The sequence below is a fragment of the Pleurodeles waltl genome, chromosome 3_1 (genome assembly GCF_031143425.1).
Source record: "Pleurodeles waltl isolate 20211129_DDA chromosome 3_1, aPleWal1.hap1.20221129, whole genome shotgun sequence".
NCBI lineage: Eukaryota > Metazoa > Chordata > Amphibia > Caudata > Salamandridae > Pleurodeles > Pleurodeles waltl.
The window spans coordinates 950,375,979-950,448,067 of record NC_090440.1 but is presented as its reverse complement, the minus strand read 5'-3'; positions in this window follow the sequence as shown (position 1 = coordinate 950,448,067).

The window sequence follows — 72,089 nt, the reverse complement described above, 5'->3', positions numbered from 1 at the left end:
GCCTGGGTGGGACCTGGGCACACAGGTAGATGTGGCTGGGTCTGGGGGCATGGGGTCAAAATCAGCCCCTCTCCCCTTTTAATAATGGCTGGGCCCCAGGGGATAGGGTCTCCGGAGGCAAAATCTGCCCATGGAGGGGGCCGCCCGGCTCCCCTCCTAGGGTTCCTTTGTTATAGGCCCCAGAGAGGTGTTGGTTCCCAGGGCTCCGTGGTCCATGTGGCCCCCATTTAATGCATTTAATTTAGTCCAGGGGAGGTGATGGTCCCTAGGGTTCCTAAAACCCCAGTGGAGGGGGGCAGTGCTGCCCTTCCTAATATTTTCATGGAGCCCTAGGTAGAGGGTGGTCCCTGGGGCTCAAAAGAGCGTGTGCCCTTTTTCCTTTTTTTATTATGGTGGATGGACCTGGCCCATCAGGGGGATATGCTGGGACCGTGCTTGTTTTTTTTTTTTTTTCCCGGATTTGTGAATCCACTGTGAATTTCACCCAAAAATACTTTTTTGCCCTATTCTGGTCCCTTGGGGACCCCAGCACCTGGTCTTGAGGGGCAGGTTATTCCGACCCTGCCCCTTTTCTTTTTTTTCTGAAGGTCATGTGTGGCACAGGGTTGGGTTGCTATAGAATGTACGATGCAGGGCCTGGACCATGGACCACTGCCTACCATGGAAAAATAAAACTGAAGCATTTTATTGTTATTTTTTAAATGCATCCTGTTTTCCTTCAAGGAAAACGGGTTGCATTTGAAGAAAAAAAGACTTTATTGAAAAATGAGTCACCGACGCAGTGGTTTGCTGACCCCAGCAGGCCACCATCCCTGTAAGTGTGGCTGTTCCTAAATGGGTCACAAATTGCGACCTGCCTCATGAATATTAATGAGGCAGGTCCCGTGCGACCCGTTTGTGAATCGCTAATAGTGTTTCTGACACTGTTGTACATTTTGTTAGTCAATTTCTAAGTTTAAAAAAAAATCGATTTCCTAAATATAATATCCCTGTAACCTGTGTTTTTTTCAGTGAATATTTACGTTTTTTTTAATGTAAAGTAATTGTTATTATTAAAAATTAATTTAACCAGGCCAGGTTCTGTGCCAACCCCCCTAACCACCTAATCCTGAAAGGAGAGAGAGAAAGAAAGAGAGAGACAGAGATAGTGAGAGAGAGAGAGAGAAAGAGAGAGAGAAAGTGAGGGACTGAGAGAGAGAGAGAGAGAGAGAGAGAAATTCTTTGGTATGAAATTTGCATTTACTTAATTTGCAAAACAAATTATGGTTTCGTAGAGTTTGTAACACCTTTGTTACATGTTCTTCATGAATTTCTTCGGAGTCTGAATAGATCAATATATCGTCAATATAAACAATGACAAAGATGTCTAGGTATTCTCTCAGAACATCGTTCAGGAAATATTGAAAAGCTGCTGTGGCATTACATAGACCAAACCGCATCACTAGATACTCAAAGAGTCCATAACGAGTTTTAAAAGCCGTTTTCCACTCTTCTCCCTCTCAAATTCAAACTAGGTGATAAGCACCTCGTAAATCAAGTTTGGTGTAAATAACTGCTGATTTTACCTGATCCATTTTTAGCAGTAATCTTGTTTATCGCTCTAAAGTCAATACAAGGTCTCAATTCGCCATTGGCTTTGGGTATGAAAAGCAGCGGAGAAGCCGCTGGAGATCGTGATGGCCTAATTAGCTCGTTGGAATAAGCATTGATCAAGATATTCTCGTAGGACTTGGTTTTCTTTCACCAATAATGCATAGATTCTACAATTTGGTATATTGGCGCCAGGTACAAGATCGATCTGGCAGTCATACGACCTGTGAGGTGGTAATGAGCTTGCTTTCTTTTCACAGAAAACGTCAGTATATTCTGAATATTGTTTTGGCAGGTCAATTTCCTTCTCTGCTGCAGTAGCAATAGAGTGTTGAGGATTCCCTTCTTTGTCTCTTCTTGGTTGAAGACACTTGTTTAAACAAGAGGAAGAAGAAAAACGCAAAACCTGGTTGTGCCAGTCTGTGCATGGATTATGTAACATTAACCATGGCATTCCTAAGATAAAACCATATTGGGGAGCTTGGATTATATCGAAGCAAATTATCTCACACTGGTCCAGCTTTCCATCAATTTTGCAAATCATTTGCATTTGTGAGGTTTGCATAGTAACGGGACCTCCTGCCAATTCACTACGATCGACTGCATAAACAACTTCAGGAACCTTTTTCTTGACACTGGATATGTGCAAGTCTAGTGCAGTTTGTTGGTCCACAAAATTTCCTGTTGCGCTGGAATCAATTAGAACTTGTACAGAATCACGTTTTCCCTGTACAGTTAGTTGTGCTAGAATTCGTAAATGTTAGACAAAATGATTTGCACAAGAACACACAGAAGGGATCGTCAATTTGTCCAAGATGTCCCCTTCGTTTTTTCTTGGGCACTTTAGTTTTCTTGTGTATTTTCCAAAGCAACCGCTGTCTTTTTTTCTGCCACAAGTGTTGGATCAAGTTTACCTTTGGGTTTCAATTGACATTACTTCACGAAATTCCCCTTTTTTCCACAGTACAGACACTGTCCATTTCTTCGTCGTATGTCTTTCTCCTCTTTGGTCAAAGATGGACGAATAGTTCCGATATCCATTGGTTCTATATTAGGGTCTGAGGACAACTGAGGGTGTCTAAACCTTTCCATTTGCCAGATGGGCTTTTCCCATTTTTTCCTTACTCCTTTTCTTTCTGTGAGTCTATGGTCTAGCCGCAGGGTTAGATTAATTAAATCAGTACAAGTTTTCAGTTGTGGTTCTATTGGGGGCAAAACGGCTTTCAGTTCATCTTTTAGTCCTTGATAAAACACTGCTGACCTTTTTTCCTCTGGCAAAGCGGTTTCCACTACTAACCGGTTGAAGTGTGACAAATACTTTATCAAGTTTTTGTTTCCTTGGCGTAACTCTAGTAACTCTTTGTCTGCATACATGGTATTTGAGCGCCTGTCAAATACCTTTTAAAATTCCTCCACAAAACGACGCCAATGAAACAAAAGGGGACTATCTAATCAGACTAATGGCACTGCCCAAGTAGCTGCATCACCATTCAGATAGGATATAAGGAATGCAATTCTAGATTGTGGATCCGGAAAGGCACTGGGACGGCACGTAAAGTGTAGTTCCACCTGTGTGAGAAAAACTTGAACTTTATTGGGATTCCCAGAAAACCTTTCTGGTGCAGCCAGAGGAATTTGTGTTGGCACGTTCACGGCTATGTTAGTAGTGGGTGGAATGCGTAGGACGAGACTCAGGTTCTGACCCATCCACCTTACTCTGTAGCTGGGTTACTTTGTTAACTAAATCGGCTATAACATTTTTTGAGTCTGTTAAATCCCTTTGCATTTGAGTGACTACTTGCAAAAGGGTGTCTAAGGTGGCTATCTTGCACAGCTCACGTACAGACCAAGAGGAAAGTATAAACTTGTGGGCTCACTATTCTGTCACAGTGCCCTTTCCTCGGGATCTGCACGCTGCTGACCAAAAGGGCCACCTCCCGGCATCGCCAACACAGAAAGCTATCAGAGTTATCAGAGCGCAGAGTATTGATGAAGCCAGGTGGGGGGAACGGAATTAGGGTAGGGAACTGCAGGGAGAGAGATCTGAAAAGAAAATGGTCAGGACAAATATGCATATACTCTTTCATAACAGTATAAACTCACCAATAGACTCTGGAACAAAGGCGTCTCCATGATATCGGATTGAGACCCTTTGTGAACTGGGCTGGAACAAGAACGAACTGCAATCTCTGTACATAAAGATGGCAAGAGCTTTGGACTATGATCATACTCTAAATATTAACCATGTACCAATTATGCTTCCATAACATAAACGTTTGATCTCAGCCTAGAAATCCACAAAGAATTAAATATGTATCTCACATATTGTACTTCCCAAAAAACAATGAAACTACAGCTTGCTTTTTTCAAGCGCTTTCACATTTGCATTGAGGCCTGAAAAGTCTTACTAATTGAACTTGAAGTGCCTTGATCGTCATGCATGAATCGCTTTACTCATTATGCCAGGGGCGCTTCTACTTGTATTGCCAGAAGCGCTTTGCTTGTTGTGTCAAGGGGCACTTTATTTGTTTTGTCTGAGGCACTTTGATCGTCGTGCCAAGGGCACTTTACTCATGTGACCCGAAGCGCTTTGAATGTCGTGCCAAGGGCGATTTCCTTGTGTGGCCTGAAGCGCTTTGATTGTCGTGTCAAAGGCGCTTTCCTCGTGTGGCCTGAAGCACTTTAATTGTCATGCCAAGGGCGCTTTACTCATGTGGCCTGAAGCACTTTGATTGTCGTGCCAAAGGTGCTTTCCTCGTGTGGCCTGAAGCGCTTTGATTATCGTGCCAAGGGCGCTTTACTCATTTAGCCTGAAGCGCTTTGATTGTCGTGCCAAGGGCGCTTTACTCGTTTAGCCTGAAGCGCTTTGCTCGTTGTGCTAAGGGGGCACTTTCCTTGTGTGGCCTGAAGCGATTTGATTGTCGTGCCAAGGCCGCTTTACTCGTTTGGCCTGAAGCGCTTTGATCGTCGTGCCAGGAGCGCTTTACTTTTGGTCTAAAGCGTTTTGCTCATTTTGCTAAGGGGTGCTTTACTTTTGGGGGTAAACAACCCCCTTCAAGATTTGACTAATCAAGACCTTACCGAAACGAGTACGACCTACTCGTTTTTTAATTCACCATGGAAACAAGGATACTGTGACATGCTGCCACTCTGCCATGCAGGAAATCCGCTTTCTTCAGAGGAACTCCAACGAGGTCTGACTGCAGCGAAGTCTTCAAAATAGTGAGCAATGTGCTTGGGTGTGGTTGGGCTTTATAGGCCTGCCACACCCCAAGATGGTTGCTGCCTCTAAAAACTTGGGAGTTGTAGTCCATTCATAAAATGGCATTGATAAGTGCATCTTGTCCACCAATGTCCTGACCCTGCAGCTACATGAGCTTTACCACAGGGCAAGCGACGCTGATGACTATTTCTGGAGCAAGAGGGGATGACAAGCGGCGTGCATGACGCTCCGCAAAGACGCAAAGCAGAGGTAAGGGCGAGTCCTGGACCTCGCACAGCCTTATTCCTGACAGAGAGTGACAGGTCTGCGAGGGATCCTCAAGGCCTCCACAGTAATAGCCAGCTCCCCACATCCTGCCGGAGCTAGTATTGCTTCCTTAAGCAGCAGGGAGCTGCTTTATTTAGCAGTTCCCTGCTTGTGGGAGAAATGTTATAATCTCTTTCCCTGCACACATATTTGCCTGCACTGAAACAGATGAAAACTTTAATTTCTTTAAGTGTTTTACAGGTCTTGCTTGCAGAAAGTGAAGTGTTTGCTCTGACTTGGAGGGAGCTGTCAAAGCTCCCGACAAGACAGAGCAAACAGCTATTTCTCAGGGGTGGGAACCCGGGGACATAGCAGGAGCCGACCCTGAGGGGTGGTGGCCCTCAGGGCAATCTATGGCTCCCTGAAGGGGACCATGCAGCCCCTCTCCAATATAAAATAGCACCAAAAGGTGGTGATCCCCTAGGCCTGGGGTCCCAAACAGACCCCCTTAATTCTTTTACTGTACCCAGGGGAGGTGACAGTCCCTGGGATTGTGGGGGTGCCATAAGGCCCCCAGAATTATATTTGATCAAAGCTTCAGGGAGGTGCCGGTCTCCAGGGCTGTAGGGGGGCTGTGCACCCCCCCCCATTCATTATAAATTAAGACCCGTGGAGGTGGCAGTCCCTGGGGCATCAAAATGCCCTAGGATGGGGGCCTGTGCACCACTCCTTTATTTCAGTATGCACCTGGCCCTCCCAGGGCTTCACAAAAACAAGCACAGCAACCAGCACTTTTTGCAAAAAAAGATGCTGTGAACTTGCGATGTTGTCTCAAATTTGCAGCAAAAAAGAAAAACAAAAAGTGCTTTTTTGCCCTGGAGAGTTTCCTCTGAATCCCTAGCACCAGAGCTAATGGGTCAGGGTGTACCTTCCCTGGCCCCTTTTCTTTTTTTCTCACTTTTCATATGGGATTCGGCTGAAGACAAAACCCCAAGGTGCCTGCCAACACACCAACACACACACACATGTAATACCTTTTTACTAATAAATAGATGACAACACTCCTCAAATGGTGCAAGTAAGGCATGACAGCTCCTCAATGCGCTCTGACCTAGGCAGGTCTTTCTCAAGACATGTAATGTTACAGCACAGTGTCTTCTTTCATGTTTATGTATTTTATATTCATATGACACATAGCCTAAAAAGTAAAAAAGAAAACTTCTTATATCATATGATTATAATTAATGTTATTGCATCATGAAGTATATTTTATAATATCAGTGTTGTTTAGATCCTGGATGGCTATCATAATAGTCAAGGGATACTGCCCTTCTGATATCTGGTTTCTAATCTTGCCATTATGTGTCATTCAAATGATGGTACCTATTGTTGCTACAGTCACACCATATTACTTATATTAATACACCATGCCTATGTGGGCAAACCTATTGAGATAGCACTCCTAGATCCTAGTTGCATGGCTGAACTGTTCCTGAGTATTATGAAATGTTGGATGAATGGAAATAAGAAAGGATAATTAAACCAGAAGAATTCCAATTCCCTAAAATTCCTTATAACGAATGTAGGAAATTGGGTTCCTGGTTCAGTGGTGGCGAGCCCCCACTCAAGCAGAGCCAGTACCCAGAATTATTGTCAGAGTGATATACAAGAAAACCCCAAATCAACCTCTGCTTAACCCTCTGGCCCCTTGGCACAAATCAGTCAAACGTAACTTGGATGTAATGTGTAAAGAATTTATGCAGCACTTCAAACAGAAATAAAGTGAAAACACAGCACAAGAAAAGTCCCACACCAAATTAGAAAAATAGAGTAATATTTAATAAATTGTAACCAAAACGAGAAAAATCCAATCAGTACAACCGGAAAGATGCAATTTTAAAGATGTAAGTGAAAACAGTGCTTAGAAACACAAATCGCCAATAGTGGTTAGCTGGTCACACCAGACCAGGACAAAGTCACATGTTCAGGCCAACCGTGAGGGAATGCTGGTCGGATACAGGGATCAAGTTAGGTCAGCAGAGGAAAGTACCTTAAATCCTGGTTGTGAAGCGTTGAGAGATCCCGCATCCAGGATTGTTTTTGCATGGAAAAATGTGATCTCCCCGTGTGGCGTTTTTGGCTCTTGCCTGTCACTGTTGCTTGGCCCATAAACAAAAGTGGGTAGTATTTTCATCGGCATACCTGTGGGAAAGCTGGGTGATAGTAAATCTGTGGATCCCTGACAGATTACAGAACGTTTCCTACAGAAATGTGAGGAAAATATGTATTTTTTCCAGGGTTTGGGGATTGCAATGGCTTCTGAGTAAAAAAAAAACATAGTGAGATCCACACAAGTCAAGACATCCCGGACTCCCCCCAGGTGTCTAGTTTTGAGAAATGTCTGAGTTCAGTAGGTACCTTGGGTGGCGGCTAAGCACAGGCCTCAATCCACAAGCTACATAAACTGCACAAAAAAGGTGGGTTTGGGTGGAAAAACTTGATGTGTCTATGTAGTGTTTTGGGCTGTTTTGACTCTCAGGCGCTTGGCCTACCCACACTGATGAGGTACTGTTTTAATTGGAAGAAGTGTGGGAAAAATAGAATAGTCGAACATTGGATATAATTTATTTCATATCTCTGCAAATTGGCTTCCAAATATAAGCTATATGTAAGGAAGAACACACTTTGCAAAATGACAATCACAGTAGTATGGATCCCAAGAAATTCAGAAGTGTACAAATAACCACTGCTCCCATACTCATTATCCTGTGTACATTTCAGAAATACATAAGTTTCCTTCATACTCATTTTCACCCTTTATATTTTAGCAAATGAATTGTTGTTTACTTTGTTCACAATGAAACATTATTCTAAGGTGCGGCTCCGAGCTGGCTCTGGATGTCACATTTAAAAAAAAAAATGGACAAACCCTATGTATACCTGGAACTAGACGTGCCTATTAGATGTAATATATTGCTTTTGTAAATCAGCCTTTGTGACAAAAACGTTATGGATGAAAATATTGTCACAAATGGTTATTTTTTCTTACTCATTTTTATTTAATTTCAACAGTTAGTTTATTTGGTAAAACCTTGAAGGATAACACAAATGACTCCTTGCTGAATTGAAAAGCTTGTTTACCTTTCAGAAATGTACTGCTTTCCAGATTCACTCAGGGTTTCACGCCTGTTTCCACCACAAACCACAAGCAGATTGAAACTATAAAAAGTAGGAAAAATGGTCTGCCTCTTAATAAATAGCAAAACTGTGAGATTAAATTGTGTTTTGATCCAGCTTTTCTTGTTCCTGAAAGCTGTAAATGAGGTGATCTTTGCGCAGCAAAATTTTGTTGGGGCAAGTTTTACAAAAAACATACTCTTTCTTTCACAGCATATTTTTCCCATTTTTTAAACAAAGGAACAACATGTATTTTTGGTATATCCTTAGTTTAATTTATGTGAGTCTACAAACCATGGAAAAAGGGGCACAGATTTGGCTTGGAAATCTTTTGCAAAAAATAAATTATGAACGCATAAATTCAAAGTATTCCAGAAAGCAAAAAAGGGATCAACACTGAATGGGGGGGCCATGGTGTTTTTGTTTGTACAAAATGAGAAGAGAGAACAAATATTTGTAATTGACATTTAAGTAGTAATTTGTTTGTAGACAATAAAGTGACATACTACTGTCACTAAACAGTCTGATGACTCCGCATCAGATAGACAACACACATCTGAGACAAGATCTATATTAGTTGGATTCAAAACTATGCAATAATTACAAGATTATAATTTAACAGAGTATATTTTTCAAGAAAATTGTATTTACAATACAACCAATAACACAAATAATATTTTATATAATTATAATTTAGAATTGTGTGAAGCCTATTTGATGTGACTTTTGAAATTATGCACTTACACAATAATTGATGACAGTTTCACAGAGACATCATATTTCAGCTCAATTTCTTCTTACACACATAAGGAGGCACATCTGGACAGGTTTTAAATCAAACTGTTATGCAATTGATCATTTCTGATTCAAAGCAGTCTTCCAACTGTCTTATCATGAGCCACCTTATTAATTTGGAAGCTATGTCATGTGATAATACGCATGGCCCTCTGAAAGAAAGGTTGAACTGATGGCTACTGGAGGGTCTAAGTATAGCTATCACTGCCCCCAGCTCTTCCCTTCACATGTTCCTTGGGCTCAATCCATTTTTTCTAGAGGTAAGTAAAAATGACCTTACCTCTGTAGAGTGGAGGGAGTAGGGTAAGAGAGGATGGGGGAGTAGCATAGTTGTGCCCATCCTCGCTCTTACCTCACCAACTAAAGGAATTAACTAGGAAGCAGGATTAGAATGGGTGGGCCCAAATACAGAAAACATCTCGTATGAGCTCTCCCTCATAAACACATCTCTGGTGACTAGTATGCAGATCACAGCTCAAAACAATTAAACTCCCACGTGTCTGATATCCCTACTCTGAGACAATGTGTTACAGTGTTGTTGAAAACAGTGCTAAAACTCTGACTTATGCCATGTTCAAGGCATTTTCCTGGCCTCCTGTTCAGGGGAGGAAAATATAGAATCCCATAGAAAACCCATAAATGCCTGAGTCCCCAACACTCGGTAGACCACAAAAAACACAGATGTGGGTCAGATCTTGGTAGGGATTTGGTCTTGTAAGAGCATGACTGGAGGGAATGCATGATTTGGAAAAGGTGCTGAAAACTCTTACCAACAACACGCTCAGGGTGCTCTCCTGGTTAGCCATTCAGGATCATGAAATATGGTATCCAGTGATAGATACCTTAGGATGCATAGGTGTTAAAATTATATGCTTTTAGCAAGTTTCCATAAAGACCATCCGTGATACCTTTGCCCAAATGACAGTTACCCTAAACTAGTGTCTTACTTTTATTTGCTTTTAAAATTTTCTGAAGGTGCTGTTCCCAGTTTATTGCCTGTGGGCACCAACAACCAACAGAATACCCATACATGCCTGGTATTTGCATGCTTACATGGTCCAGAGGAGCACAGATGAAGGTTAAGTCTTGGCAGATATATGTTCCTTCATGATGAAGATTAGAGGGGATTAAAATGTTCTGTAAAAAGAAAACTGAGCAAAGTCTGACAAACTTCATATCTATTGCACTTTCACTACCATCCAGTGACGGTAAGTGAGATCTTAATTAATCAATAGATTCCACTGGTTTGACAGAGGTGGAAAACATATGGGTGGTCATTACGAGTTTGTTAGTCTTTTGGTAAGACCGCCACAGTGGCGGCCGTCAAGAGACCGCCAGTGTTGGTAGTATCCCACTCACTGTATTAAGAGCCCGCAAAGTGTACCACCAAAAAACAACCACAAATACGACACCGCCAGGACATAGGAGGGCGTGAAAGAAGATGTTCCACCACCAGCACTGACACACCAACAACTTTCCACCCACCAGATTACAAGCCACAAATCAGCATACATCCACTTCATTCACCACCGTGCACTCACCACAACCACTGACATCCCCACATGCAGGATATGTACCATACCTACACACACCACCCCAACAGAAAGTCATCCATCCAGCATGGCATCTCCCAGCACCTCCTTCCCCCTCCTCCCAAGACACCTGTACACCAGTATCCATCCACCCAAAAGACACCCATTCAATACATGCAATCCAGGCACACACCAGCACCCATCCAGGCAGACACACCAGCACCCAAAACACCAACAGGAACACATCTTACAACTGCTCCCTCTCCTTCCACTCCCAAAATCATGAATGCCCTTGTGTCCCTAGAAACATTTTCTTTATGTGTTTTCCATGCTCTGTACCCCTCCCCCCCCATGGTTCCCTGAAGCACCCTGTGTCTCTCCCCAAGTCCAGCCCTTCTACCTCCCAGTCCTCCCCTGTCACACCTGGTGTTGGCCATGCCCACCCAAGGTACCCCTTCCCAAGTCAAAAGCTAAGGTCCCTCCTACGAAACCCAAACCCAAGGACCCCATGCCCAAACCCAAACCCAAGGACCCCCCTCCCAATTCCAAACCCACAGTTCCACCACCCCTAAATACTGCTGAGGTGCCTTCCTGCCCCCTTGATGCCCCTACACTGAGGAGGTCACTTTGCAGTCAGGAGTCAAGTTGGGGCACTGTGTTGTGCCATATGTGCCATGGGCACAAATGACTGTGAACTAGTGAATGGCCTAATTTTGAATATAGTTTATCTTAGAATCAGCACTTATTTTATTACATCTGGATCAACCTGCTGTTGGTATTGATGGTGACATACTAGTGCTGCCTTCCCTTTGACATCGATGCGTTGTGTTTGTAGGATTTGGTTTGTGTTTGTGTGAGTTGTGCTTGTTGGTTGTGCTAGCTGTTGTGCCTGGGCTGCATGTGTGTGTGGGCCTGCCATTGTCTTGCTGCTATTGGTGTATATTTTGTCTGGGATATGATAGTGTAGCTCCATGCATGTGTGTTGCGGAGTTGTGCATTGTACATAGTGTGATGTGCTATGGTGGTGTTGTGTGCCATTGTGTGGTAGTTCTGTGTGCATCCGATTGTGTGGTCATGGCTATGTCAGATGTGTTGTATGTAGTGTAGGCGTGGTGAGACATTGGATATGTTGTATGGGTGTGTGTTGTTGTTCATTGGTTGTGAGTTGTTTTTGCATGTTGTTATTAGTATGCGTTTAGTCATGTATCAGTGTGCAATTCTATGGGTTGGGTACCAGTTTGTGTAGTTGTGATTGTGATATTGTGTGAGTCAGTAGTGTTCTGTACATGTGTGTTAGGCTGTGGCGGTGATGTTTGTGTGGAGTGTGTATATCACATTTGTGTTGGGCGTGGTGTGTGTATTGTTTGTGTTTTGTGTGTTTTGTGTAGGTGTGTGTGCCTTGGTATGGGTGTGAGGTTGTGTGTGTGTGTGTCTGTCTCTAGCCACTGATAATGTGTGTGTTGTGTGTGCGTGTGTTCTAATGGCTTTTCCTCAAGTGTGTCCTAGGTGGGTGTACTTACTGTTGTTGTTGTCTTCGTCGTTGCTGGTTCCAGAGATGCAGGGCAATCAGGATCAGTGGGAAGACTTCAAGTTATAGTTCCACGGCAGCTCCAAATGTGTCTGTGTTCCTAAAAGTGAGTGTTTCCTTTTATAGAGTTGGCTTCCAGTGCGGTTTTGTTGGCGGTGCGACCACAGCGGAAACCCTGGTGGTGTGCAGCCTTGTAATGTGTCCGGCAAAAACATTGTACCTGCCGGTCTGAAGGTGCCTACTGCTGTCCGTGATGGCCTAACCGCACTGGCAGTACTGGCAGTGTATTGGCTGTAGACTGTTGGCAAGACTGCCATGGTCATGATATGCCAGTCTTCACCGCCGAGCGGTTGGCAGTTGACCGCCGCCGCTAACATGGTGGTCCGGATACTGCCAAAATAATAATGAGGGCTATAGTATTCATATTTTCCATACAGGCCTGATTTTGATGTATGTCATCAAACGAACAGTGCAACTTAGAAGTGATTCTGCCACAATGTGCTAGTTTTAGATTACATTATGTAATTAATTGTGCAAAATGTGTTCTGTAGGAAACACCGCATTTATTTGGTTTTGCTGGCTTACATTGAGGGCAGCATTTTCATAAATAGTGTTCTAGGATTTATGTTTGTCCATTGGAGAAATGCAATAAAACGTTGGGCAATTTTGTAAAAGATGGGAACAACTCCAAATGTTTTATACTATTTATTATTTATACTTTTGGGTTGTAGTGTGATACTGTGTGATACTGAAAAGTTTACACCAAGGCACAACAAACATTTGTAATGGCCTGGACATCCTTTTGCTCTAATTAACTTCAGAAAGTTTCGTCCTTCATCAGAACTTTTTCCACCTCAAAACAAGTGAAACATCCAATATAGCACTGCTGGTCACAATGACTGCTAAAAAGTTGAGATCCGGCCGACTACTCTCTTGGGGAGATCCTGTTCCAAAACAAAATCCGATCCTTTACGCAATAATGCCGCAGTCTCTTCAGGTCTAAAATGCAGAAATGAAATCTTCTCTTTATGGGACTAAGAGAAGGCCCCACTTAACCCCCAAAATCCTGGTTTTCCAGACCGCAAGGTCAATCTGTACCTTTTTGTCCTTGTCCCAAGGATTCAGTCCTCCCTCATGTTTCGGCAGATCCAAACAGGAACCCAGCCATGTCTTACACATCTTCCTTTATTCTTGAAACTCTGGGGCATATTTATACTCTGTTTGCACCGAATGTGCGTCAAACATTTTGACGCACATTCAGCGCAAACCTTGCACCATATTTATACTATGAAAGCCCGACTCCGCAAATGTCAAAATTCCTCCGTGTGCATCATTTTCTGGATGCAGGAAATCACCTTGCTTTAATGACATGCAAGGTAGGCGTTCCTGTCCAAAAAATGACTTTAAGGCCTGTGCGCCTTATTTATACTACTGCGTCATTGTGACGCACAGGAGGGGGCAGGCCTTAAAAAATTACGCCCAGCCTGATGTGCGCCACTTTTTAACGCCTGGGTGAAGGCAGGCATTAAGGGACCTGTGGGCTCATTTCCATGGTCTCTGACCATGGAAGCAGTCCACAGGTGCCCTTCCCTGCCCCCAGGGACACCCCCTGCCACCCCCACCCAACCCTGAAGGACACCCATGGAGGGGGGTACCCATCCCAGGTAAGTACATGTAAGTTGAGGTAAGTATTTTTATTGAAAAAGATTAGTGGCATGGGGGGCCTAACTTAGTCCCCCCTACATACCACTTTGCCCAATGGACATGCCCAGGGGACATAAGTCCCCTGGGCATGTCCATTTGGCAGGGGGGCATGACTCCTGTCTTTGCTGAGACCTGAGACAAGAGTCATTTCCATGGGGGTTGTGCGTCAAAAAATGGTGCAAGTCTGGTTAGTGCCATGATTTTTTACTCTAACCTGACTTGCACCATTTTTTGATGTACAACCCCCATTTTCCCCTTGGCCGGTGCTGCTTGGTTTGAGTAATTTTTTTTTACTCTGACCAGCCCGCAGCGCCGGCTAACGTCAATCCATAAATAAGTCGCCTGCCTGGCGCATTGGAATGGTGTTAGCCGGCGGTACATTTTTTTATGCAAACCAGCGCCAGGGCTGGTTTGCGTCAAAAAGTATAAATATGGGCCTCTGTCTTTTGGTAAAGTCTTTCCGCCTTCGTCAATTGCAATCCCTCAATTAATTCATGATTGCACCAGTCTGGCCTTTGTAAAGGATACTTTGGGGGTGATTCTGAGTCTGGCGGGCGGCGGAGGCCGCCCGCCAGATTTCCCCCACCAAAATACCGCTCCGCGGTCGAAAGACCGCTGAGGGTATTTTGGGATTTGCCCTGGGCTGGCGGGCGACCGCCAAAAGGCCGCCCGCCAGCCCAGGGCAAATCATCCTTCCCACTAGGACGCCGGCTCAGAATTGAGCCGGCGGAGTGGGAAGGTGCGACGGGTGCAGTGGCACCCGTCGCGTATTTCAGTGTCTGCATAGCAGACACTGAAATACAAAGTGGGGCCCTCTTACGGGGGCCCCACGGCACCCCCTACCGCCATCCTGTTCCTGGCGGGAAACCCGCCAGGAACAGGATGGCGGTAGGGGGTGTCAGAATCCCCATGGCGGCGGAGCGCGCTCCGCCGCCATGGAGGATTCACAAGGGAAGCGGAAAACCGGCGGGAGACCGCCGGTTTTCCGCATCTGACCGCGGCCGAACCGCTGCGGTCAGAATGCCCTGCGGGGCACCGCCGGCCTGTCGGCGGTGCTCCCGCCGACCCTGGCCCCGGCGGTCTCTGACCGCCGGGGTCAGAATGACCCCCTTTGTCTCTTGAATCTGGTAATGATGTTCCCTCTCCATGTACTGGCCCGGAAAAACCTCACGTGGATTTCACCCTCTCTGACCTTGATGTAGAACTCCTGCAAAGATATGGGTCCTGCCAGGAAGCAAAATCTTCTCCGATTTTCCCTCTTCCTCCATCCACGGGTTTGCAGCTTTTTAGTAGCACGCCCTCCAATCATTCTTCATTATGTTCTCATCTTTCAGCGACACCCAACCTGAGCAATAACGTTCATCCTCTAAGCAGTAACTCTGATCAAAATGTTTTGGTCTCTTCTTCGCTCTGAAGCTTAGAGCGTCTCTTCCATTTTGAACCTTCTAGAACAATTGGTTGCAGGCTGATTGCATTTTTGATTCCGTAACAGCGATAGTTAGAGAAATGACAGCTGGAAATGGAGTTAATCCTGGATTATTTACGCTACATCACGACGACCATTTAGCGCGACTTCATAACCCTGCAAATAAAGAAATACCCCTTGGTGTTGACTTTTGCTTGCAGGCCGGCGCACCACAGGTTGGACATTCTGCTTTGAATCCCGCTCCAGTTGAGAGCCCAGTCAACTCTGTTAGATTTGTATTGAGTGACTTTTCAACATAAAAAGGCCCAGATCCTGTCTCTCAATACTCCGAGCCAGCCATGTTTCCAATTTTCAACGTTTGATCGAAGGCTAACATCACTACCAGTGCTTTGGATATTTTAGAACAAGTTCTAATACCCAAAAGGAAAAAAGTCAAAAGGTAAAAAAAAAAAAAAGAAATGTTCTAAAAAAGTCAGAGAAAGATACGATTCTCACATGATCAATGTGGCTCACAAGAACCTTCAACCCAGGAGGTTCCAGTTTCACATCTTCTCCCCACACCCACTGCCTCCCAATCAATGTCCATATCTCATCGATCCATCAGCAACCCTGACATAAATGGAGCAATTACAGCCTGTGATCTGAACATATCTCAACTGATTAGGCCATCCTTAAACCCCTCCACATAATCCTTTGGAGTAATTTCAGGGCTTAAGCCCGTTCAGGCCCAGCCCCAACCCTCTACAAGGGGATAGGGGTGTTACCCCAAGGACACTCTGACTTTATACTTTATGCTTTTATTTGATAATGATCTTTTTTTAAACAGAGCTCAACTGTTTAAATGTTTTTCAGATATCGAATCACTAAGCCTGATTGAAAGTAGGGATATACACTTGGTCTCTCTGAAGGCCTCTGGTTTTGGTCCCTTGTCTTGAGTACCCTTCTCTTCCAAATTGATTGTTAACAAAATCTTAAGTAACTTAGACTTTCTACAACTTAAAGGTATCAATGTATTTCCTACTTTGAGTGAGATGGGTTCACCTAGTGGGCTCCCCAGTTTTCCGATGGAGTACGGAAATCTACCACCTCAGCTACCCCTCTAGTTAACCCCAACAGTAATTTCCATACTTATCAGGACTTAAAAATCCATATTAATTAAGCAGGTAAGTCTGAAGGATACAGAGAAAATATCAATGGGGCCAACATGCACCCTTGTTTTAGACACAAAAATCATACGGAAAACCAAGAGCCTAATATGTTTTCAGTAGTTGGCCGGTGCGCTCTAGGTGGGCTAAACCCCGGAAAAGGCATGATGTATTCATGCCTTTCACTAATTAAATCAAGCTAATTTTAAAAGGCAAGCCCACGAACCAACCAATCTGATGGGCTTGACATAGGTGTGGTTAAAAGCCCACAGAGAGATTACACCAGGGACGGAGCGCTTACTGCTCGAACCTAAAAAGACTAAAGAGGTGCATTTGCCGAAACAAAGTGACACCGATTTCTTTGAAAAAAACACTCCAGTTCATATCTGCTCAAAGAAACTGCCAGTGACAGAATAAAATGTCACAGAGCTTGATTTGGGACATTTTTGCAGCGGCCTGGACTGAGCATTTGTATTTTTATGCCATTTGCACACACTGCTGTTGGCTTACTGAAAAAGCAAATACAGTAATTATTTTCTCTAAATTGTTTACCGTGTTTGATGAAAAATGCATGCAAGAACAGCTGCTTAGCATCCTTTTCCTTTCCAGAGGTCCAAAATACCAGCATTGTAGGTTTCTAAAAAATGAAAAGAATTGCGGGTGAGTACATGAAGATATATTGACGATGCGTTTTATGACATTATCATTACTGATATCTGAGGCCTGAGCATCTAGGTTTGATGTAACCTGTCACTTTCAAACTTTCAAAGGTTTTTGCCACCATAGTGTAAGTGTTGGTCCACAAAAGTGTAAAATATGTCTAGTTGTGCGGTCTGCTGCCTAGAGTTAATGTTACACCCATTCCAAGTAGTTTCTTAGTCAAAACAAATGATTGAGAATCTATGAAAGTGCATGATGATAAAACTAAAGGAAAGGAAATGTGGAAATAAAGATCATGCTAGTCTGTGTGAAACTGCATACCCAGATTTTGTTAATTACTTATAGTACATATGATTTTTAGACAGTGCATTAACTTATATGTCAAAAAATGCAAACTTTGATTCCTTTTCTTCAATGTTTTCTTCGGGAGTGACATGCTATGCTGCTGGGAAGGGCAAGACTAGCTTGAAACGCCACAAAAGCTACTGGAAAATGTCATTAAGGCTCTGCAGACACCATGTGTCTGATTCAAATAAGCATCTTTGAATAAGGCTAGTACTACTGGAATAGCCTTTTAGATATCCTTACATGCCTTTGTGAGTCGGCTTGAAACATTCAGCTCCCTGTTAGTAAAAGTGCAAATTGGGTGCAGTCCTTTCTGTTGTTACTAACTGTACAACACTACTTCCTTAATACTCCCATTTTAGTACCACTGAATATGTTTTTGAGGTCAATTCATAAAGGCATGTAAGAGTTTGTAAACAAGTACTACTTTATGTGCTCCAAAACGACCTTGTGAATATGCCCATAAGGCTGTTCAGCAGATGTATTGAATATTGTAGAGGTAAAATGCACTCTTTGATCACTTTTTACAACATTTTCTTTGGGGAAAACCACTCACCTCCTGCACCCTTCCCTAAGCTGTTTAGCTCAATCACTTCTCTAAGTGCAAAACAGGTGTATATTTATGTCACACCACCCTAAATTATCAGGAGCTGCCACTAGCCATAGCCTTATGCAATGGGAATTACTTTACGGTGCATTCAATGTGAACTTTGAAACCATTCTTACCAAACATAATTATCTGTCCACAATAGAGAGATGAACATACACCCTCAATAGGAAGAAAATGGTCCTAGGCATGAATTTTACCAAGCAGCTCAACAGATAGCTCTTCTGTGGTTTAGAAGTGGTTGAATGTAGATTAGTCACTCCATTAAGAGTGCGGGTAACCTTTCTGTAGACCACCAGTTCAAGGGACTCTAGCATTCTGTAGGAAATTCAGATGATCTTGGATCAACTTTCAGTTGTCTCAGGAAGAGATTAAGCTGCACAGAGAAAATCATAGTGCAGGTCACAGACAGTAATCAATTTGTGCAAGTGTTTGCCAGTGGGAACCACCCGTACATGACTTCACACACTGTCCCAGACATTGGATGTAGCTACTTGAGTTCACCGAGCAGCAGACAGACAGCTAAGTCCAATTTGTAATGTCCACAATCGCCCAATGAAATATGAAAAAGTTATACTTTGCAATTTGTTGTATCGGCAGTCTTTCTTCTATTTCCCCACACCATAATGGAAATACAAAAAGGGATGTAGTTCTTCTTCCTGAATGGAGTGTGTGCTGCTCTCTGGCCATACTGAATATACAGCTGGAAGGACAGCTATCTGGACAGGAAGGTAGGGTATTAACTCACCTACCTCTCAGCCCCCTCCCACAGCAACACTTTCTGAACATTAAGCCTTCTGGTATTTTTTTTAGCAATTAATTCCTGGACACAGTTGGGCATCCATGATGACCTACTTCAAAACTACAATTCCCCAAAAATAGGTATTTCAATAGCAGAGGAATTGAATAGTTACCATGACTCCCGTGTTTACACCATGTTTACAATGTTGGTAGCTTGGCCAATCAAATTTATTGAGTTAAAGTCTAAGAGATATAGGGCCACATGTACGAACACATTTTCCCATGGACACAGGATGGGCAAAACCCTTTGCTACATCTGGCCCATAGGCACTCCCGGGAAAAAATTTACATTGTGAAACACTTAAGATTCCCAATGTGGAAGGCATTTACTGCAAACTGGTTCAGACTCTCTCCCATGTCAGACCATGAGCTCAGACAAGTTATGGAAGTCATTCATAACCTTGGATTTTAAAATATCCCTCATGTTGGAATGTGAAATAACTAACCTCATTCTGCAACCTGCAGGAAACGTATGTGTACAAATAGCAGTAGAAAGCACTTAAGCCCATACTTCACTGAATTCAACCTAGTTGTTTAATGTATCAGAAATAACACATTTGGAGACATTTACATCACATTCATTTCTTTTAACCCCTTAGCTGCTGGGCCTTTTCCCCCCCAGTGCTGAGCCCTTTTTTGGCTATTTGGGGTAGTTCGCGCTTAGGGCTTCATAACTTTTTGTCCACATAAGCTAACCACGCCAAATTTGCGTCCTTTTTTTCCAACATCCTAGGGATTCTAATGGTACCCAGAGTTTGTGGTTTCCCCTGGAGGAGACCAAGAAAATAGCCAAAATACAGTGAACATTTTGTTTTTTCCAAAAAAATGGGAAAAAAGGGCTGCCGAAGAAGGCTTGTGGTTTTTTCCCTGAAAATGCCATCAACAAAGGGTTTCTGGTGCTGAAATCACTATCTTCCCACCTTTCAGGAACGGGCAGACTTGAATCAGAAAACCACATTTTTCAACACAAATTTGGCATTTTACTGGGACATACCCCATTTTTACTATATTTGGTGCTTTCAGCCTCCTTCCAGTTAGTGACAGGAATGGGTGTGAAACCAATGCTGGATCCCGGAATGCTAAACATTTCTGAAAACTAGACAACATTCTGAATTCAGCAAGGGGTCATTTGTGTAGATCCTACAAGGTTTTCCTACAGAAAATAACAGCTGAAATAAAAAAATATTGAAATTGAGCTGAAAATAACAGCCATTTTTCTTTATGTTTTACTCTGTAACTTTTTCCTGCGATGTCAGATTTCTGAAAGCAATATACCGTTTTGTCTGCTGGACTCTTCTGGTTGCGGGGATATAAAGGGCTTGTAGGTTCATCAAGAACCCTAGGTACCCAGAGCCAATAAATGAGCTGCACCCTGCAGTTGGTTTTCATTCTATCCTGGGTATACAGCAATTCATTTGCTGAAATATGAAGAGTGAAAAAGAGGTATCAAGAAAACCTTTGCATTTCCAAAATGGGATCAAGATATGGTTTTGAGGAGCAGTGGTTATTTGCACATCGCTGAATTCCGAGGTGCCCATACTAGCATGTGAATTGCAGGGCATTTCTCAAATTGACATCTTTTTTACACACTCTCTTATATTTGGAAGGAAAAAATGTAGAGAAAGATAAGGGGCAATAACACTTGTTTTGCTATTCTATGTTCACCCAAGTCTCCCGATAAAAATGATACCTCACTTGTGTGGGTAGGCCTAGCGCCCGCAACAGGAAACGCCCCAAAGCGCAACGTGGACACATCCAAATTTTTGGAAGAAAACAGAGGTGTTTTTTGCGAAGTGCCTACCTATAGATTTTGGCATCTAGCTCAGGCGGCACCTAGGGAAACCTACCAAACCTGTGCATTTCTGAAAACTAGAGACCTAGGGGAATCCAAGGAGGGGTGACTTGCGGGGCTCGGACCAGGTTCTGTTACCCAGAATCCTTTGCAAACCTCAAAAAGTGGCTAAAAAAACAAGTTTTCCTCACATTTCGGTGACAGAAAGTTCTGGAATCTGAGAGGAGCCACAAATTTCCTTTCACCCAGCGTTCCCCCAAGTCTCCCGATAAAAATGATACCTCACTTGTGTGGGTAGGCCTAGCGCCTGCGACAGGAAACGCCCCAAAGCGCAACGTGGACACATTCAAATTTTTGGAATAAAACAGAGGTGTTTTTTGCGAAGTGCCTACCTGTAGATTTTGGCCTCTAGCTCAGCCGGCACCTAGGGAAACCTACCACACCTGTGCATTTCTGAAAACTAGAGACCTAGGGGAATCCAAGGAGGGGTGACTTGCGGGGCTCGGACCAGGTTCTGTTACCCAGAATCCTTTGCAAACCTCAAAAAGTGGCTAAAAAAAGAAGTTTTCCTCACATTTCGGTGACAGAAAGTTCTGGAATCTGAGAGGAGCCACAAATTTCCTTCCACCCAGCGTTCCCCCAAGTCTCCCGATAAAATAGATACCTCACTTGTGTGGGTAGGCCTAGCGCCTGCAACAGGAAACGCCCCAAAGCGCAACGTGGACACATCCAAATTTTTGGAATAAAACAGAGGTGTTTTTTGCGAAGTGCCTACCTGTAGATTTTGGCCTCTAGCTCAGCGTAGGGAAACCTACCAAACCTGTGCATTTATGAAAACTAGAGACCTAGGGGAATCCAAGGAGGGGTGACTTGCGGGGCTCGGACCAGGTTCTGTTACCCAGAATCCTTTGCAAACCTCAAAAAGTGGCTAAAAAAACAAGTTTTCCTCACATTTCGGTGACAGAAAGTTCTGGAATCTGAGAGGAGCCACAAATTTCCTTCCACCCGGCGTTCCCCCAAGTCTCCCGATGAAAATGATACCTCACTTGTGTGGGTAGGCCTAGCGCCTGCGACAGGAAACGCCCCAAAGCGCAACGTGGACACATCCAAATTTTTGGAATAAAACAGAGGTGTTTTTTGCGAAGTGCCTACCTGTAGATTTTGGCCTCTAGCTCAGCCGGCACCTAGGGAAACCTACCAAACCTGTGCATTTCTGAAAACTAGAGACCTAGGGGAATCCAAGGAGGGGTGACTTGCGGGGCTCAGACCAGGTTCTGTTACCCAGAATCCTTTGCAAACCTCAAAAAGTGGCTAAAAAAACAAGTTTTCCTCACATTTCGGTGACAGAAAGTTCTGGAATCTGAGAGGAGCCACAAATTTCCTTCCACGCAGCGTTCCCCCAAGTCTCCAGATAAAAATGATACCTCACTTGTGTGGGTAGGCCTAGCGCCCGCAACAGGAAATGCCCCAAAACACAACGTGGACACATCACATTTTTTCATAGAAAACAGTGCCTACCTGTAGATTTTGGCCTCTAGCTCAGCCGGCACCTGGGGAAACCTAGCAAACCAGCACATTTATGAAAACTAGAAAGCCAGTGGAATCCAAGATGAGGTGACTTGTGGGGCTCGGACCAGGTTCTGTTACCCAGAATCCTTTGCAAACCTCAAAATGTGGCTAAAATAACACGTTTTCCTCACATTTCGGTGACAGAAAGTTCTGGAATCTGAGAGGAGCCACAAATTTCCTTCCACCAGCGTTCCCCCAAGTCTCCCGATAAATATGATACCTCACTTGTGTGGTTAGGCCTGGTGCCTGCGACAGGAATAGATCACACAACAGTCAATGTTGGTCCTTACGTGAGGCAGCTGTTGACCCTGGGGTGATCCATTCCTGACACAGGCACTAGGTGTAGGCACTCAAGTGGGGTAGTGTTTTTATCAGGACAGGTGAGGAGTCACTGGGTGGTAGGAATGTTGTGGATCCCAGCATATTCCTGTAGTTTGTGTGACAGAAATGCGAGAAAAATTGAGTTTTTTTTTCAACATTTCAGCTTTGCAGGGTATTCTGGGTAAGAACACTTTGGGGAATCCACACAAGTCACACCTCTATGGACTCCCCCAAATGTCTAGTTTCCAGAAATGTTTGGGTTTAGTGTGTTTCTCTATATGGCCGCCGAATCCAGGACCAAAAACACAGGTGCCTGCCTTACAAAACCAGTTTGTTTTGCCACAGACAATTTTGATGTCTCCACAATATGATTTGGGTGGTGGAATTTGGGGCTGAACTAAATTGGGGAGCTCCCAAGAGTGCACTCTCTCTCTGCTTGCCGCCGCATTCACCTGCTCTCTGGGTTGGCCTAACCCACTATTACCCAGTTGCACGAACAGCTTGCGAAGGGACAGCAGGACTGTCCTCATCACCTCCCTCATAATGTACTGGAAGAGGAGTTCTCGAATGGGACTCCTCTGACTGAAAAATCACTCCCAGAGTCTGCGCCATTGTCCTATCCCTCAGATGCTGTCTCAGTATCTGATCCTATGTCAGAGTGGTCCTCTATAACCCGAGTGCAGGCAGCAGTCATCCATCAAGATGCCATCTCTGCTATTGGCTAAACTGTTGCTCTAAAACACTAGCCTACGTAGAAAGTCACAAAATCGATGGTGTGTGTGAGATACGTGCAACAGTAGAGGCCACCTTACCTGCGCTTCTTCCCTCAATCAGCACGTACTTTCAAGACACTCAAAAAACACCTTGTCACATACCATTCGTCACAGTCTTTAGCACCTCCTGCGCCCAGTCCAACAATCATTATTGGTGCTCCCACTCCCTCCTCCTCGGATTCCCTCATTACCACCCAGCAAAAGTGCCCTTCATCTCTCCATAGACTTTACTAATGTACTCAGCTATTTACATAAAATACAGATTTGCTCTTTGCAGTAGGCATATAAACCTTCTGCGCTTCTTTATGGCACTAAAACTGCCACTAGACAAGTCGGACCCTTTTCCCCCCAGGGAAACCACACACATATTGACAAAAGTGATATATATATGACAGCCAACCACCTGAAACTCAACTCAAGCAAAACCAAAATAATCCTCTTTGGCCCACACAAAAACACCTGGGACCCCTCATGGTGGCCCACCACGCTAGGCCCTGCACCCACCCCGCCAACCACGCACGCAACCTCAGCATCATCCTAGACTCCTCCCTCTCGATGACCCAACAAATCAACGCTCTTACCTCCTCATGCTTCAACACACTCCGTATACTGAAAAACATTCAAATGGATCCCCACAGAGACCAGAAAAACTGTCACTCACGCACTCATCAGCAGCAGGCTTGATTACGGAAACGCCCTCTACGCCGGCACCACTCTAAAACTCAAGCGCAAACTACACGCATCCAGAACTCAGCAGCACGACTCATCCTCGACCTCTGCCGACACGAACACATCTCTCCACACCTCAAATCCCTCCACTGGCTCCCCATTGACAAAAGGATCACCTTCAAGATCCTCATCCTCGCACACAAATCACTCCACAACACAGGCCCTGCCTACCTCAACGAGAGTCACCTTCCACACCCCCACACGAAACGTCCGCTGAGCTGACCTCTCTCTCGCCTCTGTCCCCCGCATCAAACACACCACCACCGGGGGCAGATCCTTCTCCTACCTTGCACCCAAAACCTGGAACGCCCTCACAACCCACCTTCGCAAGACCCAAAACCTACTTCTTTTCAGGAAGGGCCTTAAAACCTGGCTTTTCGAACAGTGAACCTCCCAGCCCCTTTCCCTCCCCCTGTAACCCCCCCCAGCGCCTTGAGACCCTCACAGGTGAGTAGCGCGCTTTATAAATCTCTTTGATATAGATCTACCTCTATATATATATATATATCTATCTACATAGATATATCTATAGATATATCCATGTACCTAGATATATCTATCTACATAGATATATATAGATCTATATATACATCTATTTTTTTTTAGTTTTTGTATGGTTTCCTTGGGGGCCAAAATGGTGACCCCCTGTCATTTCATTTTATTTATTTTTTTGTGGAAAAAAAAAATCCCCTGGGGGGGCGCGATCGCGCCCCCCCCCCCCCCGCCCAAGGGGGCACCTACCTTTTTTTTTTTTTTAAATTATGCCGGGGGGGGGCGGCCCGTTTTCCGGGGGGGCCGCCCCCCCAAAGTGAAATCCCTGGTGTCTAGTGGTGTTTCCTGGCCCCCGATCGCAGCTGTGCTGCGATCGGGGGCCAGGAAACAATTTCAGAAGGCCTCGTAAGAAAGTGGAGACTCTCCCCTTTCTTACGAGGCCTTTTCAAAGTGTTTCCTGGCCCCCCGATCGCAGCTGTGCTGCGATCGGGGGAGCCAGGAAACCTGAAAGTGTTTCCTGGCCCCCGATCGCAGCACAGCTGCGACCGGGGGCCAGGAAACACTTTCAGGAAGGCCTCGTAAGAAAGTGGAGAAGCTTCCGTGTCTCCCGGGGGGAGATTAAAAAAATAAATAAATCCTCGGGTGCGACGCACCCGAGGATTTATTAATACCCTTCCTGGTGTCGCCCACTGGTCGTGACCCGCACCAGGGAGGGTGTGTGGGCGTCGGCCAGTGGCCGACGCCCGCACCTAAGAGATTAAGGCTTTTCTAATAAAGGAATATGGTACTTGATGCCAAAGTGTCTAGAACTACTTTTGGATGCTTAAGGCTGTAAACACCTTCAAAGTTTGGCTAAAATAGACTACTTGAGATTAATGGCCAGTGCAAAATAAATGTGTTTATTGTTTATATCGAGTGTTGTTTAATATACTTTAGTCTATTATTGGAGCATTGTATGGTGAAATGTGCCATATTTTAGAGTGTATATTGGTTTAAGAGTGTAGCACGTAATGCAACTTAATTATATTGAAACATTGTATATAGTATAGCGGAACATTAATGTGCAGTCTACTGCAAGAGATGTGATGGTGTAGTGGTTAGTATTGCACAATGTCTATTACAGATTAATGGCTTTAGGACTTGAGAGATCAATGTAGAGTAAAGTCCGGCTTAGTTTGCTTTTGTTGTGCAATATACCGTGCATTACCTTCAATAGTGGTGTAGTGGTTAGTTGATGTAATACAAATTTTTAAACAGCATGGTATATGATATAATAATCTAACTCTTCATTTTGTCAACTGTGGCAACAGGCACAGTCTCACATAAAAAGACATACTAACATTACGATCAACAAACTATCTGAATGTTGCCATTATCGGTGTCCTCTCATGAAAAAGTATGGTTTGAATTTAGATGGCCAACTGCAAATTTACCTCACTTTGGAACTTTCACAAACTTCAGATTATTGTGCATTTTAGGTTATATTCCGTTCCCTAAAATCATCATGCCACCTAACAAATCATTGTTCACTTGAATCCACTTACTGCATTTGCCCGAATAGCACCAAATTATTAGTATTCTGGCACAATTTGCTGACATATTCTCATTATGAAAATAATCAGAAAAATCGCGTCTGAGTTATGAAATTGGAGAAAGGAAAAATGTTGACATCTTCATTCTGGTTTTTCAAGCCTCTCCCGCCACCCGCCTCTTTTCCTGAAGGGGACTTGTGCCAATTTCCATTGATGTTTTTAAAATTTGATTGACTTCGAAAGTTCTACCTGCCCCGAGACGTGCATTGGCGCAGGTTTGAGAGCTCGGGGAATACCGTCAGGTCCACAAGCACCCGATTCACAATAAGTTGCCAAGGAAGAGGAATGCAGCTGATCGGAAGCAATCTAGCAAAGTATCTCTAGCCAGGCAGCGCAGGGCTTTCTGGACAAAATCCCCAGAGCAGGAAGGTATATAAAGTAAATGCTGTCCATCATAAAAATCAATGCTTCTTTTGCTAAGTGGTCAATATTTATTTGGCTTTAGCATTGTTTAATTCAATGCATCAATTAAAGATAGTGTAATGTCTCATTTGGTCCCGAGCCTCTGTTTCTATTTGTCGTTACCTCATCTGTTTGATATCACTCATGTCTTTAAGTCTCTGCTCTTTTGTCCCCTTGCATAACTCAAGGACAGGAGTAATTGACGTGAAAGTTTTAAAAATTAATTTCACCGCATATGCCACTAACCGAGAGTGCAAGTCCTCAGAATCATTTATAACTTCACGGTGATTGCCCCTGACAAAACAATACCTTAAAAACTCACGAAAGTAAATTATGGCCCAGGCAAATGGCTGCGCCGGAGCGGGTCCCAAGGCTTGGAAGGCAGCCAGGCACAAACAAAGTAATGCGCTTTTGATATTAATAACAGAGATGATATCGATCTGCAAGCCAGTGTCACTTCTACACTCAGGCAAGAAGATTGCTCGAGGCATTTAGCCCACTGAAAGCCACTTTCCATGTAGGCCATTTAATTTTGTGAGCCTTTAATTATATGAAATGGAGCAGAGTTAAAGGGCCAGCTTCCGTTTTCACTCATCTCAGTCGTAGGCCTTGATGTTGGAAGCTGTCAAAAATGTGTATAACTCAATTCCTGGATCTCAAAATGCAGTTGTCTTCCCGAATGTTTATTTCGGCCGCGGGATTTCTGGCTCCCAGCCCGCTCTGCAGCGGCTAGTAGGTACATGAACTCAAATTACAGGATCATATTTTTCAAACATCCTGAAGCTAATGCTCCAATTTTTTATATAATAAAAGTAATAACTCGGGAGACGCAGGCAACTTTTGCTCTCACTTAAGAGGCGTAAAGGGCACATTTGAAAGTATTATGTACAATTGTGTTACCTTGAATGCGCGGTTCGGCTCCTCACTCCCGAAGAGTCTGTCAAAGGTGATTGTCTCAAGTCCAGCCAATAACTAGATTATTTCACTTCATGTATATTCATTGCCCCGTGGATATTGCAAACTTCTTTCCCAGGGTATTTCTGCACACTGAACCTAATATTTCCTTGAAACGATTTTTTTGTTTTAGATGTGCATACAATTTAACTCAGGTTGAGCAATCTGTTCTTGAACACCAAGTTCTCTTAAAGCTGAAGAGAAAAAAGGGTCATATTATTTGGGTTTCCATTTAGTTTTATGCATATTTCTTAAATATTGTTTTTAAACTAGTGCAACCGTACTCGATTACACGTTTTAGCTGTCAAATTGTTTGATTATTGCTATTGATGAAAGAGGTGGGTGTTATAAAACTAATTGTAAGGATGATTTATTTAAAATACTGCTTCGAAGGAGAACCCATGACGACTCATAAAGCTTTAACAATCAATATCAGACAGTGTCAAAAATCTTCATAAAATAAAGTGTCATCATATTTTGAGTTTCAAAATAGAAATTGATTTATGGTAGTGGAAGTTTTTATTACTGAACAATAATACATCAAATTCAATAGGTCAACAATCGTCCATAAGAGGAACTTGGCAAATTGAAAAAATATATACAATCTTGTTTCAAAAGAGCAATAAGCAATTTTATGTACATTTTCATAAGGTTTGAGACAGCGAATTGAGATTAACGTTATTGTTTTTAAACACAATTTTTAAAACAGATTAAAAGGACGTGGACAATATTTACCTGCAGGAACGTGTGTTTGTTGTTTTTTGAATGTTTGGCAGAGTGGTACTGGATGGTCAGAAGGAGCAGGGGAAACCCCAAAGCTACAATCACTGCAAATCCCGAGGCCCCTATCTTCAATGTTGTTTGGAGGTTTATATCTCAATGGGTAACAGTATACAATTAATTGCTATTGTTTTTGACGTCAATATACAGTTATGGAGTATTTTAGTGGGTTTTAAGTTGCCCAAACCACTGATTGACCTTTTTCGAGCCTTCCATGCTGATGTCAATGCCTCAGTTGGGTACGGCATGGAGGGGGGGTGGTGTTCCGACTCCTTTAGCTTACCACAGGGGGTTAGCCAGGTCTGCTTTTTGATGACAATATTATTTGTGCTAAACATCAATGGTTTGAAATCTCTTTTGGTAAACAAAGCAAAAGACATGCCTAGGGTAAAGTCTGCATTCGTGCCATCCTTATTGTACGCTGATGATGCTGTGTTAATCTCTCGTACCTAAAATGGCTTAAAAGGCTTGGTGGACTTGTTCGACAAGTTCATGGATGAGTTGGGGTTGGAGACCAACATCTCTAAGACACATTATATGGTTTGCGGGGGGCGGCCTTCTAAATACAGATCACTATCAAAGACCGTGTTATCTCGAGAGTGGCAACCTCTCCCTATTTAGGTTTCACATCTGATCAACAGAACAGCTGGCCTCCGTGGCTCGCTAACCGTTCACACTTTAATCAAGTGTGTGGATCCTTGTATAGGTTTGCATTAATGGTGGGTGGTAAACCAACCATTGCGCCAGATTTATAGGATGAAATGTCTTCCAGTTTTGCAATATGGTGCAGCTATCTGGGGATTCTGTAATTGTCAGGGCATTGTAATTGTCAGGCCATCCAATATGAAGACAATTGCTTCTCTAGGAGGTTGATGAGGCTGGGCCACACCAGCTCTGACTTATTTATACATGAGGAACTGTATTTAGATTATGCTGAAAACGCTGCCGTAATTCCCCCACTGCTTCTAGTGTTTACTGTGAGGAGCACCTTTAATAGGAAGGTCATCTTGTGGTCAGATTATATTAGAAATGTAACTTCAGATCACCCGAACTGTTTCACAGCCCCCAGCTGATCACCAAAGGTGAAACAAAGTTAGTTAAGGAGCTGTTCTTGAAGCAGGTCAGGGAGCGCAGAGATAATAAGGTCATGGGGAAACCAACCCTGAGAGCTTTGTTGTCCTTGAAAACTAATGTTGGGCCAGAACCATATCTCTCTATTGCCAGGGAAAGATTGCTTTCAACAAGGTTCCGGTTGGACACAATTTGTTTTAATCTTTGCTTACCCTGAGGGCTACATGATTTGAGTTCTATGAAGATCTACCTATGTGACGATAATTCAGTGAAACCTTAGAGTACCTGGTGCTGTTCCCCCTAGAAGGTGATATTTGTTGCCCATTCTTAGAGCTTGGGTGTTATTCAGTACCAACCAGCTTTTCTTTTTTTACAACTTTTAAATGATCATGAGGTTATGTCTGTGGCCTTTTCTCTTCTGAAGAGTGTGCTTTACTGGAATAAAAGATGAATGTTGGTATTTCATGGTAAAGGGTACAACGATTTTGGAAACCTTTTATATACTTATTTAAAATATCTTACCAATTTTTTTTAGAGTGTTTTATATTTTCTTTTATGATCATTTTGTTTTGAACTGATTGTGAATTATATTTATTATGTCTTCTCTTTTATGATTATATCTACAATCGAATAAAGATTTTTAACAACAACAAAAAAGTCAGTATTCTCCAACGCCAAAAAGTGCACTCAAGTAAATATTTTGTGCACCAATAATAAAAATATGCTTAAAAGGGTCATGTCATAGCAGAGACTAAAGAGGCCACCTTTATCCAGCTGAGGTCTTGCTCTCCTTCTTAGTGATGTGTTTAGTTTGGAGAGCCTATATTACATACACGTATTTTTTTATTGGGGCTATTTGCTGGCTGTGGCTTCCACTGAATGACTTCAGTGTTAAAAACCAAGTCGGAATCCAGATATTCACTGCTGTGATCTCACCTAAGGGAATCACTCACTTTCTGTTTATTTCACCACTTTGGCTCGCAATGGAATAGTGGTTGTCCCTCCTCTCCTTTGACCCAATTGAGTAGTGAGGACAGAGGTGAAGCTGTGTCTACTCCAACCATTGCCTCTCCCAACTCTGCGCTGGTTTCAGCACACCAGAGCTAAAAGGGGAAATGAAGCTGTGCTAACAAGCAACTCTGGCAGAGCCACTGTCTGTGTTGTGCTAGCTCCGCACTCTCAGTGTGAGTACAAGAATCTCAGCTTTGAATGAAGTGGGGAGGATTGTGTAGAGGATGGTGGGGGTGGATAGCAGGAGGCTAGGCTTTATTTATTTTTTATTTAGACTCATTAGACTCAGGGTGTGTATGTCGAGCGTAGGTGGCAGGAAGCCAGTTTTGTAAATCATTTTCAAAATTCATGTTGTATATGGCCTGCGCTTCAGTGCTGTTTGACTGACAAAAGGGTGAGTCAAAACTGGCTTTTGCCTTAAGGTCCAGGCCACGTCAGGATGAGTAACATATCCTAAAGTGAAAGGGGCTTGTAGACCATTTGTGAGGTGACAGCATCGAACAAGACTTTGGTCCTCTGAGACAGAATAGACACTAGCCATTATAGGGTTTCAGTTTCAGGCATAAAATAAACTAATGAAAGTTTTTTTTTTATTTAAAAGACAAATATGTCATAATTTTTATGCTTTGTCTTACTCTAGTATAGTGTTATCATTTCATCTGTTGTAATGATGCATCAGATGCTCCTATAGTTGAAAACGAATTGCCTGATTACAAGTTTGGCAGTCGGAAAACCTGGCCACCAGACTCGTGGTGAGGAGCGGTCTCCCCACCAGCCCTATTACAACTTTCCCACTGGGCTGACGGACGGGAACCAAGGTTCCCATCTGTCAGCCCAGTGGGAAAGGTGTGGCAGCATTGTCCCAGGCTCATAATGGAGCCGGCAGCAATGCTGCCGCACGCATGGTGCACCTTTCAAGGGTGCTCGGCAGGGAGACCCCTGCATTGCCCATGCCATGCACAGTGCAAGGACCCCCTGTGGCCCCCTGCACTTGTTCCCTGCCAGCTTTTTGTATGGCAGTCAGACCGCCAAGAAAAGGCTAGCGAAGTACAAGGCTGTAATCAGCAGGGCAGCGCTGACTTCAGAGCACCCTGGCTGATTAATACTAGGACCACCGTCAGTTCATCAGGATCACTGATCCTGGCGGAGACAGTGGTAGGTTGGCAGGTCTGCCCGCCAACCTTGTGATGTGGCAGTCAGACCGCCACAGCCATGGCGGTCGGAACACCACCATGAGGTTAGAGGTCTTCAGACCGCCTGCCTCGTATAAGTCCCTAAATATCCTTTGAGATGTGGGAAGTGAATAAAGCTGCATTAAAAAAATGTCAGTCCAAAATACTGTATAAGTTTTTCTCACCTATAAACCTGAAAGTCTTTTTACAGGTACAATGTCTTTGTCAAATGATTATGAAGGACATACATACGTATTTCAGGATACATTTGTTTAGTTCATTCTTCCCATAGCTAGAATAAATGTCAACAATATATTATTGAGAAACTTCGCTGGGTTGTGTTTTATCTCCAATAGGGCTATTTAAGGTGAAAGTCACAACCGGCCTTTGCAGAAAACTGAAGGAACATGGTTTGGGTAACACAGGTTTGGGGCCACAGCCCATGTAGAATAGTGTTTTCAGTGAATTAGAGCGGCCCCTACAACCAGCACAATCATTAACTGACACATTGGAATTTCAGCATGCAGGCAGTGCAGTTTAGGTTACAGCAAGACTCCCAAAGGTGAGTTACATTTTCAAAGTGAAATCAAGTTTGGTAGAGCGTGAACAGACCTACACCTCCACTGAGATATATCCTGCAAAGGCAACCCAAACACAGAACAGCAAGCTTCAGGGTCCAAACCCCCCTAGGCAAAACACTAGACACATTTCTCACCACACTTACCCACTGGGACTGGAGATGTATTCAGTGTCCACACATGGAGCAAAATCATGTTCTATATAAAAATGTGCTATATTATATATCTAGTGTAATATAATTGTGGTGACAAGGAGACCGTATCAACTTTGCCCACAATAGACCCACAACTCAGAGTGAATTACCTCTGGATATTCAGGGCTATTCACAGAGGTTTCAAGGTCACTTTGGTCAGCTGAATTCCTTATGAGTTGCCTTGCTGAATTTAAGAGTCAAATTATGCACAAAGGAGGTCAATATTTAATCATCTGCCAAAAGTCTTATTGCAAACTTAGAAGAAACACAACATTCTGACATGCATATGGTATACTGATGGATGTCTCATATCTATGTTATATTGCTAATTAAAAGGCATTTCCCCCTGAAGGGTGTAATTAAATATGAGGGAAAAAAAACACCACCCTGCCTTTTCCTCCTCATTATATGACAATACCAACTTCAACCAGAAGATGACCTATCAGCAAGAAGGCCTTAAGATATCACTCTAAAAACAAATATTAAACACTTGGCGTCAGCCCTGCTCCTACAAATGCTCTGTTGTGGTGTACTTTTAATATTTATCTAAATAAATCCTAAAGTTCCGGCAAATAATGTCTATTGTAAGATTACCTAATGCACATACTGTATGCATTTAGTATATTATACGCGCCATCCACTTTACATTCTCTCTCTCCCACCTGTTTTGGTCCTCAAACCTTACCTGGGACGCTCACTCTCCAGTCTCTTAATCTGTCTTTCTACTCTCCAATATTTCACACCTCTTGTATGTCCTATTCTCCTATCTTCCCTTTTTCTCCCTCTAACATGTCTCACACTTTCCATGTAAACCTACCTCTGCTTTTGGTTGCATATTATCTTCACTTTGCTGTATGCTATGTAGCTTTCTAAGTGCTTTGTATGTTCCTCTTCTCTGCCCTATCTCTTCTTCACCGTCTTCTTCCAACCACCACATGACTCAGGTATTCCATCCCCTCTCATATGTTTTTCTCTTCCTTGTCTTTCTATATGAACACTCTTTTTCACATTTTCCCTGGCTCTAATCAGGACTAGATAGTAAGAAAAAAAGGGGGCCTTTTTATCCCAAAGTCCCTTGTTAGAAACTGGGTCTCTAGTTGGCAGAGGTTTGCACTCTGTCCTAGTAGGGACCACAATCTTATTCAGGGCAAGTAAGATACACACAAAAAGTTTACCTGTGCTCACCCTTTGGTAGCTTGGCACAGAGAAGTCAGGCTAAACTAAAGAGGCAATGTGTAAAGTACTTGTGCACACACAGAGTAACACAGTGAAAACACCACAAAAGGACTAAACACCACTTTAGAAAAATAGCCAATATTTATCTGAGACAAACAAGACCGAGCATCAAGAATCCAACATACATGAGGCAAGTCATGAATTTTCAAAGATTACATAAAAATGCAGTGCTTAGAAGACAATAGCTCCAACCAGAACTACCTGGTCACTCTGGGCCGGGGTAAATCCAAGAGTGCAGTCCAACCTCAATAGAGCACATGATGGGTACAGACGTTTTGCAGACTCACCAACAGTACCTTTGTTGTGTTGATGCTGGATGACAATGTGTTAATCCAAAGTAGGGGATGCATCGGGCAAGAAAACAGTGCGTCATTTCCTGATCGCGCAACATCGATGATTTGTCGATGTCCAGAAGCGATGAGTCCTAGTTCTGATGCATCGGTGCTGGTCCGGCCAAGTAGGGGCTGTGTTGTAAGTTGGAGTCATTGTGTCAGGCAGTCGAGAAGTGATATCAACGGTTTAGTGCAGACAGTGGCAAAAGCAGTGTTTCTGCAATGGGATGCCTTGATTCCAAGTGATATGCCGGTCTTGTGTCAGTTCTTGTGTTGCAGCACCACACTCACCTCGAAGGGCCCAGAACTGGATTTGGCACCACTTGCCAGATCCGGACTCGCAGCAGAAGGGCCCAGGTGCTAGTAGCAAGATGCAGGTAAAGTCTTTGATATCCCTGAGTCTTCAGAAACAGGAGGCGAGCTCTGTCAGCCCCTTGAAGAGACTTTAGACTGCAAGATGTAGAGAGTTAAATCCAGACCTCTCACTCTTGGGCAAGATGTAGCAGGCAGCAGGCCAACACATCAGAGCAAATGGCAAAGTGGGTGTTCCTCCTGACAGCCCCACTGTCCTTCTTCCTGGTGGAATGTCCTCAGTCCATAAGGTTTACCAGTATATGCTGTCAGAGGCCCAGTATTTATACCCGAATGTGCCTTTGAAGTAGGGGAGACTTCAGAGAGTGTTTTTGAAGGGCCCCAGTTTACTTTCAGCCCAGTCCTGTCTGCCAGGAGGTCTGTGGGGGTTTATCAGTCCTTTGTATGGGGTCAGGACACTACCCTTTGAAGTGTAAGTGAGAGCACGTCCACCCTTCCTGTCCAGGGCCCATCAGTATGCAATTGGAATGCAGAGGCAGCTGAGTATCCTGTATTTATGGCTGCCTGGGTGGAATGCACAAAGGTAGCTGTCATCTAACCTTACCCAGACCAGACATGGATTGGAGACAGGCTAAGGCACATAATGGTTAAAGTAAGAACTGCCACCTTACTAAAAGTGGCAATTTCAGACCTGGCGTTTGACAAACAACTTTACCAAAATATGTGTTTTTCAATTGTGAGTCCAGAGACACCAAACTCAAATGTTCTAAATTTTCCAAATTGGAAATTACACTTAAACTATGTTTTAAGACAAGCTCTATACTAACCTATGGTTTTTCACTACCTGGACATGTTAAACTTAAAAGTACACATCCAACTTTTCAAATACACTGCTGCCAGCCCTTGAGGTTAACCAGGGCCTACCTCAGGAGTGTCCTACATGAATTACAAATGGAGGATTGGGCCCTACAATTGGGTACACTTACAGGTCAAAATGGCAGCTGTAACTGCACACACAGCCTCTGCAATGGCAGGCCTGAGCCATGTTTTATGCTACTCTAGTAGGTGGCATAACCAACGCTGCAGGCCCACTAGTAGCTTTTGACTTACAGGCCTTGGGCACCATAGTGCACTTTACACAGAACTTACTAGTAATTCAAATATTGTAATCATTGAGAAGCCAATGTTACCATGTTTTAGATGCATAGCACATGCACGTTAGCACTGGCTGGCAGTGGTAAAGGGTGCGGGGTCATAAAGCCATCAAAAACAGGGTCAGAAAAGAAGGAGGAGGAAGGCAAAAAGTCTATCTAGGGATGACCCCGCAGAAAGGGCCATTTCCAGCAACTCTTACTTAGTTTTCACTGTCAAGTAGTAGGCAAGTCTCTTGTGTGGCTCTGGGCATAGGCAGCCATGCTCAGGAAGTTATCTAATGCAGCTGAAATGACAGATACTGTGCACAAGCCAAGTGAACAGAAGTAGTACTCCATGGATTATGTGCTTCTCTATTACAACAAATGCAATGCATACTGCCTGTGCATCAAAACTAGAGTTCTGTGATGTGCATGCTGCATTAAAAGCATGCATACACCATCTGAGAACCATTTTATGCACACTGTATGGAGACCATCTGGGTAAATATAAAAAAGGTTGGCTAAAATTCCATTTAGTTGGTCAAACACAAAGTATTTGCCTTTGTGGCATATTCACCTGCAAAACCGCTCATCCATGGTTCCTCTCAGATTTCTGGTATCATGGTGATTTAGCAACCCTCCACTGCCATAGCACCGTTGTTCATCTTTTCTGGGGAAGAAAGAGAAATTCATTCCTTAGCCAGTGATTCTGGTTTCTTTCCTTTCTGTAGTATGTTTTCAAGGCTCCTCATAGATCTAGGGTGCTGTACTCAGGCAGTGGCCATCTCAGTGTTTGCTGCCATTAAAAAAGAAGACTGTAGGTCGGTCACACCCCTGCCTGACTGCATGCCTTGCTGGAGGCAGGACATACAGCGCATTAAGGGCTAAGAAAGGTCAACTACTACTGGATGAGGATCTAGGAAGGCATTGCTGCAGCAGACAACACAGCCCAGTTTTGGAGTTAATCTTCCTTTTACGACAGCAAGTCCTCTACACACTGTTGTTTGCTTCAAAGGTGTGCAGGAATTTGATTCTCATTGTGAAGTGTAGCTTCTGAAATGTGTTCCCAGTTTTGCAAATTAGATGGTAGCAGCCCCCGAGTACCAGTGACCGTGGTAGAGATAGTACTTGTAACTTTTCAATTTGGCAGGTCATGTGCTTTCTTTCTGGCTTGTAGTTTTTCCATTTTGCTCTTGAGAATAGTTTGCCTGCAGACTATCACATCACGTCTCCAGAGAGTAGAGTGTTTTTCACTCCATTTGTGGTTCTTTTTTTGCAGGTTTATATGGGGCTTGGGTGTTTTATCTATTTTCACTTGTTGCACTTGCTTGTCCATCCTCCTTTTTTGCAGGCATTCTCAAGATTGTATTTTTCTTTTTTTGGTTTTCGGTCTTTTTTCTCCAGTTTCATACACTTAATGATTTCATTGGTTTCCTGCAGCCACTCGGGTATGTGAACATGCACTGGGTGAGTACAGAATTCACTTTGGCTGACATCATGGTCTCCAAGTGGAAGGCAACGCACTAGTACAAATAGGATTTAGATACTGACACCTCTAAGTGGGGGAGACATTTGCAGACTAGCTCTTTGAGTTTGTAATGCGAAGCAAAGTAATTTGAAAGCCTGCAGAATATCTTTGGCTGCAACAACAATAATTATAACAAGACACCACCACCACATCTGACGTCAAAAGTGCTGCTCTAGAAGCACCTGCCAGTGCCATGCCAACTCCCAGATATGAAGCCCTACTTCTGCAGGGCCTGCATTTCTCTCCATATAAAATCCACGACGTGGGATTATGTTACCTTTGATTAAAAAAACACTAGCATAGCAATTTGCTAATTTAGCTGTGGTCAGTCGGTAGAAGGAAGTTAGGTTCACACTTAATGACATCAGGTCAAACTGCTCATCTGAAGACTGTCTGAGAGGAAGCGAAACAGATGCTGCTCTGACCTGCTGTGTACTTCAGATGACTGACGTGCTGCGTCTGGAAGGACTGCCTTGCTGCCTGAACTCTCCCTGAATCCCTCAAAGGCCTGTCCTGCTGTTTGAGATATGTTTCACTGCTGAATCCAGGACTACCAGAGTTACTCCAAAGGAAAGTTGGTTGGCCTCCTGATCACAGCCTCAGGGACAGAAAAGACTCTACCCATCTTAAATATTGAATCTGTACTTGGACCCTGCCTGAGTGAGTCCTAACCCCCAAGTGGAGCCCCTCCAGTGCTAGACCATTGGTGGTGGTTCTAAATGTTCCCAGAATGCCTTCATTCAAAACTTGTGACTTGGAAACTCATGGCTAACAACTGCTCTGAGAAGCTAAAGTAGATCAGAACCAACCTGCTCATCTATCCACACAAGGTACATCACAGGTTAGCCTTACTTTGTAGCAGCTCCTACTACTTCTTTTCATAGTAGCAAATACTATACAGCAGTCTTTTGCAAAAGGTGTATCCGCCCTTGTGGAACTCTCGCCGCTACAGCCACATCCCACTGGACATTTTCTGACCTGCAGAAACCTGACTATGTCCAAACGCAGATTTTTTTACTGCAACTTTGTCCATCGTCTACCCGACAATGACGCTCAATCATTGGACCCAACCTGCAGCCCCGCCCTGCTGAACTTTACCTTCTCAAAAAATAATCTTGGCATTTCCTTTTAACTGTGAAGGGAAATGGCAGTCCTGGGTTTTAGCTGCAAGGCACTCCTCCAGTATCAGGACAGTACGCTGAGGGTTCAAGGCAGGCCTCCAGCAGCGGAGAAGTCCTCTGAAGTACCAAGCTGGCCCAAGCAGTATGGCAGTCCTCTGAAGTGCAATACAGGCCTTCTGAGTGTCATCCACAGGTCAAGGAGTGAACATGAGTGGGTCTCAGGGTCCTATTTTCAGACAACGTTCCAGCTTTGAAGTGGGACATGTTTATGGAGTTTTCTCCCCACAGATGGCGTTGGAATTTCCTTCCTCCATGCCCAGGCTCTAAGGTGTCTGGGATGACAAAAGGCTAGGTGAGGTCCATTGTGAATGTGCTGAGACAGCTCCTTTGAAATGTGAGGGGGGGAGGAACAGCTGTGCTCCACACATCCTAGAGGATGACCCACTTTGCCAACACTTAGTCCACTTTTCTGTCACTGTCTAAGAGGAAAACACAAAGACCAACTGCCATGCTAATCACAGAAGTGTAACCAAGGATACAGTTTGCAGGCACCTAATGGTTAGGGCAAGAAACTACCAACGTTCTAAAAGTGCCATTTTCAGAACATTGACTTGGAATCCAACTTTACCCTCAAAGAGGATTTAAAATTACAATTCTACTGAGATCAAAGATGTTATTTCTATCTCTTCCCAATCAAAACTTTTCACTTATTAAATGCAATAAGGTAATGCAATGTTATCGTATGGGAGAGGCAGGACTGGCAGTAGTGATAAGAAATCTAGGAGTTGTTCACTACCAGACATGTCCAACTTTTTAATTACACAACACCCAGCCCTGTGGGCTGTGTACGGTCTCCCGTAGGGGAGACATATGTATTTAAAAAAGGTAAGTTTAGGCCTGGCACCGAGGTTGTTTTGCCAAGTCGGAGAAGCAGTTAAAAATTGCATGTAGTCTGCAATGGTAGTCCTGAGACATGTTTATAAGGGCTACTTATGTGAGTGGCACAAAAAGTGCTGCAGGCCCACTAGTACTATTTACTTTCAAGGCCCTGGTTACATGTTGCACCATTTTACTAGGGATTTATAAGTAAATAAATAAGCCAGTTTGGTGTAAGCCATTTTTGCTGTGTTTTCAGGAGTGAGCACAGCACTTTAGCACTAGGTATCAGTAGTAGAGTGCAGGTACTCTTGAGGCCAATGAAAAATAATTCAAGCAAACAGGAGGGGGTAGGCAAAATGGATGGGGTAGGGCACCTCAAGGCTGGCAGATCTAACAGCACCACAATGGAATATACCAAGTCACCACTATGCTAGGACAGAGAAGCCAGAACATTGGCAGGTGGGGGTGAACACAGTACAATTAGCACTGAGCAATGCGGTCCTAGATTTGGTACCTTTGGCTATAATAATGCACAAAGCATTGACTTTATGAGTGTCATGATTCACTGGTAGCCTGATTCACATAGGTAAATGTACACGTTTTCTATAAGTTTACTCTTTTTCAGTATTCACAAAACCATACTTCAATAGTAAGTTTACAAGTGCAGAGACTATGCAGCTGGGACTGAGAACTCCTCACATAAAAAGTTAGACCTGATCTATAATTTAATGTGTGGATTTCTCCGCCCCAATTAAGGAGTCTCTGCACTTGTAAACTTACTATTAAGTTACAGTTTTGTGAATGCTGAAAAAAGTAGCATTTACCTATGTGAATCAGGCTTTGGATGCCGTTCGTTGATGAGGCATCCAAATCAGGCTCCTACTGTGTGAGCCCATAATTTCAAATAGCACTTTGTCTTCAGAGTATTGATTGACCTATGCTCAAGGCCCCAGAATTAAGATTAGGCTAGATGGTATGGTGTATGGGTGGCTGCAGCTGCATTCCTTGGACCTTTGCTTTGCGATGGCTGACAGTGGGAGCAATGTTATTGCTGCTCTGAACTTAGTAAATATGTCCCCATACTGTGTTTTGCTTATGTGTTGTATCCCTTACTTTGCCACTTTCCGAAGGGTGCTTCAATTTTAGAGGTGCTGGTTGGCACTTGCAAGGTAGGCTTACACTTCAGACATTCCACCATGGTGCACAAAGCTTTAACATCCTACCAGCAATGTCACAATCTTGTGAATCATCAAATACCTCTGAGGTCCCTACCCTCTAGAATGCAGCACTCTACATGTACGAGCAATTGGTGACAGTCACGGATTATTCTATTACAGCACAGTACTTAACAGCTCTGGATGGCATAGGATTGAGAGCAATCCATTAAGAGCTCATTTGGCCTGTTTGCAAGGTGTTTAGGCCTTTTAGGAAGACTGCTTTTCTGGACCTCCACTTCAGGGACAGTGTCGATAACTACATCATGGAAAAGCAACACAGCTCTGAGAATCTGGAGCAACTAATGAGAAATGATGAATCCCTCCACAAATTAAACTGGACCTTAACAGGAAGGTGATGTGGTGCCATCACGTACTGATGAGCAGACAAACAGCCTTCTCCAAAAAACCCTAATAGAGACACCCAAGATCTTGTCTCCCAAACACTCATTAAAGAGACTCTCAATACTGCCTCCTACAAACATCACTGAGATGGGCAACCAAGACTGCCTCCCAATGCTACCTGATATACAACCTAATGTCCATTAAGACCCTAGGTCAAGTCAAATCTTTACCAAGCAGAAGTGACACAATGTTGTAGTTCAGGTTATATGATCAAAGTAGAATTGTCCAAAGGCTATGTACAACAGTGTCTCTTTTTCTTACACTTCTCATCCCTCCACCAGCTCTTATCATGGACAGATGCCAAGGCTGATGTACTCGAGCCGCAAACCTTCAAGAGATAAAGTGATCAGCGGTAAAGACTGGTTATAATATTGGGAGATAGCTTGTTAATGGAGAAAAGAGTTAGAGAGAAACTGAGAAGAGTGATAAGCAGAGGAGAACTTGTGAGAAAATAAAAGTGAGGGACAGAGGAGAGAACACTGTGAGGCATGGGAAAGTGAAGTACAGTCATGTAAAGGCAGGTGAGAGAGTGTAAAACAGCGCACTCACCTTCCTTACAGATGACTCTGCACCTAGGAGATAAAAAAGGGTTATGAGTCATTTTGAAATGACGAGTGGAGGGCAACACCTTTTCTTGCTGCACACTTTTACCACCACCACCCCCATCCTCAAACACAATAGAAGAACGGTGCCCCTCTTAGGTCCCTCCTTCTGGGCCTGAAGTCTCCTCTCAACCTGTGCTGTCCTCCTGGGTCCGGTTCTTAGCGAAAACTAGTTGCTGATTGATTCCTGTAGAATGTATGTGGAGAGAAGAAACGCTTATAGAACAGAAGACACAGGTGAGAACCAGCAAAAGATAGAGGGGATGTAAAGAGAGAGACAGGTCAGAGAGGTAGAGAAAGAAAATGGAGAAAAAGGAAAAGAGGGTAAGTCTGGAAGAAAGACGGGTGGGAGGACAGAGGGAATGGGGCAGAGGAAATAAATATGTAAACGGGATAGATTTGAGAACAGGAAGATATGAAGAAGGCAGGGGAGAAAGAGCTGCACCAGACCAGAGTCCTCTGCACTGCAGCCCACAACCAGGGTGATAGCACTAGATACATATTAAAAAGGAACAACACTGATATTCAGGGCAAGAGAAGCTGAGCATCACACAGAGATCAAGAACATGGATGAATCGGGAATACAACAAAACATATGACAGTTTTACCCTTTTGAGCATGCTTGAGTCACGATTGCTACCTGCACAGCTCTTCTTCAGGCTCCCTTTCCAGTTGCCTCCTTCTAGTGCACAGGGTTGTGAGCAATTCCTCCCAGAATGTCAGGAACTGATCTGGGGGGTGCCTCCTTCCACGCTCCTGCTGGGTCTTCACTAGGGGTGTGCGAAACTCACATAATTTTCTTTTGTGTAATTATGTGAAATTCTGGTAAAATCACATGTAATTGAGTGAAATACAAATCCATTATTTTGAGCCATATTTCAGTGCAACATGCTTTGTGTCAGTTTTTGGTGTGAGGAGGTATTTAAACAAAGCTCTATTCACAATCTGTTTGCACATGTATTTGGTACACTTTTAAAGTGAATGGTGCATTTCTTAGTTAATGTTTACTGTGAATGGTGCATAATTACATGAAGTGTTGTGAGATTGGGAATTTCACGTAGCAGGTGTAGCAAGAAATTCCACAAATTACACAAAAGATGCCAGCATAAGTAAAACGTCTCCCAGGCCCAGTATTAATCTCTACACAATACGATTAGCCTGAAGACCCAAAAGACATTACACCTAATGCCATGCCCAATGCCACGGGTGCAACCCAAAAGTTCAGGGTCCAGAAATGAGGCTGGACATTGCAACTACATGGGCGGGTGTGCAATGATCAGATGTAGCCCGCAAAGAGGCCTCCCACTGGTGGTAGTGTATGTTTTTGTGCAATTATGAAATTGTGCATTCTTAACGTGCAAAATATAGAATTGTGCTCAAATGTATATGTAAACATTTATTTGATGGTATTGCCATAGAAACAATTTTGTTATGACTTGTTAAAGTGCCTTTTCCTAATTTATGCTAACAAGGTCTCCGTTAGGCCTTGTCGCCATCTTGTTTAATACGGATGTTTCTTCCTGTATGTTTATCTTTTATTATTTATGCTGCAGTCCGTCAAGTAAAGTTATGTTTTTTTAATTTACATTGAGGTTGTTTTTTCGCTGTTCTCGATGAAAACGTTTTCAAAATGGGTTCACTAATGTTGCAACCACTCAAGGTCTCTTCTGTCTGCTCCCAGCACTATAGGTGACTGGTGTTTTGTAACTAGTTTGTTCTGCCATCTCCAGGTTGAGGTTAGCATTGAGGGGATCCAATCAATATTCATGTAGTGGGATGGTGCTTAGATGGTTTAACAAAACGAAGTTTAATCAATCTGTGCTCTGATTTGTCAAAATTGTATTTCTTTTTCTCAAACCATGATGATAGTGCAGCTTTAGTTTTATGAGGTTTCTTATATAAGTCTTCACATTTCTTTTGGGGGGGGGGGGGCAGATGACTTTCTGATGCCACTGGGGATGCTGTCCGATTTTTTATTTATTTTTGCTATACCTTCTCTAATTTTGCTTACTTTTCTGTAATGCCCTATTACTGAGAGCTTTCATGGCAATTACTTAATGTATCTGCATTTAAAATGTCTGTGTTGTACTCTTTGATTTTTTTTTAATAAGTCTTTCAAAAACTTTCTAATTCTAACGTAGAACTCGCATACTGAGTCTGTCCTTACATACTTTTCTTGTAGTTTGATATGCTGGGTGGTGCCTTATCTTTGGGACACATTGCCTCATGAAAATGAGGTTTACTGCTGTCTTGACGCATCCACCTGTGGTTATATGGCTGAGGAGTCTTTTTGGGGTGCAAGAGATTAGGGGTTCTCTGCACCCACCCTAACATCAGCAAGTGTAGTGCTGCGACACGTAGCATTGCTAGTCATACTAGAAGCAGCACTGGGAGTCAGAACAGCAATGTTGTTTCTGTTCAAGCGAGGCAGCAGTGGTGGTGCTGACAGCGGCTTAGGTTGGGGTGGTGCTCACAGCAGATTTTGATGGATTGTGATGCTGCTGCAGGTAGAGGAGGAGTACTGATGTACCCAGCAAGACCTTGGACTGTGGATGCCCCCTCTTCACTTGGTGCTGAGAGAGCCTGCAGGCCACCACTTTCCCAGAGAGCAGCATTTCACTTTCTGGCAGTTGGAAATACTGCAACGCCACAAATATTGGAGCTTCCTGTGGTGTTGATATTAGTGCTATAGGTGCTGCTGCTGATGTTGCTGGTGTTGCTGTGATAGTGGTAATAGTGTTGTTGTCTCGGACAGTACTGCTGGCAATGAGGCAGGTAGTGCTGAAACTATTGGTGGGGCTGCTAGTGGCAGTGATGCTGGTGTCTTTGAGGCTGCTGCTGTCACTATTGCTGTTGGAAGTCTGATTGTCTTTTTGGTTTGAGGAAACAATGAGCCTTCCTCCTCCATGCTGGATGCAGTATGGCTGGCCAAAGGTATGTGGATGACTGCCACAGTGGTAGAAGCATCTTTTTCAGCAGTGCAGTAGGGTAATTGGTGCTGAAGGTACCCCTGTGAAGTCAAAGCCCTTAAAAGAGTAGGTGAAGTGATAGAGGACTCAGATGGTGACTTTTCCTCCTGCTGTGGTGCTGCTCCTTGCTGGAATGAGACAAACGCATGAAATATGTCAGTCAACAAGCTGTCTGTGAAGGAGATGGGACAGGACACAAACAGTGAGCTGGTGTCCCCATGACTGCTGGCACGCATGGTGATGGCAACAACTGGGCTGGAACTGGTAATGGTGCTGTTGATGATGCCGCTGTTGATGATGCCGTGGCAGACATTGTCCCCACTGAAGATGCAACAATGGTTGTGGTGGTGATGATGTGAGTGGCAGTCATATCAGCTGAAGTCACAATGTTGGAGGTTGTGGTGGTAGTGGTAATGGTTGAATGAACATTGATAGTATGACATACTGTCCCATGGGTGTGAACAATGACAAAGACCAAGGCTCATGAGCAGCACAAGAAGTGTAAGGCACATGGACTAAAGAGGCACACACTGTTTATATGGTGCAATGACAAAGCACAATGATCTCTGGAGATGATGGGAGACATGTGTAATGTATAGGGATGGAAGGGGCACGAGGAAGACCAAAAAGGTGTGAAAGGTCAACAATGGTCTGTTTTCATATTCAACTAACACTGCCAGGGAACCTTACCATACCAATAGTAAACCACATGAATCTGCAAAAATGGGTGGAAAGGAACCTATTTTTTTTCTCCAGCTGCAGCTCGAAAATACAGAATTTCACCCATTTCTAGTGATGTTTAGTAGGGCAAGCTGAATCTTTGGAGGGCGTTTTCCCTAAATAAAGCCCCAAAGTTTATGTTGCCCATTTCAATTGAAATGGAGGATTTCCCTAGGGAAAGAATTTCACATGCATCATCATCACCCAGGTGGGAGTGGGACTTACTCCAAGAGTGATACAGTAGTTGTCTTTAGAATACCTGGATGTAACCATGTGTCCATTGGTGATGGGATCAGGCTGATGTGGTAGGCAGACTACTTGCTCACAGCAACACCAGGGAGACTGACTGTAATGACTGAAGCAGTTGGGGGGCGACGGTTACAGTTGATTAGACTGTTTCCTGTACAAAATGAAAACGGATGCCACAAGATAATTTACAGGTTTGTTATTTCATAAAGAGACTCATCAATGACTTGGAAAATCACCCTTGACTGTGTGAAGATGTGTCACTGATACATTAAAATATATACAGGTGTTTTTCTTTGAGTCAGTCCCTTGCCTTTAATTTGCTTTCTTGCGCACGTCTGTAGCTGCTTCTTATGCTATGGTTTCACCCCTTGTCATTGTCCTGTCTCTGGAACATTTCTTCTTTACTGTTTTCTAATTGAATAACTTGTATTCGTCCACGGCTGCAGTCAAGGAACTACATTCTTTTTCTTTCCCTTCTAGGCCTCCTTGGGAAAGAAAATGTTTTCTTGCTCACTTCCAGGGATGCTGCTTTCACCCTCAAAATCACCACCACCCCCCAAGCTCTCCATGTTGCTACCCACATTTTTTTAAAGGTTTTACTCCTCTGCTTTCCACCACCGCAGCGCATGTGACTCAACAAACTTGACTTCCAGCAACACACCCTTTCCTATTGTGTTCGTTTCTCAGTTTTTGGGGCCGGGCACCGGTAGTTAGCTGTTGGGTCAGTCCCTTGTAATGCAAACTTTCGCATAAATTGTATTAATCTTTTCATTTACCACTCCAAGAGAGACAACTGCCAACTTGGAAAGGTAAAAAAAAAAAAAAAATCAAAACAATGGTTGCATCAGTTTGCGAGAGTGTGCATATGTAGTAATGCATGCACATACACATTATCATGCTTTTTTTAATATGTTTTGTTTGTGCCAATGCTGTTGAGCATCTGTAAGCAAGCACTTTTCTTTTGTTTTCCCAATTGCAACAACGTTGGCAAAAAAAAGCATTTACAAAGCGAACAGGTCCGGTTTGTTCTTAAGAGGTGAGAGCATTTGTCTTTGCCAATGTTTGTCAGAGGTTGAAATGAGCGAAAAGATATTATTCGGAAATGTAAATAAAATAATTGTATGCATCAATGTTACTAAACAATGAATAAAGGTGCCTATTAACTGCGGCACACCTGGTTTTGAAAAGCAATGTAGACATGCTGGTGAGAGAGTTGTCATCTGTTATTACTTGTGCTCTCCGGCGTAAGCACTGCCATTTAAATAACCTAGCGCTTACTATTAGGAGAACCCCAGGGAAGCAAAAAGGTCTGCATGTTATGCATCTGAATACACCAATTAATACTAATATGTTAACATGCTAAATACGTAGCCAAACAGGCATCAACAGGATTTCACTAATGCAGAGGAAATATAATTTATGCCTGTTTAGTTTAATAGGAAAATGTACTGAAAAGGCGTGTGTTTTGCAGGCTTCATGAACAGGAAAATCCCGTGGAGTGTGGACACCCTGCAGGGAAGGCATTACACAAGGTACATAAAATGTGAAATGTGGTCTTTAATGCCTTTTACTTACCTAAACAGATGCACATGTGAAAGGCATGTTCTGCCAAGCAGTTGGTATGCAGTCAGGCTGGCATTACCTATACATTTTTTGGAATTTAAGTACAGTTCTTGCCATTATTGTCTGATCACCACATTCGGAAGGGGAATTAAAATGAACGACGTTTTCAATAATACAAAAAAGATTGTTTTTGTATCCTGTTGTTAAAACGCACGAGAAGAATGAATATTGCAGTAGGTTTATGCCATTGGAAAAAAGAGTTAAAGATTTCATATTTCACTTATTTATAGCAACTGCAACAATTGCATAGGAAACAATCTTGTAATGGTGAAAAGCCAGCGTTGTAAGGTACTTTTTATGTTGAAACTGGCTAAGTAGCTGGAGATCAAGGCTAAGGGTGTGCACATCTCATGCAATCTCTAATTTAATGCAGCGTATTTACGCGTAATTTCTGAAAAAGTGTGAGAAAATAGATAAGATTATTTGACTCGTGCAGCGTCAGAAAAATGACTCCCGTGATGCATTTCACGATTAAAAACAGCATGAAAGGCACATCACATTGCGCTTGCTCAACCATTTTGTTTAACCCATGTTGCTTTTTCCAAGTCATCCTGTCTGGTAGCTTCCATCCTACCCTATCCACCCTATTTCGATCCACCCATCAAACTTTTTTCACTATATTTTCAGTTTAGTTTCCCAATACCCCGTGTATTTTACATTTTTTCCCTGTTTTTTATTTTTGTACCCGTCCACCCCAACCTCGACTTCACAGCTATGATAGTAGCATGCAGAGCCATGGTGGAGTCCCGTACACCCTGTGGGCAATGGCAGTGCAAGTGGGTGACGTAGTGCCACATGTTTAGTGTAAAGGAGGTGGATGCACTAATTTTCTTTGTGCTGCGCCATCCTCAACCTCATGCTGACAGCAGGCATCAGACCAGGCAATGACTAAAACTGTCAGAATAATGGTCACAGTGGAGGAGAGTGCGGCATCTATGCATTACAGCACTGGAGTTTCCAGCACCCAGCAGAAAGTGACCCACCATGGAACGACATCCTTTACCGGGACCACGAGCTGCACACTTCGTCTTCCCTTCACTGTTTGACTTTCTAGGCAGAAACCTCCTTCATGGGAGAGGGCAATCTCATACCACTAGTAAGTGTATTTAGCACAAGCAGAAGCACTTAGCAGATGACTAGCGCTGTTGTCTATGTCCATCCAACCGTGGGACCTATATGGTAGGTAGGGGGATCATTGGAAATATTGTACAATTAATAAAATTATTGATGGGATCCATATAGGAACCATGGGACCACTATATTAATCCAAGGGTGCAGAAAAAAGTCCAGCATATTAATTAACTAAATAATTACAGCTGTCACTCCAAGGCCCTTGAGAGGCAAGGCATTCAGAGAAAATGTTACTAAAGAATTGGTGGTGCTCCTCCAGGGCCTATGGAACTCAATGGGAGGCAAGGGGACAGGCAAAAATCAAATACATGAATAGAGTCAATGCTGGTATTCTGCCAGGGAACATGGGAACTCTATTGGAGACAAAGGGGTGAGGCAAAAATCAAATAAATCAACATAAAAACAACTCTGTACTACAGTCAGCCACACACACAAATACATATTAGTTCTGGAGAGAATATTTAATTTTGACTGCCAGATTGTAGGAATTTTGTAATTCCACATTACTATTGTAATGTGGAAGTACTTATAAATTCCGTTATTCCACTGGCTGAATTAATCTGCCGTAAATTTTTAAATTTCTAAAGAAGACTGTAAGAGGGAGCAGTTCCCCTATGTTTAAAAAGCACTGCAGATTAAAGTTTAACCCACAGTGGTTTTTAAACATAGAGGGACTGCTCCTTCTTGCGGCCCTTTTCAGAAACTACTGCAGAGCATACTACTCAGTGCCCTAACATTCTTGGAACTTTGCTGCATTGCCAGATCCTTTTTGGTTTAAATGTCTCAAATCTGCACGTAAAATTAGTAACCATTAAGTAGCACAAAATAGAAAACCTTTACTAGTGAAAAATATGAATACATCAATAAAAGTACCAATGGGAGACACTTCTGCTGGTTAAAGGCAATGTGCACCAAATATTAATGGGGCTTTGTAGAACACTTCTAGGTCACTGAAAACACTAGACCTCAATAACAACTTATTGGCGGAGGGCAGCACCGCAAATCGTCTTGCAGCGCTGCTCTGTGTCAATAGGAAAGGGCAGGGATGCACCGTATTAATGAAAAATGACGCATTCCTGTTCTTTCTGCCTGCACTGGCACACAAATTGGTGCCTAGCGCCAACACAAGCACCCTTGCATCATGGTGCAAGGGTGTCTGCATTATTGACACAATTGTTTTTGTGCAGGAAGGGACACCTATCTGCACAAAAACAATCAGTGGAGGTGTTTTCCTCTTTCTATGTGTGCTTCTTTCATCTGCCTCTTTATATATATGTTTTGATACATTCCCAGATTTACAGATCTTTGTAAATCTGGGAATCTGTCAAAACCCCTGGGTGTTGAGTGGGAAAACCCAGCGCAATGCCCATGGAACGCCTATTGACATAAAGTTACTCCTTATCTATGAGGCCATGCAAAGGCATGCAGAAGGCTTTGCCTTGCCTTCCAGATCTGGTTGAGAGGCCTGTGCCACTAGAGGGTCACGGAAAGTGACCTCCCAGCAGTGCAGGCCTCGTGTAACTGATGCCCACTGACTTTTGCAGTGTTGCTTTACTTTCATGTTGCAAATCTTGTAGTTGTCACACCAGATTCAGTGCTCGGCCTTTCCCTGACAGACACTCGTTTTTACTTTTCTATGACAGGGGCTTTTATCGTTCTAAAACACAACTTGCATTTGAAAATACTAGGTCAGAATTGAGCGTTGTAAGAAGCTACAAATTAAATTGAGTAACTTTGGTGAAGTTATGGAAAATCGTATACCAGTTTCTAATTTCAACTCTTCTTCTAATTTTATTTTATTTCTAAACTGTGATACTGTGAACCATTTCACCTAAGCCTGCAACAAAAACAATTTTTAAAAAACGGCCTTAAGAGTCTTATTGAATAATATGAGCTTGATCAGATGCCATATTCTAATTGAAACCAGGTTCATTGGATCAGGAAGTAAGAGAGCAGATATGCAATCCCCTCTGTATTTGCACCTAGTGGATGGAGTGGTAAGCTGTAATTGTTCATTGACCCTGAATGCCTTTATGGAGGAGTTAAGCTAGATACCTTTTTCAATGAGCAAGGAGTCAAGCGTGATTTGTAGCCTACTATACCAATGACCATTTTCAAAACAGCAGTTCTACACTAAAAACGTCAAACCTTTGGAACGATTGACTTTAAATGTATCAGTCTATCAATAAAAACGAATCAAATAATCAAACCTATCAATTGCTGACCAATATGCATAATAAGTACAGACTAAGCAGTAATCAAGACTGTCTGGAGAATGCCAACATACTCTTCTCCATTCTAAGTCGGCTTTGGACCAGTCTCCACTGTAATGGACCAAATCTTATTCCTGCAACATATTCTAGAATGAATAATCACATTAAATACATCCCACAATAACCAAGTGACCCTTGACAGCTCCTTCTCCTTCAGCAGACAGATAGGTCAAAACCGTGAAAGAAGCTGAATGGATGTGGAATTGATCACCACTTTGATGCCTGCTGTAATCTTAATAATCAAAATATGATACATCAATAAGGTGCACTAACCAAGAATGTAAGGACCTACACATGTATTAAGCAGGTATGCCTAGTAGCCAATGGGAGGGTTGATTTATTTTGCAGCAAACTATTGTCAATACAGCACGCAAGAGAATTAAGACCTGATTTAGAGTTTGGCAGATCACACTGGTCGCCCTATTACGATCCCTTAATAAAAGCCAATGGAGATCATAATATGGCGGACTGAAATCCGTCATATTTGTTCACCAAACTTTAAATTAGGCCCTTAGATTTCCCAGGCACTTCTACTCCAAATGCATGCAAACTCCTTCATCCTGTTAGCTAGTATAGAACTTCTTGAAATTTCTCCTGAAGTTTGTAGCATCAAAAAATGAAGAGGACAATTGAGGGTGAGAATTCCAATATTAGCCAAGATCATGACCTGTGGCTCACACAGTCTCCAGAATAAGTTTAATTTGAAGAAACAATGGGTAAAAAGTTAAACAAGCTCACATTTATAGACACAAAATCCCCCCAAATCAAAAAAGAATACATACAAAGACTATCACCGAAAGTAGAAGCCAGAGTGTAATACCTTTGGTCACTGGTCGAGGGGTGTGGGTGGTGAAACCCTAATTAGACAGCAACCACAATCCTTGTGAGGGTGAACTCACAAGCAATCCCATAATAACATGTGCTCAAACGTCTGGTAGCTTGGCACAGAGTCTTTGTGCAATATTTCATACAGTAATAAAATGAAAACACTACACAAAAAGAATCTCACAACAGATTAGAAATTCAGAAAAATAGAGTAAATTTTTATAAATAAAGCAATACCAAAACAAGAAATCCAATCAGTAGATGTGGATGCAAGTAGTTTCAAAGATTTCAGTGAAAATAGTGCCAAAATGCACAAAGGGCCACTCAGGGCTTTCAGGTGTTGCGAGATCAGGAGAGATCAACAGAACAGAAGTTCAGGCTGACCGCGAAAGAGCATGGATCAGATGCAGGAACCAGGTTTGTCCCACTGAAATATTACCTTCTCAGCCCAACACAAAGTGTCTCCATCACACAGAAGGGAGCCATGAGGAGCATGGAAGCAATCCAGTTGGTCGTTGATGTAGGATGAAGAAAAGGCCTGGTGTTGCAGACAGGCATCACTGTAACGCACCATCATTTTGAGGTTGAGTGCTTGCTCCAGGTGGGTCTGGGTGCTGGTTCAGGTGGTTATGAGCCTAGCATGTCCCTCTGGCTCTGAACAGGAGCCCAGCAGACTAACTCTTGGAGTCACTCTGGGAGTCCTGGGTTCAGGTGCAGATCCAATCCAACTGCCCCAGGCAGGATGGCAACAGGGAAGCAGGGCAGCAATCCAGCTAGACTGCAGTTCAGCAAGCAGTAGTTCAGCAGGGCAGTAGACCAGAAGAGTGGCAGTCCTTACAGCACTACAGCAGTCCTTCTTCCTGGCAGAGCTTCACAGGTCCAGAAGTATGCTGAAGAGTTTGTGTCTCAGGTCCAATATTTTTACCTGGTTCTTCCTTTTAAGTGGGAGAAGCTTTAAAGCGTTGATGTCCACAGGCTTCCTGCCTTCCGTGCCTTGGCTCAAAACTGACTGCAGGGGTTATATAGCCCTTTGTGTGGTGGCATAATTCAGCCTACTCAAGTGTAAGTAGAGCTGTGCCCAGCTCTGCCCTCATACCCTTCCAGTGACGACTCATCCAGGCACACCTACACTCACTAGGAGGAATACACAAAGCTCAATTGTCAGATGCACTCAGTGCAGCCCAGAGACAGGCTGCAGGCACCAAATGGCTAAGACAAGCCCTGCATGCATGCAGTACCACCTTACTGGGACTTATAAGTGAATAAAATACGCTGATTGTATGTATGCCAGTTCTACCATGTTTAGAGGGAATAGTACAAGAACTTTAGCAATGGTTAGCAGTAATAAAGTTCACAGATTCTAAGGCCAAAATAATGAAAAGTTTTAGAGGTGACCATGCGGAGATGGCCAGGTCCAAAACACAGTTATTAGATTCACAAGATTTGCAAAAAGGCGCAACTCCAACAACTTATTCCTCTTGTTACAGTTGTTTCACCAATGTAGTTGTCCTCGAGCTTAATGGGGCAGAGGTGAGGGTCATGTCAGTATCGTCAAGAACAGGTATTCTATGCTCTACACCAGCACCAAACCTCAGCTTGGCTGAATGATGCTGCTATATATCTATAGGGGATTTGCAGGGTGTCCAGGTGATGGAATGCACTTTCAAGATCATGAGCATATGATATGATTATAACAGGCAAAATTAGAAGCTCCAGTGACCACAAAGGCATATATTATGTTATAAACCCTACGACATGATTTTCATTTGTAACAACACTTTTTGACAAAAGTAAAAGATGCAAGAACTCTTTGAAACCCACATTTTATTGTTTGAATTTATTTTACTGACACTTTTTAATAAGAAAATAAAAGGGATGAGAGCAGAGGAAATTACTCTGAAGAATATGACATTTAAAATGAGATACATCAGCCAAATTGTTGCATATTTTCGAAACACATCAATAATGCCGGTAAATCACTTTACGAAAAGCAAAGTTTCTAATGCAAAATGTGACTACAAGCCTTTCTATCACCGTGCGCAACAAAACTAAATGCAGACGCGATTGAGGAAAACTGATCATTGCCATCGACGCTCTAAAATGACTAATGAGCAATGGCATAGTTAAGAGAAATGGACCACAGCAGCTCAACAAGGTCACCCTAACAGCTGAAAGGACACTGTTTGCGCTGTAATAAAAACATATGTCCAAAAATTGGGAAAGAAAAGAGAAAACAAAAAGACTTACCTTTGTCGATCTGTGACCAATACCTGGTAGTAAATCTTTGCCAATGATCTTTTCTTATTTAACTTGCATGCATAGGGAGATACTGCTAACCCTTCTCTATGATCACTTTTCACGGATTGCAAAACAAGTTCTATTGTTTATGAAAGAGCTCGGAGCTGTGAACAGAGAAAACACATTGCTTTACACAGGAGCAAATTATGGCAATTATGGCACTTTTTTCAAATATTGTGAATCGAAACAGTGTTTTGGAGCTGTCCGTCTCGGCTTGGTCACCACCAAAGATTTTGTCTTCACCCTCCACTTGTTCACTGAATTCATTTTTTGGACTTGGGCTCTGTGAACTTTACCACTGTTAACCGGTGCTAATTTTTTGTGCTCTCTGCTCTAAATATGGACATTTTGCTCTCCATCAGTCAGTGAACTTGAGCAATTTAGCTCGCTTCTTGTGCAGCTCCCCTCTGCCAAAACTCTAACCCCACTGCTGCTCCATGACCTTCGCCTTCTCATGTGCTTCTCTCTTTTTTATGTTTCTCCTCCCACTCTATACTTTGCTCTCCTCCTCATGTGCTACCTTCTCCTCATCCACAAACTCAGATTTATTTTTATTTTCTCCCTCTATCTCTTTTGTATCCCCCACTCATTCCTTCGTTGCTCCCGCACCTTTCATGGGCCTTAACTTTTTTCAATTTTTGGAAGCCCCGTAAGCTTTCATTTGCTGCCGGGTGCTGCAGTACAAAACAGTGCAATTGCACAGTTAAAAATGGAATTTTCTTTTTCTATACCAATGTATGTGGCATTCGCCATCGTAGATCGTTCAAATAATAAAAATAAATTGGCACCTGTATCTTTCTGTAGGCACGCATGCTTGATGACACATGCACAACTACAGAATGATTTCTCTTTTTCTTGGCCGATGCTGCACAGCATTATTAAAGCCAATAGGTCCAAAAATCAAGACCTATTGACTTTGACATTGCTTATATTAAATTGCCATTAGTCCGTTTCTAACATTAATTTCGCATTTACATTTCAGTTTAAGGTCCTGAAGGGAGTAAAACTCGCAGGCTAAGATAAATCAATCATGTCAAGCCTTTCTCTGTGGCTTCTGGGGTGATGCACTCTGGTAATCGCACTACTTTTTATTTAACGAAAAGTTTTCCTAGTTGTATCATTCCTATTTGTATTATAAATAGGACAACAAAACAAAAAGCAGAAGAAAAACTTATAAGCGCATTTAAAAAAAAGAACAACGGAAACAATTGACATCTTCCATTCAATATTAATGGTTTCCATTTTGTGGGCTGGAACTGACAAGACACATCTTTTAATTACAATAATCTTTTCCGATATACTGGACACTTCTTTAAGAATAAAGGGTTAAACTGCTTTTTTGTATTAAATATTTACATACAAATGTTCAGGAAGGTGTGTGTAAATTATAAATTATGTACCACTGCACTGGTCTCGGTTTGAGCTAACAGACCCAAATTGTATCATCATGATACATTATTCAGATATAATGCATCTATTCTCCTCCATTAGTGCTGCTATAAAAAGCCCCTGAGTACCCCATCTGAATGTGGAACAGTGTAATAAATGTGAAATAAACAAATAGCAGCGGGGATGCATCTGTAGTTAAACAAGTGTAAATTAGGGCTTGGCCTAATTCCGCCAGCCAGCACCCGGTGCAAAGTGTAGCGTGCTTTCCAGAAATCAAAGGCCAATGACAAATTGTAGAAAACGAGGACATATTTACAAATGTGTGATTTAATCTAGACCGCTATGTTTACAGACTTCTTATGCTCCTAAGTAATGTTTTGTAATGGAAAAGGCAAAGTGGATAATGGACAAGTCATAAAAAGAGGACTTTTCTTTATGCATTAAATATGTGTTGAGTGTGGCACATTTTGTCTGGCATGAAGAATTTTCTCATCAAAACCTGACACGCGCCTAGCATGGTTATTATTTCATTTCATAGCTTGAAGACGGATATTTGAGGATTTATTTACGTGTTTCATTTATTTACATGCCAGTTTCTAGTTTTCACCCGATTGTAAAAACGTAATGTAAATAAAGGTGTACACTGTCAGTGGGGTCTGTCATGACAGAACATTTGGAACTGGCAGTCCTGGTTGTGCCTGATGTTAAATGGTAATAACAGAAGAGAACTCATTGTTGGCTGGAACCCACCACGCTCCGAGGCTTTGCCTAAGCCTCACCATACACACAGACACCTTAGACATTGGTAGTCGTTATGTACGCTGGCCTCAGTGTCTCAGGCACATATATTTAATCCCTCAGACCGAGCCCGGGCCTCGGGACGGGTGCATGCAACATTGCATGATAGCAGCCGGGAGGCTCGCTACATCCCATGTAACCTTTAATAAAAAGAGAACATAAAAAACTAAAATAAAATGAAACCGACTGCTACACGAAAGATAGCCATCTCTATGTCTTGTGTTCAGCAAACATAGGCCCTGATTTAAGAAAAGTAGCGCCGCACCCATTGCAGAGCCACTTTTCTTGAACCCCTTTAGCGCCCTCTAACGCCACCATGTGGGCGCCGTATCGCAGTAGTTAGAGGAACTAGCATCAACATTTTTGATACTTGTTCGGAGCTTTGCAGAATTAGCATAAAAAATGTTGACTTTAATCCTGCAAATCCCATTGCGAACCATTGAAAACAATGTCATGCTTCCTTTTAATGCATGCCCTGAGAAAGTGTTAAAAAAGCCAAAATAAATGACGCACAGAAATCTTTTAGAGTTCTTTGCACCATTTTTTGTCCCCCCTAACAGGGGAATGCCCCCTTTGCATACATTATGCATGGCACAGGCATAATGTAGTGCAAAGTGTTACAGAATGGTGCAATACATGCACTGCACCACTTTGTGAACTTGGCAAGGCGATTTTGGCCTTGTTGGGCCACAGTAGCATAAAAAAAGACGCTAATGTGGCGCAAGGAGGCGCTATGGATTCTTAAAGCTGGGATGGGGGTTAAAGTGTAGCTAATATGGATGGTCTCCTCCTGCAGCCTCTCCAGAGTTGACGGGCCTATTCTCTTCTGTCGGCTGATCCTTGGTGGCTGTTGCCAACTGTCCACTCCTCTCACTGGTGGCACTCTCTGTCCTTCCACTCTGGTAGGGCGATTCCACCCCAACCGCCAGCTCATAAGTGGTTTCTTCCTCAATGGCTAGTGAGGGTCCTTCACTGATCATTTTAACCCAGAATACATTCCTCAATAATTTTGTGTTTCCTCTCTTGGCGGTTATCATGGTGCAATGGATTCTCATGACTTTCCATGTTTTCTTTTCATAGGGCATACGAAGCTTCCATGGTAGAGGTCTTCGATAACTACTTTGTCACCCACCCTAAGCGTTGGTTCAAATGCCCTCCTGTCTCGGCTGGCTTTCTCATTGTTCGGCCTTCCCTTCTCCTCGGCTGCTGACACATCAATAACGGTGTGTGCACACTGAGGTCCCACCAGTATTACATCTTGAACCACCCTCTTCATCAATAGATCACTTTGGCGTACAGTCAGTTGTGCTGTGAAGAGTCTGGCGATATGCCCTCAGAAACATGCAGACAACACTCCATGTCTCTCCTGTCTCTACTCCAAATCTGAGTGCTCTGTTGAGGGTTCTCATGATCCTTTCCACCTCTCTGTTTGACTGTGGCCACTGCTGACTTATCTTGCGGTGACGTACTTTCAGGTGGCGCAAATGCTTTCGGAACTCCTGACCTTGGAAGGGTAAGCCATTGTATGTTTTAACTTCCTCCGGCAGTCCTAGCAATGCAAAGATTTTCTCCAGAGCTAGTCTGAACACTCAAACACCGTGGACCTAACAAGCTACACTGCTGGGAACTTAAGGCCAGATGTACGAGCTTTTGTTTTGCGACTTGCAATTTGCAATCCATTTGGGAATCGCAAAATTGCAAGTTGCAAAACAAAATGCACAACACTGTTAAGTAAACTGTTTGCGAAGCCCTATGGAGTCACAAATGACCTACCTCATCAATATTAATGAGGTAAGTCCCAATTTGTGACCTCATTGGGATTGGCTGCACTCATAGGGATAAAAAATGCAGCTTGTTTTCCTTAAAGGAAACCCAGATACATTTCAAACAAAAAAATGAAAAAGCAGTGGTCTGTGGGTCCACTAATTTCCCTGAAAACATTTTTTCGCTTCCATTCACAGAGGGGAAGGGGTCTCTTGGGGACTTCTTCCCATTTGGGAATGGGTTAACACCAATTTGAAATTCGTGTTAACTGCAATTGTTTTGTGACCACATTCACTGTCACAAAACAATCATACATACCACTGTGAGTCGCAGTGAGGAAGGGATGCCCCATCCTAATTGTGACACACAAATAATTTGTGTGATTTGGTAAATAGATTACTGACTTGCAAATTGGGTTTGTATATTGAGAAGTGCTTTTTTCTTGTCACAAATGGCCCGATTCTGCCAATCGGGCCATTTGCGACAAGAGGAAAGCTTTGTACACCTGGCCCTAAGTGTGGCTGTCCATGACCACAAGGGTGAATCTGTTTTCAGGAAAGCTCTCAAAGTCCATACTTATGGAAGCCCACGGCCCGGTCACAAATTCCTCGATAATCACAGGGGCAACTGGAGGCTCCCAACTCATGAGCACATGGTTCTTCAACTGGTCCTCAACCATTCGTTCCATCCCCGGGAACCAGACTTTGCTGCGGTGGCGTGCCTTCATTTTGGCAATACGTTCGTGCCCCTGATGAGCCAGTTCCACTGTGTGGACCCACAAAATGTGGGCTATGAGTATTAGGTGACGTCTGAGAACAAGCCCTTCTTCACTTTCACTGAACTCATCCCAGCACTGCCACAGTTGTGTCCACACTTCCCTCTCTATCTCTGTCAGGCCCTGAAGACCATCATGGAAGTTCTTCCACTGCCTTGCCACCTGCGTGCTCCTGACCCGCATTAGACAGATATCAGAGTTGGTTGCCCCTGCAATCTCTCTGACAGACAGAGCTCTAGGACAGGCCAATTTAGAACCATACTTATAAAGCCTTCTGCTCCAGTTTCGTCTTCCCTGTGTCCAATGGGGTCCATTGCCATTAGGTGACTTGATAAATAGTCTTCTGGGCTGTTTATGCCAGGGCGATACACAACATCAAAAGAGTATTGTTGCACTTGGACTGCCCACCTTTCAATTCTCTCTGGGGATCATTCCGGGCTGTGCCTGTGTATAATGGTATCAGTGGCTTGTGGTCTGTTTTCACTTGAAACTTTAGGCTGCAGAGCTAGAGGTGGAAGTGTATGGACGCAGAACCTCTCTTTCAATCAGTGCATATTTGGTCTCCACAGCAGTGATTGCTCTGCTCGCGTATGTGATGGGAGCCCACTCCCCTTGTCCTTTCATCTGTATTAACACTGCACCCAATTCAACTGGGCTTGCATTGACTATCAGCTCTGTTTGGTGTCTTGAACTGGAATACGCCATATTGGTGTTGTGTTGTAAGGCTTTTTTCACTTCATTGAATGCTTGCATGTCTGTGGTTGTCCACCTCCAGGGTGCATCTTCCCGGGTTAAGTTGCGAAGTGGGTTGGAGGTGGTGGCTAGATTGGGTATGAAACGGCCACAGTAATTGGCCATTCCCGGAAAGCTACAAACCATGGACTGGTTCCTTGACACAGCAGCCATTCTAATGGCTTCTACTTTCTGGGGGTCCACTTAGAGCCTATCTTTGGAAAATTGGTATCCAAAGAATTCCACTTCATTGGCATAGGATAGGTACTTTTGGCGTTGGAGAGTCAGTCCTCTTTCCACTAGCCACTGCAAGGTGGCTGTTAGCTGCATGTGATGTTCTTCCAATGTGTCAGAATAAATAAGAATATCATTGCTCATATCGATGACTCCCACCAGTCCAAATAATGCCTCATTATGGCTTTCTGAAATACCTTGACTGCCAATGAGACGCCAAAGCTGAGGCGCTTGAGCGTCCAGAGTCCCATATGTGTGAAGAATGCCATTAAATAATAATTGGATTCCTCCAGTACCAATTGGTGATATCCAGAGATCAAGTCGATCTTGGAGAACCATCTGTCTCTGTTGATGTCTGCTACAATCTTGTCAATAGTAGGGGTGGTATGTCTTTCCCTGCGTATGGCCTGGTTGGGTAGTGTCATGCCAACACACAGCCTGATGGCCCGCAGCTGCTTGAGTTTTGGGGCTATGGCGAGGGGCGCCACCTATGGAGTGGGGCCTAATACTTTCTCAATCAACCCTGCTCTTTCCATCTGCTACAACTCCTTCTCTGCTAATGGGAAAGAGTGGAACGGCACTCTCGGATGACCTAGGGCCACTGATCTCACTGACTCGTTGATATGGAGTTTTACTTGCACACCTTTCAAGCATCCCAGTCCATGAAACAGTTCTAGAAATTCAGCCAAGATATCACCTGCATGGGACTGTGGGTTTGTTTTGAAAAGAATACTAAACCAAGTTCCTCAATGGTGTAGCAACCCAAAAATGTGCAGTGTTACCTCTGGTCACATGAAATTTTGTCCTGGTTTGAATGTCACCACGGGCTACTTCACTTTCAATGACCCCCTTCAGCAGAATGAGTTCCGTTCCTCTACATGTTTAAATCTTCGCCTTTGTTGGAAGCATTTCAGGTCAGGTTTTGAGTCTGAGGAATGATTTTGCGCAGAAGACATTCACCGAAGCCCCTGTATCTATGAGGGCTGTGACTTTCATGCCATTGATGTCTTCTTGGAACCTGGGAGGGAGTGTCCTCCGCTGATTGTCTCTCCTGGTGAACAATATGGTGAATATATCTTCCTCCTCCTCATCCAGCCAATTTGTCTGGGCCTGGTTGCCTATTCATCCTCCAGCGACAACCACTTGATGTAATCATTTTGCCACGCTTTTGTAGCTGAAGTTCCTGTAGTAATGGAGCTACAGCAAACCCTCGCAAAGTGATTCTTGGTGAGTGACATTCTATTCCACAACTTCCACACCCCTTCTTCCTAGATTTAACATTGACAGCCCTCTGCAGCCTCCTTTACCGTCACCACTGTGGGGGCTTGTTTGAACATTAGAGCTGTTGGCAAGTGTGGACTCAATTGCCTCTGCATGACTGTCCACCAGTTTGTGGGACCGTGCTAGGATTAAAATGTCACCTAGGGTTATGCCAGGCTGCAGGAATATCAGTTTCAGAAGATTGGATGACCGGCACCCTTGGATCAACTGTGCCCTTATCCCATCTTGCTTGTCTATTCTGGTGCACGTGCTCATCAAGTAGTGCGAAGAACATATATCCTGACTCACCGTCTGCTTGACGTGCTTGGTGAAATTTGAACCTTTTTATAGTCTGGGTTCAATTGAGGGTCGAAATGTCTATTCAGTGCTGCCACAGCGGCATCACAGTCATCATCAGCCCCTGTGTTTGCAAGATCTTTAAACAATTCATACAATTCATCTCCCTCCCCATGTGCAGCATCATCAACCTCATGACAGTGCCATTTGTTTTACGCGTAGCGTGAAAGTAATGCTGCAACCTCCCACTCCACTTGCACCACCGTGGCGCAGCCATTGCAGGATCGTCAAGTTGGCTGAAGTGCAACAGCACTGTATCTGAGGCATTTGCGCAATGTTGTCATGCAGGGGGTGCCTCTGGATGACGTGATGTCGACATGGTGTCTTCACTCTCCTCATGTCTCAATCCGTCCACTGTACTGACGCTTCTACTTTATTTTATTTATTTTTGTTTTCTTTCCATTTCCTTTTTTTTCGCACTCTGCACATGGGTCGTCAGATGTGTTGTATGACTATTGTTACTTTGAAGCTCTGAGAACCAAACAGCAGTTGAAGAGTTACAAGCGGGAGTCTGTTCCCACACCCAGTTCACCTCAAGCTGCCCGAGGCAGGCTCCAGAGCTCCACCATGCAGTCTCAAACTCTGGCCGTAGGCAAGCTCCTTCCAGGCCTGTAACTTGTTTGCCACTGTTTATTATTATAGTCTTATCGGGGAGGGCACCAGGTACTCAGCTCTTCACCATCCCCATACCTGGGCCAGGGCACGCTCTTTGGCACAGCAACGTGCTTTGCAGACGGTGTGCCATGTTGCCTAAAGCGCCGCACCTCGACCTGGGGAATCAGTCTTCTCTGCAGGTGTGAGCGCGCTCTTGTCACTTGCCAGAATTGCCACATGCTTCTCAGTCGGTGCGCCGCACTGCCTGAAGCGGACGCATCTCAGCCCCGGGAAGGCGGTCTTGCATGAGGTCCTTGGCGTGCACTTCACACACCACACCTTTCCGATCCACAAGATGCCAGGCCCAGCTCCACACGTCGTGGCGCACCTCGGCACTGGGGCAATTGCACAAGCCCTTTTGTCTCGGGCTCACGTCATCAGAATTGCTGCAGCACGCGGTGGCAAGGTGCAAGCCTCGTCGCCAATGTTGCCTGGAATCCACACACGCTCCGAAGACTTTCCTAGGCCTCACCAGACACTTCAGACACTGTCGGTCGTTATGTACACTGTCCTCGAGCAGCACAGGCACTTTTATTTAATTCCTCGGATGTGCCTGGCTATCAGGTTGGGTGCATGCAGCACTATATAGTAGTGGCCAGCTGGCTCACTACACTTATGAAGGATTTGATTATTCAAAGACCAATTTAATAGGCAAAGAAATAAAGTTTTTTCAATAATTCACAAAATGTATGTTTCTTTTTATTATTAAATAGCAAACAAAAGGCACAACCATTATTTCAAGCTTTCATCACACTCTAAATACGTATTACATGGGCAGCAGGGGAACAGAGGCAGGCATTTAACTGGCTAACTGCACGTCCATGTGAAGCACGTATAACCTGCCAGGACACCCCCTAGGATTTGGTTTATTTCTCCCCTCTCCTGGACGGAGAGGCCTTGAAAAGGCACATGCAAAGTTCATCAGCAGCAGAAAAGTTAAAGGAATTCTGCTGCTTTTGGAACCCATGGAATGGTCTTTTGTAATACTCCTGCACAAAAGGAACATTTTAATTCAGTGGAGTTGCATGCACTTTGTAAAATAAAATAATTCTTAAGTGAGATACAAACTCCAGTGATTTAAAAGGTCCTAGTTCTCCTTGAGACACAAAAACTAAACAAGGCAAATCCCAGCACTGTGCTTCTCCTGTTTATGCCACTGCCTTTGTGATCTTGGAGGCCAGTGGTCACAAAGGCACTCCCAGGGGTCACAAGGAACACTCCAGGGCTCAAAAGTGTGTTCCTTGGTGACCCCTAAATGATGTCTATGGCAATAGGCCAACATAAGTGCACTAGTGCAAGGAGAGAGCAGAAGTGCACCATGTCCTGGTAAATATGGCATATTTGTGCTCTCTGCCTTTCGCGTAACACAATGTGTTATCTGGCTGCTTTGCTTTGTGTGAAAGTTTTGAAAATCTCGGCTTAAATTCCAAACTTTCTTCTACCACCGAATGAAGCACCTCATAGATTACTGCCTTAATATTCCAAACCATAGGATGGATTAACAATCATCTCTCCTAGTGGCCCGAAGAAGACTATGACTAGCCTCAAATCCACAAACTTCTTTTAGGTTCCATCTGGGCAACAAATATAAAAAAAGCCACTTTCACGTAGTCCAGGACATAGGATGTAAACTACTGAATGCATACCTCAACCAAGTAATTGTCCCTATTTCTCTGAAAAGCAGGCAGAGCCTTCTGAATCTTTAGAAATTCACTCTGACCCATCCTTACTAGCAAAGTTTCATCCACTACACATCTTCCCTTTGCAGGGAAAAGCCAGTGCAACATCTGTAACTAATAAAATTGACATATTCATTAACAAGGATAATCTTCTAGCTAACTGCTGTTCTGGTTTTAGGGCCAGCTATGACATAGAAGCAGCAACAATAAAAATCAGACCCACTTCACCATATTCTGTTACCTTTCAGACGATCTGCCACGACAGGCTAATCTGGATTTTCAAACACCCCTGGGTTTTTAGCGGAAAGGTCCTGTAATATTTTTCCTTCTTCCTTGCTGACAGAGAGCTAGTGGTAAATATTGGTGACCACACTTTCTCCTCAAAATTGGGTGTCTCAAGTTTCCATCCTAGCAATTACACTGAACTTCTCGGAGCACATCGGACTGATCTTTTATTAAATCTGTGCAAGCTGTATGAGTGTATAGGCGATATAAAATTATACTTAAAAAAAATAATATACAGTACATTCACATCTTCAGTTGATACTTAAGAAGAGTAAAGTTTTGAATGATGAACTTTCTTACTGTTAAACCCAAAGAAAACAGAATTCCTCCTGCTGTCAAATTAAACAGGAAACAAATTAGACTCATTGCTTCTAAATGGATATTACTCTATTCCTGCTTCTACTGTCAAATCTCTGGAATTCATAATTGGCTCAGCTCCAACATATTTCCGGCACATCTGCAAAGTTGAAAAAATGGAAAACTTTCACCTTCGCTGAATAAAAAACAAAAATATATAAATCTCTGTGGAAGGACTAGACATTCGCCGTTGCCTTTTTTCAGGATGTAAGTGGCCTACAAATGGGAGGTTCATCCAGAAACCTCAGAGCACAGGGTGACAGAGGAACAGGAAAACAGACATTCCAGAAACACTTGCTTGAAATAACAGTGTCTAAAGAGGTAGAGCCAGAGAAAGGCAGACAGAAGAAGACAATGCGTCAGATGCCCAAGACGGAATGGGTGACTCAAATGTCAGCAGTGGCAGCTCCTCCGCTATGGCAGAGGAGCATCTCCCTTCGTCAGCAGCAACTGCTGCAAAGCTTTTAACAAGGAAAGGATAATAAACTATGTTTAATATCCTTTCCTTGTTAAAGGGGTAGGGCATGTGGAATGACAAGCACTGAGGGCAGTGGACTGTGCACTCCCCTCACTGCGCATGTATGTTTGGCCAGCCGCCTCGGGGCGGCCAAAGACACATGCGCAGTGTGCCCTCTCCAGCCCGGCACTGCGTTGTGGGGCTGGAAAGGGCAGGCACAGGCTCCCAGTCTGCCTGGGAGCGCCCTGTCTGGGCACTCCAAGCCAATCCTAACGCTGCTTTGAGCAGCATCAGGATTGGCCGCAGGGCAGATTGGGAGCCTGTGCCTGCCTGGCCTGGTGTGGAGACGACGGAGGATCGGTGGCGCGGAGGTACGTTTTATTTTAATGTTATTAATGTCCCTCTCCCCACGTGCTGCCCCACCCCCTGTTGCCCCTGCGAGCCATGACTGAATACCAGATTTCAGAAAGTTAAGGTGAAACAGAACCCCCCTTTATTCAGGAGATGCAAAGAGGACCATCTCAGAATGGTGACAAAGTGAGACTAACCCGAAGCAACTAGGGCACCCAAACTGCTGAGAAAAATCAAATTGGAGCAGTTAATGAGGACACTGAGAACGCTGTAGACAACACAGAAGAGAAAGCTGAAGTGGATGTTGATAAGGAAGCAGGATAGAGATAATGGTGGTTTCTAGACCACTTAATACAGGAGACTTGAACCAGAGGGGATAGAGCATAACTTGGCTGTGCCATTCTGATTGCAGGAATAATCAGTTTCTCATATAACATGTGTAAATAACTTCAGTATAACGTGGTGCACTGGAATGCATAATTGTAAGGTGCACATATGATTGAAGCTTATGAATGTTTCCATGCAAACCACATTTATTAATCCTTTTCCAAATACCTTAATGCTATAGTGTTTAGAAATAATATTTTTATAATCCCTTATATTCATTGCATTATGAGAGAAGTACGTATATTCAAGTACACATTTATGACTGTATTATTTTGGCTGGAGTAACTGCCCTAATTTCTTTGATGGTTTAACTTTCTATGTGGAGCTTGTTTTGCTAAATATTTCCTTAAATTACATGTGTGAAGATACCAGCTACTGGCTACTGAACGAATCATTGTTGCTGCACGATAATGGGGCCTGGAAAGATGTGTTACCAAGGATGAAAAGAGCAGTGTGGAAAAATGCAACACAACTCCCATCCAAATCCCTGAAGTGTGGGAGAGACCAAGGACAAGCACATCTAGGAAGAAAGGATGAAAGTGTCAATTAGGTATATGATTTATAACTTTGTTTTCCATTGGAAGGTTTCACCGGTGAGGTCACCCTTTTGGAGAGCTATGGTTTTAAGTGTCATTTAGTCAGCTGAAAATTCAGATTTCCTTTGTTCTTTGATTACAGTACATCAATGAGAAGTATAGACTTCTCACTTAGTGCCAAATTCTGTACCTACATGCTGCACACATTTCACTTGCCAGATCCTCTAAAGAGGATTTTGTAGTGCTGATTTTTTTCTCTAAACTCCTTTTGATACAGAATAGTCCGGAACATAGAACAGATGGTTAGGCAGGAGAACTTATGCCTGAATTCAAGGTCCCATACACTTTTCCTAATTTTCTGTATTTGCGCTATTTAAATATTGGTCTTCTACATGTTGATCAAATTCCATATGGTGCACCGCTTTGATGTGCCTTTGTTAATACTTTCCATTTATGGAATGTTTTGATACTCGTGTATGTAAGTCTGGCTTTGAATCTGTAATAAGTTCTTTAAAAGGTTAAATTCTCTGGAGATTGAATGTGTGACCCAATGGCTTACACTGGAATTAATGTTTGAAATTTTGTGTTAATCTCTTCACCCCCTGGAACAGAGAGAATAAGGTTAATCGGCCCGAGAATTGGAAGTGGTGTAAAACGCCCTATCAGATGATAGCAGATACAGATGGTTCCCTTTCAGATTCTAGAGTAGTTAGTCCCAGAGACCAATCACTTATGCCCATGCTTAGAGTTGGAGGTTCAGAGAAATCGTGAAAACCTGGAGAACAGTGGTGTTGGGGGCAGAGGTGTGAGTATTAATATGGTTGTGAATTACAACAGTTCATATTTAGTTTGTGGTGTTTGTGAGTAAAGATGATGTCTTGCGGAGGTGTTTTGTATGTTGTGTGATTGTGGTGATTTATAAAGATGTTGGAGAGGTAATTGTGGCCAACGTGATCTAAGGTTCCAGGATAGTATTAAAAAGTGTAGAAAACACTATATAAATTGTCTGCTAAGTGCTTGTGTTTGCTATGAGATGTTGTCAACAGCTTAAGATAGGGATTTCTTTCATGTGAATGTGAGGTGATTAGTACAGTGGGTCTAAAAGTGCAAATAAAAGTTGTACTGATCTAGATGAATAACCCACAGGTCAAGGTTTCATTTGATGTATGAAACTTCTGGAGGTTGATGCCTGAGGTATTGTGTCACAGGTGCAATGTGTGTCAATAGAAAAATGCTGGGAAAAGACCTACATAAGTGTTTTTTTGCTTATTTCTCTTGTGTCTGTAGAAGAGAAGTTAGCTCTTAGTGTTTCCCCACAGACTCTTAGCCCTCAAGACAATAGTCTTTATATCTTAACTGAGAAAAATTTACGGTTAGATGAGTCTTCTGGAGATTATTCAGGAAATGTATACTTTAGGTTACTGTATGAGTATATTAATGTGATGAACGCCGCAGGCTGCTATGTTTGCACACAGTTACCTGCTTCTGTGTCAGAAATTATTTCATATCATCATATTCCTTTGACTTATGGCATCTCTTGTAGTCTTTTATTGAGTATATTTCACATTGAAGGAAGTTTTCCATATTATTTTTCCAATTATGTCCTAGTTCTGCTAGTAGTCCCATTGTTTAAGCATTTGAGCAAGAATCCTTATTTCAAAGGTGCAAAAATAGCAGGGAAATATTTTGTTTCATTGAAACCCTTAGACACTGCACACGCACACATACACAATCTGACCTGTTCCATTACTGAGATAGAAAAAACATTTTAGTATTTAGTAGAAGACGGAAAGAGGGAATTAGAATCCAGATCAGAGATAGTAAAGATCTCAGATACCAAAACAGTTGGAATAAGGAAGATATAGAACATTAGTTGCAAGGGAATTCACCAGCATTACATTTAGATTGGCAACACAAAGGGAATTTGTGCATTCACATTGATCAAAGTTTCACAAACCCATTGTTCACAGGCAAAAGTGATGTGAACATGTTTTCAATGTTAGAGTCAAGAGTGTATTCTTTTTGGATGGAAAAGATCATTTGGTTCCTGGAGTATATTTTATTTGTGGACAGTCCACATATTCTAAGTTACCGAAGGGATGTCATGGTACATGTTACATGCCAATAGTATTTCCAAAGGTCTGTAATGTGGTGAGTTGATTCCATCAGTAGGGGTGATTTGGAATGAACTGAAAAATAGAAGACTGTCTACAATAGTGGATGACTTAGCTAATAGCACAGCTAATTCCTTGTTGCTTGTAAACACAGAGATGGTGGCAATAAGATCAATGAGTTTACAAAATGTAATTCCATTAAACTTGTTACTTGCAAAGGAGGGTGGAGTCTGCCAGTTGCTGAAGGTTCAGCAATGTTGTACTCATATTGCAGAAAGGAGTAAAGATGTGGAGAAATATATTCTGAATACTTCAGGGTTGACAAAGTATTTAAAGGGGCTGGAAGCAACAGGTGCATAGATAGCAATTGTAGCTGGAGTTTCTGCTATTGGGGATGTCAGGGACCAACAAGAGCCAGAGAACAGCCCATGGGCAATCTGAAGGGGGTTGTGAACAAGTAAGTGAAGCTGAAACAGAAGTGACGGAGCCTTGTCCAGTGGTGAATGAGCTGAATTCAGAATCAGACCCATACGAAGGCCCCAGTACTGGAAGAGAGTGAGTGGAATCTGGAGTTCATTGGCCCAGAAGGCAAGAGAGAACAAGAGTGAGTTTACCTAAAGAACGTGTGCCTCAGAAGTTTGCTGAAGAAACTGAGAAGTCTGATCTAAGTGAAAGTGAGGATGAAGTTGCTGCTCTGGGGAGGTCAAAGAGAACAAGAGTGCCTAGCCTTAGTGGACCTACTTTGCAAATGAAACAGATAAGGAGTTCTGGGAATATTGGAGTCAATATACAAGTTTGGTGAACCTTTTTTGAACTGAATATTAGGGTTAAACTGTACATCCAATTTTTATTGCCCTTTCTGAACTTGGTCTGTGTGAACATTAGAGACATATACATGTATTGGGACAGAGAATTGAGAAAAATAACCTAGGACCAAGTAAAATAAGAAAAGGTTTGTCATTTAGAAGAACACAGAGTAGGGCTAGGGATGTCTCACAAAGATTTTTACACCTTAATGAACTTTTGAACATTTCTACTCTGTTCGTATTACTGAATCATCAAAGGAATATTTTGCTGTCACTGCATGTAATTGATAATAGATCTGATTCTGAAGATGTAATGGAGCAAAATCAGAAAATTAGATGTAGATACGCAATAGGTGCTTGTTTGCTTATTTCTCTAGTGACATTAGTAGTGTTGCTAATAGGAACATTTTCCCCGACAACTTCTGTAGAAGAGAAGTTAGCTCGTAGTGTTTCCCCACAAACTCTTAGCCTTCAAGGCAATAGTTTTTATATTTTAACAAAGAAAAATATACAGTTAGATGAGTCTTCAGGAGATTATTCAGGAAATGTATACTTTAGGTTACTGTATGAGTATATTAATGTGATGAACACCACAGAGTCCTATGTTTGTACACAGTTACCTGCTTCTGTGTCAGAAGGTATTACATATCATCATATTCCTTTGACCTCTGGCCTCTCTTGTAGTATTTTATTGAGTATATTTTACAATGAGGGAAGTTTTCAATATTATTTTTCCAATTATGTCCGAGTGCTGCCAGAAGTCCCATTTTTTAAGCATTTGAGCAAGAATCCTTGTTTAAAGGTGCAGAAATAGCAGGGAAATATTTTGTTTCATTGAAACCCTTAGACACTGCATGCCCACAGACACAATCTGACCTTTTCCATGCCTGAGATAGAAAAAACGTTTTAGTATTTAGTAGAAGACGGAAAGAGGGAATTAGAATCCAGATCAGAGATAGTAAAGATCTCAGAGACCAAAACAGATGGAGTAAGGAAGACATAGAACATCAATTGCAAGGAAATGTACCAGCATTACATTTAGATTGGCAACACAAAGGGAAATTGTGCATTCGCATTGATCAAAGTTACATAAACCCATTGTTCATAGGGAAAAGTGATTTGAACATGTTTTCAATATTAGAGGCAAAAGTGAATTATTCTTGGATGGAAAAGATCCCGTGATTCCTGGAGTATATTTCATTTGTGGAGAGTACACATATTTTAAGTTACCGAAGGGTGTCAGGACACATGTTATATGGCAGGAGTATTTCCAAAGGTCAGTTATGTGGAACATCACGAGGATCCTGTGTGGAAGGTGAAAGCAAGAGCTAAAAGAGGAGCTAGGGCTGGAGTTGGTGATATCTTTGATGAGTTGATTCCATCAGTGGGGCTGACTTGGAATGAACTGAAAATTAGAAAACTCTCTACAATAGTGGACAAGTTAGCTACTAGCACAGCTAATTCCTTGTTGCTTGTAAACACAGAGATGGTGGCAATAAAATCAATGGTTTTACAAAATGTAATTGCGTTAAACTTGTTACTCGCAAAGGAGGATGGAGTCTGCCAGTTGCTGAAGGTTCAGCAATGTTGTACTTATATTGCGGACAAGAGTAAAGATTTGGAGAAATATACTCTGAATACTTCAGGGTTGACAAAGTATTTCAAGGTGCTGGAAGCAACAGGCACATAGATAGCAATTGGAGCTGGATTTTCTGCTCTAGGCAGATGTTTCGGGAACTTGGGATGTGTTTTCGTAGATATCGTTCTGAAGCCATTATTGATTATCGCAATAGTGGAAACGGTTCTGTTGGTTGCATATAATGTCTTCCATAGAATGAAGCTTCAGAAGGGAAGGAAAAGGAAGAGAGCAGAAATTGAAATGGAAGGCAATCATTGTAAATATTATAATGACATGAAGCGCTTAGAGGAATCCTGGCGAAAGCTGTTGAAGACAACCAGGTTTCAGAGAGTCACACCCAAGAGGAAATAGGTTTGTGATGATTTAAAACGTCATCAAAAGGAGAGTTAAGAGAGCGTAACTTGGCTGTATCATTCTGTTCTTCCAATATGTGATTGAGGGAGTTATTAGTCTCATATAAAACTTGTGTAAATGACTTCCGCTTAACATGGTGCATTGAAATACATATTAGTACGGTGCACATATGATTAAAGCTTATGAATGTTTCCATATAAACTGCACTTACAAATCCTTTTTCAAATACGTTTATGCTAAAGTGTTTAGTAATAATATTTTTATAACCACTTATATTCATTTCTTTGCATTATGAGAGAAATACGTATACACATTTAAATCAAGTATGCATTTATGTCTGTATTAATTTGGCAGCAGTGAAGGCTTGAATTTCTTTAATGGTTTACCTTTCTATGAAGAGCATGTTTTGCTACGTATTTCTTTAAACTGCAGGTGGGAAGATGCCACCTACTGGCTAATGAATGAATCATTGTTTCTGCACGATAAGGGGGCCTGGGAAGAGGAGTTAACAAGGATGAAAAGACCAGTGTGGCGAGGACTGTCCTGGGTCTTCTTGCAGGTGGGGGTAAGAGGGTGTGGCTTGTTGAGGACTCGTCACTCTCCTACTGTGTAGTGTCATATGCAAGCGCAGTAGGAACCTAGTTAATCAATGGCATCACTTTTTCAATGAAAGCACCAATATTGTAATAAACTGTCACCTAAAGAACATGCCTGCCTGCCTGCTGTCAAATGAGTGGTGTTCATTCTTTCGCCACCATAAACATATGACACTAACCTGCCTGCCTCAAGTATAGCTTGTGTATGAGACTTTTCAGGCCTGTGATTGTGGTATTGTGGAATAACATATATACCAACATCTTTTATTTTATCATCACAATTGGTCATATTGAGGACCCCTTGGTATATATTCCTTTTCTATTGGAATATGTAGGGTGATCTCCTAACACTATGAAGACCGGAAGAGTTTATTGGAGTCACCTTTTTTATCCGCCATTGCTCCTGACTGAATGTGCTGTAATGATACAATTTTATGCATACTGTAGTTTAGTCACAAACCTGCCTCCTCCACAACTCTAGCCATGGTGGATGCCTTGTGCAAACTGCACCTTGCACCACATTAACAAACAAACATGCATTCCCCATCATAGATGTTCTCAAACAATTTTAGTGTTTTCCCTGGTAAAGGCTCAGAAGACCATCAGGGAGCCACTGGTGTCCCGCTGTTACATGAATGTCTTGGCGGCATCCCAACCAAACTGAGAAATCTGTAAAGGAAATAGGAAAGTTCACTTCCTATATATACTGCACACACTTTTGCAGGGTTTTCAGGCCATCCCTTTGCTCTAGGACCTGGGCAGCAGAGTGTTGGTTGCACTTTTTATCATCTGACACATTGATGACAATGCGATCCATTGGCTTTGTGCAAAAGAGGCGCTCTAAGGGGAATATTTGTCAGGTATGTACGTGCAGCAGTGTTGCATTTTTAAAACTTGACAGACTCTGCCTTCCTTTGCTAAAAGGATGTCTAATGCATGGCATTTCTGCAAAACCATAGATACTACCACAACCATTTCTGTTTCCATTAGGAGCATTGCACCAGTAAAAACAGTTGACATCTTATCTGCAATCGTTGATAACTTCCTTATCTTAATTTCATTTAGGATCACATCTACTGATGGAATAAAAGCTCCAAAACTATTTCCTGTAATCTCTGAACTACTTGCTCCTCTCTTAATCCTGATCTTAGGTCTCTCATTTGCTGCTATATTGACAATGTTGTCTACTTGATATATTTTCATAAAAAAACATTCTTGAAAAGCATGTGCTATACCAACCTTTTGGTAATTTGTAGTAGGCATTCTTCCCACAAATGTAATATACAGCAGGCACTGAAGGGTCTTGTCCATTTAACATAAAGGGGGTCATTCTGACCTCGGCCGGCGGCCGAAGCCGCCGGCCTGGCTGGGACCGACAGAATACCGCTGCGTGGTCAAAAGACCGCCGCGGGTATTCTGGGTTTCCCGCTGGGCTGGCGGGCGACCGCCAGAAGGCCGCCCGCCAGCCCAGCGGGAAACACCCTTCCATGAGGATGCCGGCTCCGA